The 57,527-nt window shown below is 40.7% G+C and overlaps 1 protein-coding gene across 2 annotated transcripts; it reads left to right on the forward strand.

Moving 5' to 3' along the window:
* The first annotated feature begins 5,692 nt into the window (after positions 1-5,692).
* Positions 5,693-33,005, forward strand: FAM160B1 (family with sequence similarity 160 member B1). Of its 2 annotated transcripts, XM_010714779.3 has the most exons (17): positions 5,693-5,795; positions 8,171-8,340; positions 10,410-10,514; positions 10,862-10,984; positions 13,566-13,604; positions 15,234-15,527; positions 15,858-16,054; positions 17,231-17,345; positions 17,451-17,527; positions 17,633-17,825; positions 18,749-18,918; positions 19,773-19,913; positions 21,511-21,601; positions 23,221-23,364; positions 27,727-27,867; positions 28,997-29,100; positions 29,201-33,005. In XM_010714779.3, the coding sequence occupies exons 2-17, from the start codon at positions 8,221-8,223 to the stop codon at positions 29,304-29,306; spliced, it is 2,160 nt and encodes a 719-aa protein (XP_010713081.1). In that variant the 5' UTR covers positions 5,693-5,795; positions 8,171-8,220; the 3' UTR covers positions 29,307-33,005. The 2 variants fall into 2 exon arrangements, with proteins under 2 accessions (XP_010713081.1, XP_010713083.1); XM_010714781.3 differs by lacking the exon at positions 13,566-13,604.
* The last annotated feature ends 24,522 nt before the right edge of the window (positions 33,006-57,527 follow it).

A 57,527-nucleotide genomic window follows, 5' to 3' on the forward strand; every position in this document is an offset into this window, starting at 1 on the left:
CGGGCTGAGCGCTGCGGCCCGGCCGAAGCTGTGAGCTGCTGAGCGGGGGACGGGGTGCCGCTGGGGCGTTTCTGTGTAGGGAATAGAAAAGGAGGAGAATTCGGGAAACTTCTCCGGAGCTTTTTGTTGCGGCCTGCAAGCCTTAGCTAGCCGTCCGCGGGGCTTTTGTGTGATGTAGGCGCGTCCGCCACGCACCTTCTCGTTACTGGTGTCTTGTTTTAATTACATGGGGATAGAGAATGTGAGCCGGGGCGGTCGGCGGTCGTGTGTGCTTAATTCCATTTCGTCGTGGCGACCAAAACATCTGTGCCGTGGCTGCACGGAGGGGAGCAGAGCGGCGGGGCCTGTCGCTGCTGCTGCCGTGGCTGCAGGCCGCGTTGTTCTTGTTATCCGGAGCCCTGCGCTGCTTCCTGCGCTCCGGTCCGGTTCTGCAGGCAGCCGGGGCCGGGCACTGTGGCCTGTGGCTGCCAGCTATGGGTTTGGGGTGAGCCGGGGCACCTCCCGGTGGAGGGAGGAGTTGTTGGCTGGGTGTTAAACCTGGCAGTCAGACGCTGGTGGAGGTGATGAAGAAAGGCTCCGGATGGTTGAAAAGAGAAAAGCCTACGTGGTAAATCACGTCTCATGTCAGGTGCAATATCTGTGTGTGAATGCGTTCCTCCGTGCTGCAAGTACTTTAGGTTAGCTGTACATGTGCCTGTAGTTCTGCAGCCTTGGGCGGGACCATTCTAGTGTTAAAATTAAACGTGTTAATTAAGCGTGTATTAATAGGGTTTGCTTCCTAGTTTGCTCTGCTGCACTTGCGACTGGGAATAAATGTAACAATGGAAGTATTTATTTGGAAACCAGGTACGATCGCAGGTGAATAACTTCAATAAGTAGTGCTTTCCTTGGAAGATGAACAGAAATGTGCAGCTGCCTAACTAAAGAAATCTAGTTAGGGTGAGCTGTGCCATGTTTTGTATAAACACAGCAGAATAAGTGATGCAGGAGTGGAGGATCGGGCTTACCAATTCAAGTAACTCATAAGAGGTATTCCTAGAAGAATTACTAATTCTGCACAAAAGGACGAGAACTGCATTTATATCAGATTTATAAAATACTTGGAAAGATCAGTTACTTAAATAGGAAAAGAGTTAATATGGAACAGACCATTAAATTAAACAAAGACAGGAGCAGGTTGGTGAACACCACTTTGCAGGTGATCGCTGTGAATAAACATTCTACATGGCCTTGCTCAAAGGTGTTGTCCCTTTGAGGGTTGCCTCATCCTGCTAACACCACTGTGACAGAGCTCCCAGTAATAAATGCTACGTGGCATGAAAGGTGGAATCACAAAAGCAAGAGTGCTTTCTTAGTTTATCTAAGAAGTTTGACCCAGTGATTCAAGCACAGAGCTGAGAAATAGAAACTTACAACACTTTTGGATCTGACTGGCTCAGCAACATAGGTGTTAATTCAAGATGTACATTCTGAGAGGATTTGGCTGCTTACCTCCTGGAGAAAATTAGGCTGCAGTTGAACAGTTTTCAGCTGAGTTGGTCAGTTAAATATGCTTGAAGAAGCACTGAGGCTCAACTTTCATTGATGGGAGTTCTTTACATCAAAATTGTTCGGGTTGCCCTTCTCCCCATCATTTCTCCTGTACATCACTGACATAAAGCTCTTCTCCTGCCTCAGTGTCCAGAGCCTACAGACTTCAGACACGTGTTTAAATTAGCAGGAGTTTCTATGTTATTAGGTAATAGTTGTTATCTTATCCTCAATTTGCCATCTCTCCAAACTATGACAAGGCATTCCAAAGGTTGGCAATGTAATATGCGTGGAGTATTTGCCTTTTGCTCATTGTGAGTGTACTGCTCTTTTATTGATTGTCTTCATGGCAGGACTGTGATGAGCCATAGGTGAGAGACCAGTTGCTTTTTATTAAGGTGTTTTGCTTTTGTGCAGCATCTGGATGAGTAACCACCATTGTGGCACTGTCCTGACAGCAGCAGCTGTAGGTTGGGTTGGGTTTGTTGGTAAGAGAGGTGGAGGAGATTGCAGTCCTTGTTCTGCAGAGCAGCATATAAATGTTCTTTCTTTATGGGGTTAGTATTACTGAATCTCAGGCAGTTTCTGTATGTGTCCTCCTCAAGATGTTTTCCATTAATTTTATATTACTGATACACTTTTATCTCCAAATTACTCTAGGAATTCTGTATTCTCTGGAAGATACAAATTGTAGTGTACAATAACAAAGCTACAAGTTAGGCTTCTTTTTTTCTCTTATCTCATGTTCATCACTTGTGTTTCCAGAAAGCAAATACCTTGTCTGCACACTGGTCACCTGGTATGATTTGGGCTCTCATGAGATGTTTCGTGCTAATAGTGAAGTTGAGAGGATATGTTGGAGCTGTGCACGTCAAGCAGGACCGTTATGATTTTAATTGTTTCAAATTTTGTAGTTTACAATCAAACAAGACAATTTTGGTGATTTTGTCAGTCACTTGCTACAGATTACTGCTCCCAAATTGTTAACTGCGTAACTACTCAGAACAAGATTCATTTTTCTTGAGCCCATTTGATGTAATAAGCCGCTTGCTTTAATATTGTGCTACTGTTAAAAATTGTAATGGCAAAATTGAATGCATGGCTTGCAAGCGTGTGCAGTCTTAATTTTATATTTGAAAGCAATGACCGTTACAAATTCTGTGCATTCATCAACTGAAGAAATAAAACAAACATTCAAGCATTAGCCTTTTTTCAGATTTTCCCACAGGGCAAACATTCAGAGTGGTAAAGCAGGAAAATGGAAGAAAAACATCGAATGACTGCTGTGTTTTCTGTGTTTCAGTCAAGGAAGTGAGCATGCATTTCCGTTGCTTCTCTTTGTCCCAGCTTCTGCTTTCACTTTGCCTCCCTTCTGACCAGCCAGCAACTGTTATTCTTTCATGCACTGTTTTCTTATCTTTGCCAATTTGTCCAAAAGATACTGAGAGATGTCACCAACTTCACTTTTTTCTGTTGGTTTATTTTTTGTGTGTGTTGAATTGCACTTCTGAGAAGTGTACGTGAAAACGACAGTCGTGGTTTTTAAATGCACAGAGAAGTTGCTGTGATATACTGAATATTTATAGATTTCTTTGTTCTTGAGTTTATTGTGCTTTCTCCTGCGTTACCACTAATTCTATGTACTTTTGAAAGCTCAGTGGAATTGTATTTTGGACAGATTTTGTAACCAGAAGGCCGTAGCTCTGGTCAAAGCTCCCCAGTTCTGAGTACAGCGCTTTCTCTGCAAGGAGTAGGGGTTGATCATGACTAACATATTGTCACCAGAACGACAGGGCAGCATGTGCTAAGTTTAGCTGCTCAATGAGAACGCTCATTCAGTCGCTCCCAGGAAGCTCGTTCACTGGAGTCGGGCACCAGATGGAATAGCTAATGGGCATCTGCTCTCACGGGCTGCTTTTTGGGAGTGCTCAGCCAGTGCTGGCCGTTTAGATTACCAACAGCACCCACGCTACAGCTTTTGAGATGTTTTTTTTTCCACTGAAAGGGATTTTTTTTAGGAATCAATAGCTAAAAATTGGTAAGAATGTAAGTAACTGCATTAATATAACTGCAACGAATAACTGCTTTTAAAATAACTCCTAATTAAACAAATAGCAGTAATTAAAAGTCTTCACAGTGAATTTTGTTCAGCTTCAGTATCTTACATGCAAGAGCTTGTACTTTAGAAAGAGATTATTAAGATTGGCAACTGTAGCATATTCAATTTCAGGTAGTAGCAAATAATTCATCGTGGATCAGAACCTACAACTTCATTCTAGATTTACCTGACCAAGAAAGGTTAAAGCACATCAGCCAAATGTTTGGGTGCTTGCATTTTTCCAGTGCTTCCAGTGCTGGGCTTTGTGTATGAGGTGAGATAGTAGTTTTTGCCTTTACCTTATCTTTGTACCTGAGTAACTAAAAAAAGAGATTTTTTTTTTTTTTCTTTTTCATTTATTTGGCAGTAAGACACTTCCCTCTGAGTAATACATAGCTCTGATAGAGTTACATTTCTCTTAAATATGCCCTGAAATAGCTGTGCTGTAAAAGGCATGTTTTTACTAGGTCCTTCCTTAGTAGGAAGAGCAATTTGGGGGTAGGAGGATTAAAATGCTTTAACCAAACATGTATCAGAATGGAAACTCGTTAGCAGAAAATAGGCACATATATGCAGTGGGGATCCCTCCAGCATCTGGTGCTGCACACGCAGGCTGTGCGGTGGCTGGCTTTTGTGTGCACCTCAAGCTGACACGGCTCTGTGACATCACCAGGTGCTTCAATTAAATAGAGCAGGACCTGTCCCTGAATTACCTCTTTCTCTCTGAGTTCTGACCCTTGAGGTGTTTGTTGAGGGAGAGGATGTCCGAGATCTCTCTGCGGATAAATTATTGACAGTGCTGGGAAGTGAAAGCAGCCTGTTCCTGGCACTGCTCAGAGGCACTGAGTTTGTCTAGAAGCAGACAAGGCTAGAAGAAGTGGAAAGGAAAATTGCATCAGACAGGGATAAATTTTTAATGTTATTGTGTGTTACTTTGGAAATAGTATGGTCTGAAAAGCCTGCTATTCCTCAAAAGTGGTCTCTGCTCATCACCCTAAGCTGAGTTTTTGGCATAGTTTTTTATTATACTCAACATAGAGCAGCAAGCATGACGTGTGAGGCCTGAGACAAAATACCTTGTGCTCAGTCTTCAGTTTGTTCAGTTTCTTTTCGATATCGTAGTAAACTTCATAATAAAGCAAACTGGTTTGTGCGCTGCGAGGTGTGCAGAGACAGCTGTGCTGCTCTCAGTGCCCGCCTGTGGAAATACGAAAGACTTCATCAGTCCCCAGACTATCAGGGAATGGATAAGCAGTGTAAATTTGATTGCCTGCTGCCATGTGTGAGGGCACATTTCATCACACGGTACAAGTGCAGATAGTTACCGAGCACCACTGCTTCTTGCATTTCAAAGTCCTGTGTGCAAAGGGTCAGGAAGCATTAGTATCCCACTTTTTTTTATCAAGACTTGGCGTGCGGTTCATATACTCAGGTTTATGTCTTTACCAGTATAAAGCGCCACTAAATTCAAGGCGAACACTGATACAGAAAAGTTGAAATGCTTTTTCAAAGAGACTAAACCCACACCGTGGCTTTGCTTCTGTAGCACGTTCCTTTTCCTGCGTGCCAGCCGTGCTCGTAAACTCCTTCAGAAAAAAAGGAGCTTCTTTTTATTTCAAAAGTGAAGTAACACATTTGTTAAGAGACAGAACAGTGTCTCAATTCCAAAGGATGGGTCTGATGTGTACAAAGGAAAAAGATCTAGAAGCTGGGGCTAATTGGAAGAAGCTAATCAGTATTTTTAAGAGAGTGGAGGGAGGAAGGAGGACAGCTTATAAGAAGGGAAGGTGGCATCAAGAGAAGATTTTGAGAAAAAACATGACTTTTACTATAGAAAAAAATTCTGAATTCTGAATAGCTCAAATCCACTTTTCTTGTGTTGCTTTGATACGTGATTGCTTGTGTTGCTTTGAATAGATTGTCTGGTTGTAGAGACGTCACTGAGATTGTTAGTGGTGTTCACATCTAGTCAGTAACACATGGGTCTCCATTAGTCTGCAGCAGTTTGATTCCAAAATTCACTTGAATCTCTGCAGAAACGCATTTATTTAATTCCTAACCTATTTTTTCTTTTTCTTTTCCCCATAGCTTGCACCTTCCCTTCCATTACAAGAAGATTTTGTTTACCATTGGAAGGCAATCACTCATTATTACATAGAGACTTCAGGTAAGAGAAAAAATGCTCTGGTTTTACATCTTTATGTGAAAACTAGAGTTCCCAATTTCAGTGTTGTTAAAAAGATTAAGAAAATGAGTCATGTATTTCCTCAAAATATCAATAATAATAATAATTATTAGAGATATTGTGTACCTCTTTTTATCTCTAAAAATGTGAGCACAAACAGCTGTGGCATAAAGGTCATTTCCTGACTGTTGTGTGGGGAATTGTCCCTTTTCATATCTGACCCAATTTCTGCCTTCATGTATTCTGTGTAAATTAAACAGACAGCTACAGACATGTAGTGCCTGCTTTTAACCTTTTTATTGTTTGACGTGAGGGATTTTCCTTTTCTTCCAAGACTTTAACAGCAACCTTCGCACAGCAGTTTTGTGGTCATGCATTTTACAAGGCTTTTGGAGTTCTGCATGCTCAGTAATAAATATTTTTCTTTAGTGTATTATCTTAGTGAAAGGTGTTTTTTTTTATTATATAATACAAAGTAAGCTTGTGAGCAGATTCAGAGAAAAATTTACATAAAACTTGTCCGTAGAATCATTGAATCATAGAATGGCTTCAGTTGGAAGGGACCTCAAGGACATTCAAGTTCCAACCCCCCTGCCACAGGCAGGGCTGCCAGATCAAGTACTAGATCAGATTGCCCAGGGCCCTTACATCCTGGCTTTAAACACTACCAGGATGGGGCATCTACAACCTCTCTGAGCAGCCTGTGGCAGCACCTCACCACTCTCAGTGAAAAAACTTCCCTGACATCTGATGGTAATCTCTTTCCCCTTAGTTTAAAACCATTTCTCCTTGTCCTGTCACTATCTACCCATGTAAAAAGTTCTGCTCATCTACAAAATTGGTGTTCTTGTGGAATTATGGCTATAGTTGTTTGTTCTTAACCTTTTCTTTGGTTTCCTTCAGCAGATATGCAACACATCCATTTTCAATTTTTTATTCTAGTTTAGTAGTTTAAAAAGTGAGTGCTATCATGCTTTCCTCAAGCTTATTAATTCTGCATTTCTGTTAGAGTAGCTATGCAGTCTGTGTTTCTGTCTGGGACAGGTGATGTTGTTTATGCCAATACTTACTCTTGCAAACTGAAATTTGACCCCTGTTCTAAATACTCATCTTTTGGAATGCTGTGTGATCTTTCCTAAGGTGGAAATGAGAGTGGTAGAGGAAAACTGATACGATTATATAGTACAGAATAAAAGCTGACCTATCCCACAGACTTTCAAAAGGCTTGTGAAAAATAAGTTTTCTGTCAGTGGATAGATTTCTGTGCTCTTCTGTGGAAGCAGAATTCTCCCTAAGAAACTGCAGCAAACAGTAGGATAATTAGAGGTTGTGGTGGAAACCAAAATCACTCTGATGTGGCAGTTTTCCCTTGTGTTCTTGTTGCCATTTGCGTGCAACTGGCAGTTATTTTTAGATGATCGCATAAAAAGTAGTAGCTATTTCCCTAGAGGGATATTTGTTCAAGGAGAATTTAGCTGAAAAAAAAAAAGCAAAATCTGTACACATATGGATGTGCTCTACTGCACGTTAATGCCATCTCCCACTGCCAGTGACATAAATCCAGTATTTCATGACTTCACTACTTGTTCAGTATCTTACCCTTTCCTTTGTAAAATTTAATGAATGCTATCTTAATGCAGAAAGTATAAGAACCAAACCTAAAATTTCATAAAGAATAAACAACATAGCGTCAGGGATGGCTTTGTTGTTGTTATTGTTGGAAAAGCCATTTTATTTATCTAGTTAGCAAAGGAACTAGTCAAATGCTAGTTAATTTGATCTGTTTTTCAATTTCAGAATGCTGTGCAAAAGAGGAAGTTCTTGAGACTTATATCTCGCTCTTATTAAGTTTGGTTACTGGCTGCAAAGTTTTCCTTACAGCGTGGTTAATGCATGTTTTGAAATCTGACATGTCACTTCTATCCCAATGCAAGGTTAAATACCTGCCTAATGTATATTTCAGTTTACATTTTCAGACATGGGTCTGAAAACTCAATTTAAGGAATGGTTTAAAAAAAACAAAAAACAAAAAAAAACAACCAACTTTGTTTTTCAGGGCTCTGCAGTTTTTTGCTGTTTAGGTAAGATTTCTGAAAACTGAACATGCAGAACCTCCACATTATTTTCAAAATTTGGTCCAGTAGGTGTTCGTATGTTTTAAAGGTGTATGTCTATCTTTTAGATTATACATATGCATATATAAATCGTGTGATAGCTTCATACTGTCTGTTTTGTGATTTTTATATAAAATATTCCTCAAATGAGTTATCTTATTTTTAAATCTTAGATTTGGGACTGGACTTAAGAAAAATAAGACCAATATTGGTCATTTCTGATTGTATATCTCTCTTATTTAGATGACAAAGCACCTGTGACTGATACCAACATTCCTTCTCACCTGGAACAGATGCTGGATATTCTAGTTCAAGAAGAAAATGAGAGGGAATCGGGTGAAACGGGGCCGTGTATGGAGTATTTGCTACATCACAAGATTTTGGAGACACTTTACACACTAGGAAAAGCTGATGTATGTACTACTCTGCAGAACAGATTATCTTTTGTATGGGCTTGTGACTGTGATAGGGAGTGAAAATCTGCAGTAGATGGTAGTGTGGGATGCTGCAGGATGCAGTAAATAGCTCTTTGCTTACGTTATCAATGTATCACAGATAATAAATAGTCTTTCACAACTGTGATCAAAGTGAAACACCAGTAAGGTGCTGACTAAGGGAGAACACAGATTTATTAATCAGCACTCTGATACTGACTGAAACTAGAAGTAGGAAAACACTAGAAGTAGGACATCCACAAGACAGCATTATCCACCCCTCCAGTTAGTGTTGGGAGATTCTTGGGTGCAAAGTGCTACATTAAATAACATACCATGTTTCAGTTTTCTGAATGTGAGTAGTTAGTGCTCACATGGACTCCATGTCAGAAACCATTGACTTAAGCTGATCCTGAGACAGCTTGTGCATCTGAATTTTTGACACGATTCCAGCCTATGGCAGTGTTGTCTGGTCATTCTCACATGTGCTCTGTGGCACGTGAAATTAACTTCATGGTCTTAGTGCATTTTTGCTGATGTCTTTCTTGGCACACTTAGGAACTGAAATACATGGGATTGGATGAATCATAGGATGTATTAACTTGGCAGCCGTTGTACTAGAGCTTCTTGTATCATGGTGCAGATGCAGTTAGAAAAGCATGGTGTGTCCTGATGGAAGGACGAATAGAGCTCTCTGTGGTTTCATTTTCACTAAACCTTTTATACATCATCAGGAGTTTTTAATCTACTTAATTTTATGTACAAAGACAATATAAGTTGCTAGCTGTCTGAGCTTAGATATTTCTTGCTTCTGTAGAACCAAATCTCTACAGTTAGTGTTATTGCATCCCCTGTCCTTTAACCAAGCTGTGATGCCTGATACTGATGTGGTGAAAATACAGAATTGCTCAGAAGTACGACTTATTTAGCAGTTACAAACTTCACAACAAATCAAGAAGAAATCTTGACTTATGCGAAGCAAGTAATTTGTAGCATGTTGCTAAGAGTTGAGAGAAGTAATTCTGCACTCATTTAGATATGCCTATACAAGCAATTCTTGTACAGCCTGTCTTTATGCTTTGCCACTTGTGGGTTGATACATCTGAAGTAAACACACATTTTGGTGCTTGCAGGATGTTTTGAAGGAGAAAAATACCCTTTCATAGCACTCACTTAGAGTTACTGTGTTGCTGTTGATGTGCCCCTGTGGTTCAAAACTTGTCATTCTCTGTAACAAATTGCTTGACAACTAAGTGATAATTAGGGTTTGATAACTCAGGGATAATTACCTTGGCAGGAGTAGCAGGTTAGGCTTCTTCTTGGCTGCTGCCACACACTCTGTTCACTAATTTCTATTGCTAGAACTGTTGTTAAGGGTGTGTGTAATGAACCAGCTCAGGGAAATTATGCAGATTAAAATTAATGTATGGAAGTAACAGCTTTTTTTATGTTGTGTTAGGACATGTGAGAATTGGGGGGATTTAGCCAGAAACAGAGGTATGTGCAGGTCCACGTGCCATCGCTTCTGATGGAGTTTCTGATGGAAAGTACTTTCATGTGGCATCATGTATGGGAGGCAGTAGAACATGGGCATGGGCGTTCCATAGACACTTATGATTTATATTCTCCTGAATCTCAGGGAAAGCAACAGCTTTTTCTTGTCCTGGAACATCTGTGCATTTGTAAACGCTTTATCTGTCAACAGTTAATGGCTCATTAATTTAAAACACCTTTGGTGGACACTTTGGTGGATGTTTGTATGTTATTATCGTGTATTTGTATGTACTGACTCATTGAATTGCTGGATTTTGTGGCACAATATCCTAAAAGAAATCTGACCCGTAGGCAATTAATTCAGAGTTTATTTTCCTCTGTATTGATGGGAATATGTCCTGGGAAGATGGTGGAAGTCTGCACTACAGCAGTTAATTGAAAGTATGGGTAAATGGTTCCTGTTTGATCTCAGCAGTTTTGAGTGACAGTGAGAAACATGTGTTTCTCTCTACATTTGTTACATTAGTGTTAATGTTCATCTGTTTTTGTTCCAGTGTCCTCCAGGAATGAAACAGCAAGTTTTGGCTTTTTATACAAAACTTCTTGGAAGAATACGGCAACCTCTTCTTCCCCACATCAATGTGCATAGGCCAGTGCAGGTACTGTTCAGATTTTTAAGTAAACTGCTTTTGTATGACAAATGTCTCTTACTCTGTTTTAGCAAATGATATCTTTTTTTTTCTTTTATTCTTGAGTAAGTTAAACTACTGCTTAAGTATAGGATCAGTTTTAACATACTGCTAGTTAGATTCTTGAACTGCAACTGCAGTACAAGTCATAAACAATAAAGAAATCTTTACAAGCAGTCTTAAATCCAGAGCAGACATTCAATTCAGGAATCACACACCATCATAGTATGTGTATGGTAAAGAATCCCATCCACAACTCCTAAACAAAGCTGTAACTTCCTTCCTGTCTTAATTGCTCATTTTTCTGTATGTGACAGAAATTGATCAGGCTGTGTGGTGAAGTTCTGGCAACACCAACAGAAAATGAAGAAATTCAGTTTCTCTGTATAGTATGTGCAAAACTGAAGCAGGATCCATACCTGGTCAACTTTTTCCTTGAGGTGAGTAGAACAAATCTGAGTTTTTCCACATGTTTTTATATGAGTGGGTCATGGACAAAATCTGTAGAGAACAGGAGGTAGCATGTTGGACTTCATAGCTTAGTTTTCATTCAGTGTGTGATTTTTTTTTTTTTTTTTCTGTGGTTTTAAAAGTCTTTCACTTCTAAAGACTCAGTATATCCCATAATTTTTATCTCAAATTTCATTCAGGATTCCCATGTAGCTGCTTGAGGTTCTTTCCCTTTGAGCCTTTAGAGGGCACTCTCCAAATTACAAAATCAAGTTTTGTTAGCCCTACGATTAATAGGGATTGTAATGTAGAACATTGTGAGGAAGCCTTGAGCTTCCTTGTTATTTTGTCTTCCGCCCAGTGAAGGCTAAGGTGCAGATTGCACAGGGCACTGAAACCTTGCAGAATGCTAAGTGTTCTGTGGTCTTGGGCTCTCATTTGATAGTGACACATATGGTCTAGCTGCATTGCCAGCTCACAATCTACAATATGGCAATATATTCCATCAGTAAGAAAGCCAAATATCTTTACTCCCATCTTGGAACTTAACACATAGCATTGATGAAACCAGAGTGGGAGGACAAGAATTTGTAGAGACTCTCCATTCCCATTTAGAAAGAACATATAAAAGTTTAATTTATTAAAAGCATATTTATAAGTTCTTCCTTCTCCCACCTTGATGTTTGCTGCAATGGCACAGTATGTATTAAGTGTGTGATCTATAGCTGAAAAGATGTAGATTTGCTGTACTTCAGGAATATTTTAGAAGTTTTCCCCAAACAACAATTTCTAGCAGCAGAGGCTGATAAACAGCAAATATCTGTTCTTTCTCATTAAGTATATGAATATCACTTATAAGTCAATTAGTAGAATCCATCTTGAGTTTATTTTTACTTAAACTGTCTCAATTGCCCTTGTATCCACAGTAGTAAAAGTAGTATAAGGGCTGAAGATTCCATGTTTCAATATTAGAGGCATTTAGAAGCAAACTACTAGATACATTACGTGCAGAATACAGTACAAGTCTAAACCAGGATGGTTTTTGATGCAAGTCGTATGGATTTTGTTTTGTAAGTTGTATGGTTGAAAAGAAGAATTAAAACCCTCTGAGTAACTGCTCTGCTCAAATAATGGCCCTGAAGTCAAATCAGGGAATGGCAATCATAGAAACTACAAATATTTTGTCAGATTATAATATAACAAGATTATAATCTTAAAAGTCTTGGCATGAAAAACCAGGTGATTCCTAATTTCAAAGAGATTCCAGTTTCTCAAAATGCTGAGTATGAAGTTCAGGCACGCTGAGGGACGTTCCTTCTCACTCTTGCTTCCTTTACAGAATTATTCTAAATGCTGTAGCTGAAGGCAGATGTCTTTCCTCACTTTTCATAGTTTTTTCCAGATAAGGCTTTTGGGTTGCAGAATCGCCCTCTATTAGAAGAGGATGTTCTGGTTGTTCCTGTCTGTGCCTCTTAGAGGTGCTGTAGTGACTTGGTATCTGCTTCTGACCTTCAAATGCATGAAAGGGTGAAGTTACAGAACTCTGTAGCATTTAACTCTCAGATCTCTAACATTTAAGCTGAAAATCAGATAGATCTCTCCAAAACAGTCTGCCTGTATGTCAGTAAGTTTTACTTCCTTTTGTAATTTTTTTCTGATGAGCCCCTGTAGTCATTCATGAACTTAAAGAAAAGGAGTATCTGTAGGCCTAGACTTTCCCTTTTATGATTCCATATTAAATACCTCGCTGTTAAAAAGCTGTTTTTATTTTAATAAAATCTTTCACTTATGTTGCTTAACAAGACTATTTGGCGTAACAGTATCTCTTTAAAGATACTTTTAAATACTCTTTAAATATTTCTTTAAAAGTTACTTTTGTTGTTGAAATAAAAACTGCATTCCTCATTTTTAAAGCCTTTAAAATCCATGTGGTAATTTTTTTTTTTTTGCTTTAATGTATTCCATTCTTTAAACTGTTTTCCCTGTTTTATTTAAAGAGAACATACATAGGAATGTTTGACCTACCTTCTCTATCTGAACCATTATTATATGCTAAACATGTTAAATCATGTTTTTTCCCTTTCATTTCCTCCTAAGTTGGCCCATCTCATTTCACCTTAGTAGGAATATTACTTGCAACTGATTGTTCTATACTATGGGAAACATACTTTTCTGTTTTCAAATTTCTGCTCTTAAAACCTCAAATTGTTCTAATGTAGTATCTGTTAAAAAGCTGCACCTTCACTTTGTAAAATGAAAAGTACTTTCTCTATTCACTTCTATTTTCATTACTACAAATGGCCAGGTTTATATTTTTTGCTATAAATTGAGTGGGCATTCACTAGCTATGCTATCACCTGATTTTTCCACAGAATTCCTTTTAAGTCTGTCTGAAGTTAAAGAGTCACACAGTATTGCTCACCACAGGTATTGGAACTCAGTCGTTACGTATTAGGAAAACACAAAAGTCTACTTGTATAGTGTCTGCTCTCTGCTGATACTGAGTTCACTTGGAGGAGTACTTTATCTAGAAAACACTGAGTGTATGTTTTATGTAACCTTTTCTATTAGGTCATTCAGGATCCTGTTTTGCACCTTTGCAGGAGGCAGGTGAGCAGCTAAGCTGCAGAATTGCATGATTAGAAAACAGGAAGCTTAAACACGTGCAAAAGCTCTGCTGATGTGTTGTTGGATGTACAGACTGCTTTGTGTTATTTGCCAATGCAAAAGTAATGAGCAACAGAAAATTTCTGGGGACGTTTATACATTTTATGTGTGCTAGGTCTCGCATCAGTGCCTGAAGTAATAGGCTGCTGTAAGATAAAGTAAATACTTTACAAAACAGTATCTAATCTTTGAAAGCACTGAGTACTACTTGAGAAGTGCGAACGGCAGCATATAATCCAGGATTTAAAATGCAGTTTCAGGCTCCAGCTCTGCTTGATGTGCACAGATTGTAGTTCTCATCCAGGTATTGCCATGGATTGATAACTTATATGGGAGATAGTAGAGGAGTTTAGAAGATGCAGTGATACACTAACGCGGCTCAGACAAACCCATTCTGGGTGCTTTGCCACCTGATGCTTTTCGTTGTTATAAAATCTGTTGAAGGAGTCATTTTTCTTCTGTAGTCAAAAATCATAGAATCACATCCTACTTCTTTTATAGCATGCAGTGTGCTGCTTTTACCACCGGGTTGCCTCTCCAGGGATGTGGTTATATGAGTCTATCATACCATTCAGTACAAATTCTGCATGCAGAACGCACATCAAGTGAACAAGCATTCACAGCAATGCTGTAGTTTGCTGCCTGTCCCTGCTGGTTTGTATGCATTAAAAACCATTAACCCCAAATTGTTACTCTTTACAATTGTTAATGCTTGAGATGTATTCATAATAATTTTGGCTTTATCCTAGAGGAGAGAAACCCTTTGGATTAATAAACTCACTGCTGACTTGAAAAATTGTCCTGTGCTGAAGTCTCGTTTATAGTTTTGATAAAGCATTATTCACCTGTGCTTTTGACAGAGGAGCGCTGTATTTTTGCCGTGGTGTGAGTTTCTTCCTGGCCTCTCAGAGCACAGACTTAAATGCCTCTGTTAGTGCAGGGATGAATTTATAGCATCATGTTAAGTAGAGATAGTTTACAGCATCTAGCAGGGTTCGCTGTGATCTGTTACAGTACCTGGTGCCCCCAATGCTAGCTTACAGTATCTTCTGTCCATTTTATCTTTTAAACATTTTCTTCAACTTGAGAGTACTTTGCTGTCATAAAATGTTTGGTGTTTTTTTTTTCCCCATTCTCACTGAAGGTGTTATCTCAAGAAGTTTAGAGTCAGTTCCTCTCCAGCTGGAAACAGTGTTTCAGACTTTAAATCAAATTTGAGACTTTGTCTAGGAAGGGTTATTCTGTAGTGTGTGCTAATGTCAAAAGGTGCCCTCATAAAGTAAATGAAACAGTATAATGAAATGAAAAACAAAAATGAAACAGGATAAATGTCAAAGAGTGGGCAAAGCAAGAAAGCCTCAGAATGAAAGGCCTTAACAGAAATTTAAGTGGACTGAAAAATGTTGTAGATTTAAAGACTCACCTGCTATTGCAAACTATTAAGTTCTATGTGGTTACTGTATCCAGCCTTGTGAAGTACTACCTAAATGCCCATGTAAAAAATTGTAGTAGGTTTGTGCTTTAGGATGAACCGCAATTTCAGCTTTTTAATTCCAACAAAATGCTTTGCAGAATAAGTTGAAAGCAATGGCTTCCAAAGAATCAACAAACGTAATCACAGAAGACATGCTAAAAGGCCAGGATTCGTTGGCCACAGACACGGGGCAGCCCATCCAGCCTGAGGAAACGCCTGGCACTGCTGGAGCGGAGCACATGGAAAAGGAAGATGAGCTTCCTCAACAGGCAGATGATCTGTCTTTCAGTCTGGATGAACTAAATGTCACATCATCACCTGAGTCCTCCACTGTTTGTCCAAATCAAGACTATAATTTAGTGAATTCTCTACTAAATCTCACCAAAAGTCCGGTGAGTGATTTTATTTTGTGCAGTGCGATAAAATGAAGTCGTTTGGATGTGGTGTGAAATAGGTAGAGGGAATGAAGTTGCATGTATGTGCAGTCTGTATTTAAATATGAAAAGTAATTCAAAGATTTTTGTGATTGGTTTTTGTAAATTGATTATTTCCTTTTACTAGAAATTCAAGATAAATAAATCTTAATGACTGAAAAAGAAATAAAGAAATGTTTTCATTAACTGTGGGGGAATGGAGAGACTGTTGTTTGGGAGATGTTTGCTTCAGGATTTCAAGTGATATTCATTCACTGCCTGATTGATTCTTCCATGCTTTTGTGCCAGGATGGCCGGATAGCTGTGAAGGCTTGTGAAGGGCTCATGCTTTTGGTGAGCTTGCCAGAACCTGCGGCTGCCAAGTGCCTGACTCAAAGCACTTGTTTATGTGAATTGCTGACAGACAGGCTGGCCAGCCTCTACAGAGCCCTGCCTCAGTCATTGGATCCCTTAGACATTGAAACAGTGGAGGCAATTAACTGGGGGTAAGAATTTTCTTTTTGTATTTAATACCTGAGATGACTTTGCACCCCTTCCTGATGCTCATTTACTGTAGTTACGTAAAAGGTATAAATTGTTTACACCCCCATGCTAGTCTAAAAAGCAGGGTTTAGGTACTGTCTTTGGTACAGCAGGAACACCTTAGGTGTGCAATGTACTCTATTTCTGCTATAGGACTAGATTTGTCTGCCAGTCCATTGCAAAGATCCCTGAAGGGATAAAATTTTCCACTGAATTATATTGGCAATTTATGGTGGTGTTTCTGGAGTCTCAGGTACAGATTATTTTTCTGTTCAGATGTCAAGTATTTAAGAAACATGCTCGAAGTTTCATTGTCCATGGTGAGCCCTGCATGGTGCAGCAGAGGTCAGGAAGAGTAAATTTGATAGCATGCTCTTGCTGTAAAATCTTTAAGGTAAAAAAGAAGAAGGAAAGAGTTACTGCATAACAGCTTGAAGGAAAAGATACGTGCTGTTAGCCTAACTGCTTGTCATATTCTCAATACATTTTAGTGCTTGTCCCCACTCTGCCTTTATTATTAGGAATTACTTATGGTCTGTTAGTACACAGACAAAAAGCGGGTATTTGCAAAAAAATATTTTGGTTGAAATTTGAAGTTTGAAGAAAAAAAATATAGCTTTGAGTAGTGGGATAAGTAATTATCAAACTGCTTAACCAAAGAACATGGTGAATTTGTTATTCCTTACAGCCTTTAAATGCAATACATACTTTTTTTCCCTAAAGGTACCACCTAGTTCAGGTATAGGCTGTGTCATTTTGGTGGATTTGATTGAGGTCACTTACAGAATAGAGAAGAACAATTGCCTTCATTTTATGGACTCTGACTACAGGAATTAGTGATGTTAGTGGGCTCTGTTTCCTGGGAGAGCAGACTGGGTGATCGATTTTACCTGCTGATTTAAGAAATCCTTAACCTTAGTATTTCCACTCAGAGTTTTTTGCTGGACATACAATGTATCCTTAAAATGCCTTTCTATGTAACGATAGCACTTCCAGATTGGTAGAGACAGGCAAAACTATTTTAATGTTCATTTCATTGTTAGTATATCATTAATGATGCTATTAAGTTCAATGAGAATAGAGTCCAGTGTTCTTTAAGTGCTTGTAGACTAAATAAATATTTTCCATATATGCTCTAGTTTGGATTCCTATAGCCACAAAGAAGATGCATCTGCTTTTCCAGGGAAAAGAGCGTTGATATCATTTCTTTCATGGTTTGACTACTGTGATCAACTCATCAAAGAAGCACAAAAGGTTTGAAATGTTTACAGATGATACAAATATATTCAGCAAATAGAGAGTTCCAGTTGTTTCTTAGCTTTTGAGTTTAAGACGTGCCATCCTGTATTTTTGTTTCAGATTGCTGCTGTTGCTATGGCAAAAGCTGTGCGGGAACGATTTTTTGTTGATGTCATGGAACCCCAGCTGATGCAAACGTGAGTAGCATCTTACAAAACACAGCAGAGCAAAGTCTAAGTCAAGCTGATTTCTTTTTATCAGCTGAAATCCGGTGCCTATCTGACACTAAATTTATTGTTCAGCTCAGAAATTGGAATCCTCACATCAACTGCGTTATTACATCGCATTGTTCGTCAAGTAACTTCAGATGTCCTACTGCAGGAATTAGTTTATTTTGTACTTGGAGAACACAGAGAGCCAGAAACTTTGCCAAACATCAACAGACATCCATTGCGACACAGGTTAATCGAACACTGTGATCATATTTCTGATGAGGTAAGAAGTGATATTGATATAATAATGTGTGCTGGCTAGCTTTGTCCTGCACAGAGCTTGTAGAAATGCCATCATGAGGTTTGTTTTTTTTTTTTGTATTTGTGTCAGCCAACTTTGGTGAGGAAGAGTTCTGACTGTCACTCCTAAAAATTCCCTTCAAAAAGGGAAGACCCAGCTATTTCTTCTAGCTAACACATTGCAACAGTTAATAAAGATTATTAGCTTGTCTCCAGTACATATCTATTTGGGCTTGCTCATTTATAAGATTACCCCTAATTGTTTTCTGTAATTACACTTTAGTTTATGTTTTATTATATGTTGCATCACATATATGTTACTTTCTGTGTTGTCAGTTCTGTCATATTACCACATAAAGTATGGTTAAAAACAAACTATTTTTTGTATAAACTACCTGAGGTCAGAGAATGTATACAGTGCCAATTAAAAAATAATGGACTAACTTTAAGCACTTTACATACAAAAGACCTTTATAAAAAAGAATGATTTCAGTGAAATTATTCTTTAGGAGCTGCTTCTTTATTTTTTTTCCTTCACTTGCACAGTGACAACTATCCTCTGGTATGGAACTGATATAATACGCAGAAAGCAAGTTGTTCTTCGGATCGGATGTTTTTTATGTTTTTTATTTTATTACTTTGGCAGATTTTAGAAGAACTTTTGTTTTATAGGAAAAAAGTTACATGCACATATTGTTTGTCAGATGTATAAACGGGATGGAGAGTCCACACACTGCATTCAGCATGATGATTTCCTTTTTTCTTTTTTTTTCTTCCTGTAATTTTCATTCGTTTCACGATATAAAGAAGTAATTGTGATGTTCTGTATACAAACTGTGGTGGAAGACAAACTGCATTAGGACAGTGGTGCATCACTTTATGTAATTTTTGCTTTTTACATTGCAGATCAGCATAATGACTCTAAGAATGTTTGAGCACCTTCTGCAAAAGCCTCACGAGCACATTCTCTATAACTTGGTTCTGAGAAATTTAGAAGAAAGAAATTACATAGAGTATAAGCCACTGTGTCAAGAAGATAAAGATGTGGTAGAGAATGGGCAGATTGCAGGAGCAATGTAAGTTTCTTTTTTAAGTCATTTTTGCAACAGTTAAATTGGATACTTTTTAAAACCAGGGGTTCTAGTAATTGAAGGAAAAGTGAACACAGTGAGCACGTTGTGTGTTCTGTGTTTTCATCTGTAACTACAATGAGCATATGTGAGGTGATGCACAAATTGCTACATCACCAACTGATGTAATTTGTTGGGAGGGTATCAGAAAAGCTGAAATTCTCAAAAGCTTCTTTCCTGAACTAAGCACTGCAAGATTTTCATTTAGCAATTTACTTAGGCATCTACTTAGCTTAAGCTCATGCAAATTCATACTGTATTCAGTAAGATTACTCCTAAAGTCAGTCAGTCATTTAGGTGTCCTGTTTACATTTATGTTCTTTAATCATTTTTTGATGGAAAAAAAAAAAAATGGGGGTGCTTTAAGTAAATTTTTTTGAATACTACACCTAACTGTTGTGATTTTTTTTATTTTTTTTTAATCTAATGAAGGAGGGATAAGGAGTAGTCACATCCAGCTATTTTAGTATCTTAATTTAGATTTTTCTGAGTCATCTAAAATAGCCTGATGACTTCCCAGAGTGTAAGAATCTCTTAAATGAAAAATATGTCTACAGAGTTTGAGATTTAATGCAGTGATTTTTGTACCAGTAAAACAAAACAAATTTTGCTGGATATGTGTAAAGGTTGGCATTTCTGCACGTTAACATGGTAAAAAGCTGTGCATATGGCAGCATTCTGGACAATATCATAACTGTTCAGAGATGAAAAACAGAAAGCATGCCTTTTAGTCCAGAGAATTTCTTGCCTTCCATAACATTGTGCAAATGATTATGTTTTTGTCTAATATAATCTCACAGAGACCTGGAGGAAGATCCGCTATTTACTGATCTGTCTCCAGATAACACTGGGGCTCAAGAGTGGCTCAGTGTTTCTCCACCTGTCAGTCCAGAACATCCAAAAAATGATGGGAAGACTGAAGTTCATAAAATTGTAAATAGGTAAGTTTAAAACAAACACTTAAGGAAATCTCTGAATGTGTGGGTGTCTGCACACACTGTGCATACCAAATGTACTCTGTAATGGTGTTGTTCTGTGCCAGCTGGTAAAATGACTCCACAGAAGAAAATTGTGGCATTTTATCAGAAAACTACTCCCAAAAGATTAGAGCTTTGCAACAAGTACAAATAATTCAGCATAAACTTGAAGAATAGATAAGCTTTACAGCTAATGGTCCAGCTGAATACTCAGAATTCTGAATAAAAGCCTCATTAATGTAGTGCTTTCTGTTCTACAAAAAAAAAAGGGAAAAACCTCCCGCTTTCCAAAGTTCCTTAAACACTTATGTAAAAGGAAATAATTGCTGTGCTAGAGATAACCTTCCGTTCCCTGAAAACCAGGGGGCATCTCTGTCACCTGTAACATACCTTTGTGCATGCTAAACATAGTGCAAATTGGATATCACAAAGAGGACAGATTCTCTTCTAAGCATCTTAGTGATGGTAATTCTATTAGCGACTAATATTAGGACAAATGCAGTTTGCTCTGTTAATACACTTTAGCAAAGCAGCACTGGTATTTCAGTGCTGTCCTATCTACTTATCCAGAAATATTCAAAGGTGTTAGCCAAAGGCAGCAAACAGCCCAAGGACAGGCAGCACACAGTGAAGTGGTTGCTTCTTGCCTTCTTTCCTCCAGTACTGCTATATATAGTTTGCAGTGGAAATTTGGAAGGAAGATGAAAACAACAATTTCCTGAATTCGCCCTGTGTAATCTCCATCACTGAATAGAAATGTTTTAGAATTTCCAGTGTCTTTCAGTGTTTTTCAAATAAGATGAGCACTATATGAAAATTCAGCTACTATATTTCTGCATACAGATCTCCCAGGAATCTCCAGAAGTTCTTAGTGTATAGAGAAAGCAGAGCTCTAGGAAAAAGGGTCCAGAAACTGAGTATGTTTCACTGTCCAGAAATTGTAATTGTTTTTTTTTTTTTTAAGTGGCTTTAATGACATCCTCTCTCTAATAAGATTCAGAATTTCCTGAAGTTACTTAGGCCAGATATTGATGAATTAATAATGATGTATGGTATATGTACTACATACCTGATAAGGGCATTTGTATGCAGATTTTCCCGTACATTTGTAGATACTTAATGCCACAACAAACTATGGGAAATAGAACTGCCTGTGCAGTAGGCTAAGAAATTTGAATGTAGTTCTCCTTCAATTCATTTATTCCCCAGTGAATTTTCCATATGCTCTGGTAATATGGAGATTGACCTTTAGCAATTACTTGAGCTAGTTATGACTATTCCTTTTCATGTCCATTCTGTCTGCTCATTTTCAGAATGTGCTAGCGTTCCACTGAGGTTTTTACCTCTAGCGTTACATAGAAAAGTTCTGAAGTACATGTCTTTTTATAAATACTTAGAATACTTAAATAGATATTATATTCTCTGTGCATCACATAAAGTTACAGTTGGATTAATTGGCCGGACAGTTCAGTATAGTGTATGCTATTACAGATGATGAGAAGGTATTGATCTTGTGCACTGTGGATTATAGGTATTCATTAACATTCCTTTGTCTCTTTAGTTTTCTCTGTCTTGTACCCGATGAAGCTAAGTCATCATACCACGTGGAGGGTACGGGTTATGATACTTACCTCAGAGATGCCCACAGACAAGTAAGTTTTTCCTTATTCCTTGAGAATTTGAAATGCTGATGTGGGTATACAAAAGGTTCTATAAATAGTCTTACTACATGCATCTTTTTGTAATGGAAGATGGGAAAATTCAATTTTTATTTTCTAATGAAATTTTAGCTTTAGAGATTTCTTTTGATTGTGAATCCACCTCATATTACTCTAGTGGGAATAACGAATGACATTAAATGCATTAATATTCATCTAACAAATACACTGAGAGAAAATCTGAACTGCAGATAGGTTCTTAATTTGCTTTTGCATTTATCTGCATTCTCTTGGAGAATTGCCTGCCAAGCTGTTTGAAAGAACTAAAGGGAAATTAAAATGCTGCATAGGAATTATGCAATCTGGGACTTCAAAAATAAAGGCACATCATAGGGAATGCACAGCCTGAGGCATTCAGGTTTCAAGTTGATGGTTCTGGTAGGAAGGGAAATCTTTATGATTTACTAATTTGAAATAAATACAGCTTTTGTTTTCACAAATGTAGTCTGAAGTGTCCTCGATCAGAGGTCACTGTTTATTTTCTGCTTTCTTACTGAAGCCCCATGACTCTTGTATAATGGAAAAAGTTGTGTGAAGTAAAGTAACTGAGAGCTGTATTTTGTAGGTACTTTAAAAACTCCGTGGTCTCTGAATTATGATATCAACAGTTTAGGATAAGAAGCTTGGATTTCTGTATTTGTTGTATTGTTTTATCTGTAGTGTCTACTGAAAAGAAAGGGAATAGAAAATAGAGAACAAGGAAAGAAAGGTTGAGGTAGAATTCCCCTATGTTCTATTGTTAGATGCCAGAAAATACATATCATCCTTGTACTTCTTTTTTGCCTTGGGAAAAAGAGTATTCTGGGAGTTATTAGAGAAAAGAATTGGTTTCTGTCACTTCCTGACAGTGATATGGCTACTCTTAAAATATTTCTCCCCTAAGAATAGCACTGCCTATTGCTGTTACTACATCCAAATAGCCTTTCTGCTTCCCTATGTCTATTCCTGGAGGCCTGCACAAGTGTGTAAGCTGCACGCAGTGAAGTCTGTTTTGCCTCGCTTTTGCTACTGTTTATTCCTGCTTTCCTTAATTTGGTTCATAACTGGTGCTCCTTTCAAGGTATAACTCCAAGAGAGTGAGACACCAGGCAGCTCCCAGCAAATCAGAGGCAGGAGCTGATAGGCAACTGAGAAAGACTACTGTGGGTGGTAGGAACCTGAGGGAAGAGGAAGCCCTGCAGTACACTGAGTCTGTATCACCTGCACATCCACGTGCCTTCCCTGTCCTGGGAACTGGCAAGCAATCTGGGTTGGATGTTGAGATAAGCTGCACATAATAATCAAAATGTGTATTTGCAGCCTTACCTTGTTTGGTCTCAGATGATTTTTGGAAGCCCTAGCTTTTTGTTTCTGAAACTAACCTGGCAGCATGTCGAGAAGAAAATGAAGTGCCTGTATGGAAACTGATAACGTTTGTTTTAGAATGAATATTCTTTTTGGACTTAGATTTCTCACGTAACTACAGATTATGGTTTTAAGGCTTAGATACTGTTATAAGGAAATGAAACAATTTCCTAGAGGTTTTGAGTGTTTTCCTCACTGCTTTGTTCTAGTTCCGGGATTACTGTCTCATCTGCTTACGGTGGGAGTGGCCTGGATCTCCCAGATCTTTGGAAAAGTGCAATTTAGAAGCATCATTTTTTGAAGGCCACTTCTTAAAAGTCCTCTTTGACAGAATGGGCAGGATTCTTGATCAGGTAAGAAAAAGCAGGTTATAAATTCCATTTTGGTTGCTTTCATCACTACTAAATGGCTTAGTCTCCTTAAAGTCCAGTGGATTCCCATAATTCAGGTGTCTGTTACAACATGATATTATATATCCTAGTTGCAGGTAGATTGCAGGATGTATAGAGATCTGTATTCTCTTCTGAAAACCAGAACAAAACCTTCTTCTATATTAAGCATGCTATTATTGTCACTATGTTTTTGTGTACCAGATGTTTTCTTGACCAGTGTTGTGATTGAAATGTCATTTAAATTGATGAGTAAGACAAGAATGTCCTAATGGTAATGGATGAGGCTAAGACAGTATCTTAGAAACTCAGAGGTATAAACATCTCTGGTTCAGTTTTCATTTTCTAGCGTATACATTCAGAAAGCATGTACATTTTTTCAGGAAACAAAAAGCTTTATATCTCCTTTCTACCATAGTTCTTTGAATTTCAGTCATTGTGTAAGATGAGATGCTGTATCACTCATAATGTTTTCCTGTAGATAGGAAAAACTGCTATTATTCCATGGAAAATTTCTAGAAGGTATCCTTTTCCATCTGCACTTTACAGTTTTTGTTTTGTTCTTTTTTTCCTCTTTCATTATATTGAAATAATAACTGTATAGCTGCCAAGGGCAAACAAATGAAATATGATCTGACAGGATCCTTGTCCTGAAAAGGACATGTCAGACCCAGATTAGTATAAAGGAGTTTAAAGAAAGTGAATTTTCCTGCTCTATGTTTCTTTCTGTATCTAGCCAGCCTGCATGACCTCATCTTTCTGAGCAGAAGCAAAGTGAAGGCTCAGGGAGGTGAAAAGGAGGTCACTTGCCTTCACTGAATTCTAGACTTAAATTAATCAAGTCAACATTTCTATTTTCATTGAGGAAGATATCTTTCCTTGCTAGTGAAAACGATCCCTGAGGGTCTAGATTACCCTCCCTGTAACACCAGCTGAAGGTGCTATAGATGCACTGGTACCAATTTTTTGGAGGTTTGCACAATTCTGTTCAGTTTTGCATATGCAGCTATCTACAGAATGACTAGTTAGTTGTGATAGTGGCAAATTTCCAGCTTATAAACAGGACAAGAGTCATTTAGACATACAAATAAATGCACAGGGAACATGGCAGGAAGCCAACAGTTGTCTCTAGGTCAGCTCTGTGAGTGTGTAGAGGAGAAGAATGTTTGAGAGTACCAACGTGTATCATTCAGAAGTCAGAAAAGAAAGCCAAACACTTCTGTTGCTGTATTGTGTATTCTCAGTGTTTTGATTCTAGTAGACTTATACTGTGCTTTTTAGTATTTGAAATGGTTATAGATTGAAGTCATGAAGAGATCTGATCATCATCAGCTTTCAGGAACAAGAAGCCTTGTGGATATAAAAACCTTGTCTGAACAACGATACATACATTATAAAAAGTAAAGAAAGTGAATTGCATCCCCTAAGAAAAGCTACTGCATGTATCAGATGCATGCAATTACAATAAAAATAGCATCTGGCATGGAAGCACAGCACCCATTTTAATAAACTGCCTGTCAGCATGAGCTAGTCAAGCAAGGTGTTAGGATCTGCGGTGTCAAAAATGCTGGACTCAAGAAGAAGTAAAATGATCTGCCTGAATTAAACAGCAGGGATAAATTCTTCCTGTCTTGTACCAAAGGCTTGCCTTAAAAATAATAAAAAAATAAAATAAAATATTTGGGGTTATTCATAGTGAAATGCATAAATCATATAGAGCAACATGTAAAATTAGTGTATCAGTAACATTTTGATCATATATATATCCAGACAATGTAAAAAAATGTGAAAGAGCCTTTAGTTGGGGATCATACAGTACTACTTACAGATTGTATTTGATGTCATTTTTGCTTCATACTGCTTTAGGTAGTTCTTGTGTATTTATCAGTTTTTATCAGCAGACACCAGAAGGCTTCACAGGGGAGGTCAGTATTATTAACCAAATTTCCTGACAGAGGACAGCTGAGGCACCAAAGTGAAGTAACTTGTTTCAAGGCTGTTCAAATGTAGTTCCTCATCTGCGAGGCACGGTCTGTTTCCTCCTGTTAATGTTAAACATTGAATTTCTATGGAACTGTTTCCTGAGAATTTTGAAAGAATTTCCTGAACTCCAAATCTTGCTGGTTTTTGCCTCTGTAGTTATAGAGAAGATGTTTAGGCTGTCTGACTGAGTCTGCTGACATATGGACAGAAATAAAAGCTCAGCTTTCCTTAATACTCTCAATTAGTTTAAATCACAACAGCAATCTGTCTGAACAATGCAGCACGTGTTACTACTTTGTTTCCTTTTCTTTGTGTGAACACCAGATAAATCTCGTGGCTTCAAAGCCTCCTAATGAATTGACTGACTCACAACTGAAAGACCTTCTCCAGCAGTTCAGTTTTACAGGCAGTGGAATGGATTTATGGAAGAAATTTGTGTCTGCATCTGCAGAGTAGCTTTTATCTTTCACAATAACTCAAAAGGTAGAAATTCCTGTTACGAAGAACATCCCTGGCCCAGGATTTGAAAGCTTTGTTAAAAAGCTGTAGCTGGAATTTTAAGTATGGAAATGACTACCACTGACTGGGAGAAATAAATATGTTCACTTCAAAAGATCTGTAAGACAGGTTGCCCAAGGAGGTTGTGGATGCCCCATCCCTGGAGGCAGTCAAGGCCAGGCTGGATGTGGCTCTGGGCAGCCTGGTCTGCCCCGTGCACATAGCAGGGGGGTTGAAACGAGATGATCATTGTGGTCCTTTTCAACCCAGACCATTCTATGATTCTATGACAGCAGCAAGTTCAGAATTAAGGTACCAAATGTTAGTTAAGCATCCACATCTAATAAGGGGAAATTCTGTCAGAGCAGCCCATGTAGTCTTGGGAGCTGTTAAACTGAAAAACCAGTAGGTGTCTTTCAGTGCAAAGTGAATCACCATCTCAGCTCATTTGACTGTATTGACTGGCAGGTTGACTCAGTAGCCTGAACTATCTGTTGCCATTTTTGTGACACCCAAGATACTCCCTCAAACTTGCAGTTACAACACAGGTCTTTCAGGATCCACCTCTGTGGAACTGTCAAAGAGATTGACAGGGTACACCTGTGCATCTGAGATGGCATGAAATGTTTGTAAGCAATTATATCAGGTGTCAAGTCTCTGTTGAGTAGGCTAATGAGAATTCAGGCATATAGTAAATATATCTATGTTAAACTGAACTCTTCCAGATCTTATTCTGGAACGAGGAAGAAACCTCCAATTCTTCAATGGGAGGTTAACTTCAGAACATAAAAGTGGTAATTTGAGGTTGTGAACACACATCCTCTTTCAGATGTGATCATAACCATTGAGCATGTTAATGCCAATATATTTCTGGCAGCTAAAGGGATTGAATGAGGGCCCATAATCCATTTCAGGTAGAATCAAACAGATTAAGTTAAACCATCCAGGTTTAATGTCTTCAGACTGGCATAGGCCTGTAGCAGGGGAATTTCTGTCCAACTCTTGCCATTGTTGTCTGTTCCAGCACTCAATGAGAGAAAATTTGACTAGGTTGGAAATTTTGGGCTGCATTAAATTGTAAGCTTATTTTCACTGTGATGAAAAACCCAAAGCAAAATAAAGAGTTCTTGGAACATGAGGAAGCTGTGGTGGAAGTACTTTCTTTTGTAGAAATAAGTTTCTTCCTAAGCTGGTGAAACACCTTCAAGATAGCTACTGCTTTTTTGAGTAGAAAGCCCTTCTGACTAATCGGCGTCTTCCAGCATCTGACAGTGTTGCCTCTTCCATTTGATTCATGTGGAGAGAGGAGATGGAGAAAAAGCTTAGAATTTCATGCTGCCTTCCCAGCCCAGCAGTGTCTCATCTCCAGTAGCACGTTGCTACAAGATGAACAGGCCTCTGACATGGTTCTTTCCAAGAAAAATGGAATGTTAGCTGTAAACGGGGATTTATCACTCTCAATTTCCTGAGCTTGTATAGTTTGCAGTCGTCTAGAAGCAAGATGTTTAATCTAGTTCTTTGTTTAGCAGCTGAGATGAAGAATGATTTTATAGGAAGAGGACTTATTATCCTACAAAAAACATGAAGTGTGCAAAAGCTTCATGTGGTTGAAGATGTTATGTATTTAATATCTAATGCCTTCCTGTCGTATTCCCTTCACTCCTGTTGTGGGATAGGGCTTGGGCCTCTCTTCTTCTAACCTAGCTTTTTATTTTTTGGATATTTCTAGCTCTGTGTGTAAGGTTCTAGTAGTTAAATAAACACTTACTAGATGAGAAGAACTAAGCATGAAAATAACAAAGCACTGTTTTCCTTTTTTTTTTTTTTATTTATTATTTTTTGCAGCCCTATGATGTAAATTTACAGGTTACTTCGGTGTTGTCCAAACTCTCCTTGTTTCCCCACCCTCATATACATGAATACCTTTTGGATCCTTACGTAAACCTAGCCTCTGGCTGCAGGTCTCTTTTCTCCGTCATTGTCAGGGTGAGTAAACACACAGTTAATGTTTATATATGTCTATACAGCAGTGATATATTTAGTAACTTTGTAATGAATATTTCAAGCTGGACAGTTTAGGTTGGCAAATGGCTTCTTACTGAAAATAGATACTTATGCTCTTGATTTGGAAATCAGAATTCCGTATTTTCTACCAAAAATCTATTTCTCAGCATTCGTTCTGACTCTACATGTCTTCAGGTTTGTTTGTTTGTTTCAGTGTAGATGTAAAATATCCTTTTTGGCAAAGAATGCTGTTTTAAATTGGACCAGGTGACATTGTTGTCACTTGCAGGCAGTATCAGGTAGTGCTGTAAGAACAAAATAGAGGTTTACACTTGGATAGGAAGGAGATGGCTTTGATTCATGCACAAACAGAAGACAGTCGTGAACACCTGTGCCTGACTGAATATCTCTGCTCATCTGTTTTTTCTGATGAAGGCTGTTCTTGGCAGTCCAGTCTGTGACCCTTTTCTGGATTCTAATCAACCATGAAGTGCTAGATTTATTGGAAATCCCCTTCCTTTCCCTCTGATTTTGTTTCTTCCTGCCAGACCTTCATCCTACAAGAGCTGGCTGTGTGCCTGTCACACTGCAGTCGTCTCAGTCAGAGATTCCTCAGCTACCCCCCGCACCAGCTGTTATTAAGCTGGTCGAGAGCCTATTAATGATGCCTGCCAATACTAACAGTGGGCTTAGCTCCCCTTTTCCCAACAGCCCTCCCCATTTAAAGTATAATCTTCATTCTCCCCTTGTTCTTTCCCTAAACTCATGAATTTACTGGTCAATTGCTTGCATCAACGTTTACCAAGACAAATTAATCAGTGACATAATTAAAATAAGTGAGTAATATCATTTATGGCAGTAGCAAGTAAAGCTTCAGAGTTTGTCCTGTTTTATCTCTACGTACTGCACCCACATCCTTGGCACTGTTACTGTCATCAGTGCTTATGACCACTCACCCTTTTTGACACAGAGCAGCTATTCTGAGTATTACTTTGAGTCTGTGATGATTCTGAAGTGGCTTCATGTCCCAGACACTGAAGACTGTCATTTAAGCTTGCTGTCAGTCACAGAGAGATGTTACTTTGTGTGTTGATGGTGTTGTACTTTGCAGGTGGTTGGAGACCTCATGGTTAGAATCCAGCGCATCCCAGATTTCACTCCCAAACTTCTGCTGGTCAGAAAACGCCTGCTGGGCTTGGAGCCTGAAGGGCCTGTGTGAGTAAACGCATTGCATTTCCTTCAGGACCCACTGCTGGGTTTTGTGTATGCCAGTCCTGACTCTCTGCTCTTTTTTCCCCTCCTCTCTCTCTCTCAGCATTGACCACATGACATTACTGGAGGGTGTGATTGTGCTGGAAGAATTCTGCAAAGAGCTGGCAGCGATTGCATTTGTGAAGTATCATGCCTCATCTACACCGTAAGCAGCCTTGATGAGTGGCCCGGCTGTAAGATCACCTAGTCTATTTCAGTCCAAAAGACTACTGACAACACCCAGATGAGAAGAGGTGGCGTCTCCTGGCAAAGTGCCTGTTGGCTTTTGGCAGAATTGGAAGTTAGATTACTTGCACCAGTTGTTGCCATTCACTGCGTTACAAGGGAGATGGATTGAAACGGACCTAGAATATGATTAAACCAACACACAGCATTTCTAGCCACTGTGTGAAGAGCTGCAAAAACTGCATGAAGAACCACAGACATCAGACCTTGGTTATTTTTCTGTTATGATGACAATGTTCAGGGAGTTAGGTCTATACATGTTCTGGGGCTCACATGCGCCAATTCGCTTTTTGTGACCATATTATTTCTAAACAGCAAATTAATTTTAAAACATTCTTATATCCTGATTCTTTTTCTTCTAAAGTGGATATGTGAAAGGAAATCACACCTGCAGTTGTAATGTAATCAAAATTATAGTTGAAATTAAAAATGAAGATAAGTTCAAAGAATCCACTAATTCCTATACAGTGAGATATATTCATGAGGGTTTTTTATTTGTTTTTTTTTTTTTATTGATGAATCTTAAAGACAACTCTCAGCTTGATTTTCCTGTGGATTACTACAGGAGATACGTTAGTATGAAACCCATACTAGTGAACTAACCCAGATTCAGGATCACACCCGTAACAAATACCTGAATTATACATGTTTATATCATATTTGTCTTTGTCTTTCCAAGTGATTGCTCTTAAGGTCATCTCTGTAACTAGATTTACTGTAGGTTTTTGCATGTGAACTCCATTTGCTTGGCTTTTGTCACCTTTACAGGAAAGTTAACTATAGGTCATTAGTTGTTGTTGCTGAAACAGTATTTTTAATTTCTTTTTAGTTGCTGCTTAGCTTGAATTGGTTTAACAATCTTTTGTGCCTTGAAAATTGGCAATATATATGTTCTGTAATTTTAGAAGTGTTTTTATTGCTTATCTAACCCTAGCAGTAATGCCCAGCAAAAGATTGACAAATATCAATTCAGTTAAAGTGTTGATACCATATGTAGGACCAAAATTTGTGCCTGTTTTGTGTAGTGCTGGGGTACAGAACTGTATCTCAGTGATTTTTTTTTTTCAGTATGAGTGCTCTCAGCCCATTTGCATTGCTCAGACTTCAGGGAGCTTTGCTGCTATTTCTCCCATGCAGTGGCAGCTGGCTCCTCAGACAGAATTTGGAACTCACTGCTACATAGGCACCAGCAGAGATCTGAGAGGCTGAGCCTTGCCCTGTCAGGCACACACACTGCTTTGGGTGAGAGAGCTGTCCTGTTATCCGTGCAGGTGTATAGCACCTCTTTCTCCTCCTGTAGGCAGGCAAGGTAAGAGTTCAGCTCCTTGTGTTTACATTGTATTTCTTTCTTTGTCTTTTCTAGTATCCTATTTGCACAGTTAATGTCCATTTCTGATTTGATTTTTTATATGCAAATAAGGACTAATTCAGTCACTAGAATTCATCTGTATTCATAGGACTCTACCAAGAATCAGATTCTGCTCTGAATCCATCCCTTTAATTTTTTTTTTTTTAATATATATACATATATATATATATAGAATGTCGATGCTGAGAGGCCATTTAAGTTAGCTTAATTAGAAGTGTCGCAGTTAATGGGCTAAATTTATTCTTGTCACAGCAGTGAAGATGGTCCTGCTGTAAAAGCTTCCATACAGGTTCAGCTGGGGAGAAAGTGTGATTGGGAAACTGGGAAAATATTTTGGCAAATAAAACCTGTGTTCAGTGTTCCCTGCAACTGGAAGGATTCTGTTTTGTTTTGTTTTGTTTTTGCCAGATAAATTCAGGAAACAAAACAAAAACAACAACCTGGCTTCCTTACCCCCTTATTTCCCTCCTGAATTTAGCCATGAAGTGTTTTCAGGTCACATTAGCATCACAGGATAAAAAGACACTTTTCTCATTTTTGTTGTTTAGAAATATGCCTTGAAAGTAGCAAATAATTTTAGTCGTATTAGAAGCTGTGTTAATATAATGTACTTGACTTATACTATAGAACATATGCCTATGCAGTGACTTTTAATATATACATTTGTTATAATTAAGATCCCAGTTCAGACAAGCAGTTAAACTACCTGAGTTAGGTGAAGCTTAATTTCAATAATTTTCCTAAATTACAGTTCCTTGCATGGATAAAGTCAAGCTGTTGGGCACAAATGCTGATGCTTCACTCAGTTTCAGTCTTCGTTGCTTTTTGCTTGTGCTAAATTACTTTTTCCTCCAAATTTCTGTTATTTATTTTTTATGTGTATGTTCCAGAATATTTCTGATGTCCTTATTTCAGTGCAAAGTGGATGTGATGATACAGCTATGAATGAAACTTGCGAGAGCTTTCCAAGCAACGTGATAATTTGTAAAGCCATTCAGGAGGTGCCTGATCTTAAATGAAACCATTGGCATCAATGTTGTTTTCACTGATACCTGAATCTTCAGCAACAACAGCAATGTTCTTGTGAACCAGTGAGACTCAGTTGATAAATTTGTAAGAAATGGATCCATCCTAATAAGTGAAGCAATCCTTACTGGTTTGTGAGTTGCCTACCAACCCTTAATTACCATACATGGTGACAATGGTGTTTATTTTTGTAAAAGTGATTTAATCTTCCTTAAGAGGTGGATCTCATTTAAGTTTGTTTTGTGATACTTTTCATGCACTTTTTTTTTAGTTAGTTGAGGTCCGTGTTTTCACCTTTCCAATCTATGCATGCCATTGAGGTGCCCATTTTGTTTCTCTCTGTGTTTGTATGTGCTTATTTATTACCCAGAGGTGGGCACCTGAGGAAATGCGTGGCCTGGAGTTGACAGTCTAAGCAGACCCTCCAGATGTCAGTGGGAAATGCAAGTGCTTATCACCTTTGAAACTATGGCCATTATCAGTAGATTGAAATGCTTGAGAGGAAATACTAGAATAACTTTTGATTTCAAAAAGCAAACTCAAACTACTTTTTAACCCTGATGCACACGTGTAAATATGCACATTTTTACTTTTTTTTCCATTTATAGTATGTATTTGGTTTAGACTCTGATAGAGAAAGTTTTGTAATACGCCATGTGCTAAGCTCCAGTAGAACAAGTTTGTCCTTAGTTGTTTTCCCATATGACTGTAATATTCCTGGTATTCAGATCCTGTCTGTGTAACGTTCTTACTATGTATTTGTCTGTGCAATATAAAAGCTGTGATTTGATACACAGCTTGAGTCTGGTTGTACATCACCTATGTATATATATACATAGATTATATATAATATGAGAACCAGAATCCCGAGCTTGCTTACACTACAATTAGTGTAAAGATTGTTGCACATGCTTTTACAGGGCACTATAATCATGGAATGGCTTTGTGAATGCATGGTAATGTCTCCCATAACCTGCTGTGTGAATTCACAGGTGACATTTCTTTGTAACTCGCTGTCTCAATGTTACGTGATGTGCTCGGTCTGAGGGTGACCTGATATTGTGCATCATACATGGGTTTTCAAACCGTGATCCTCAGCAGTTTCTGTGCCCTGTAAAATCGTGTAACTGTATCAAATATATGCTCTTTGTTTTGCCTCCTGCCTTGTTTACATTAAACAGAGGATATTCAGTAAAATTTTTCTATTAAACTTTGTGTAGGTCACTTACTGACAGTGTTGCCACGGTTTCACAGGTGTGGGATTTCCAGTGAGGAATGCTGAAGCAGCCACATTACCAGACATACAATGTTAAGTTTTACAAGAGAAGTTGCAAGAAAACCCACCTTTTTGTGCTAAAAAAAAATACATGCAAGATTAAAGGGGATATTCTCAATAGAGAGATTAATTTCAGTGAAGTAACTACTTCTATTATTACAGAACCCATAATGGGCTTTCCTTAGATGACCTTGAGAAAATGTTGAATCTTTGTATGTTTGTTTTACATCATGTCTTTGATCTTGAATTTTTATTTTTATTTTATTTTATTTTATTTTGAGTTTATTTTGTCTATCACTGCAGCAGCTGCTGGAATAAACCCTGTGCTGTGCAGGGCTGAATGAAGTAGCATGCTCTTTCCCATGAAGATTGGAAGCTGGGGGAAATGGCCAGTGTGCAGTCATCCTGGGCACTGATGAATGTCTGCTCTTCCCAAGAGCCCTGATATCTTTCAAGACTTGAGCTGGTCAAGACCTTTGTTTTCTACGGCGTTTGAGTGCAGAATGCCTCAGTCACAACATCAGTTTATTGAGTTGGGTACAAATGCCACAGATGTAAGCGAGCATCTTTTCTTCCTCTGGGGCCTTTGAGGAAGGCTTTGTTATGTGTTTTTATGTATTTTAAAGTTGCATTTTCTTAGTATGATTTTTGGTGTCCCTCAAGTTATCATCTTTTTTAAAATCTTACTGCTCTTTAAGATTCCCTTTGAGGGCTACACTTGGATGTTAAGCTGTTTCTCCTTCTCAGTATTTAACAGCTGCAAGTGCTCTCGCATCTTTAACAAGGAGAGCAACAGCAAGATGGTACACTTGACAGCTTTTTTACAGCTCTCAGCATCTTTCCCCCATCCTCTTGGGTCTCAGAGATTGTCATCTCCCACCCCAAATCATTTATTTGCTGTGCCTGCATGAGGTATTTAGAGATTTGGGGACACATTTGTTCCGCAAGCAGTGCGAATTTGTATGAGAAAACTGCACAGTTTATATCTTCCAGTATTTTTCTCTGATATCCATGAAATCACTTCATTATTGAAGCATGATTATGGCACTTGCATTCTAATGCAAGTTTCTCTAATGCTCCAAATCTTATGAAAAAAATACCCCATTGTGTGGTATCCTTTACATCCGTTAACTCATTTTACAGAATCTCAGACAAAGCTCTCTATGTATCTATAAGTTGCACAGGATCTACTGAATTTGTTAACCTTTAAATATTAACAGAACCGGTGCTGTCAAAGCCTGAGTGTGATCCAGTTGGATTAAAGTGGATTAATGCTGGGAGAAGCGTATCTGTCACAAGCTGTGTGAGCCCTGTTGGCCTAAACCCACATGTCCCTGATGCATCCTTGAGACAGAACCTCAGCTGATCAAGGGGGAGCAAGAAAATTGAAGAGCAATTTAAGAATCAAGTGAAGCACATGGTGCTTAAAGCTTTCAGATGCTGTAAGCTTCTTGGAAACACCAGAAAAGCAAGAAAGTGTGAAAAGTTGGATTTTACAAGTTCAGATTTGTTGCTAGTTTTGCCTTTAGAGTCAGATTAATAAAGGTAAAAAGGTGCCTCTTAGAATCTGATGTGGCACTCAGCAGAAGGCCTATTGAATTGCAAGATGGTACAGTAGGCACTGCTGGTGCTGTGAAATCCTCCACAAAGAGCCATAGATGGCAATAATAAGCTGCTTTAGAAATCTGTTGTGTTAGGGACAGCAAAAATGAGATATTTGCATTGTGTTTCCCAGTGCACAGTATTCAATTTCCCAGTTTGTAGAGAGATTTCCGTACTTTCCAACGTCTCTATTTGAGATAGAGACATTGCAAATGAAAATGTGTCTTTGTGCCAAGTCATGGCATACAGCAGGACCAGAGGAAGTTCTGGGAAAAATAAGAAAAGATATTAAATCACAGCAAGGGATTTAGGAGAAGGACAACAGAAGTAACTGTGTTGTGCGCAGAGAAATTGCTGCTTGGGGTTGGAGGAGCATTACTTGCCCGTAAAAAGATTTGAAAGCCTTAAGCATTACAGCTGGAGGAAATACCAATCCTGATTTATCGGCCTGTAATTAATGAAGTAATGTCATCGAGGAAAAGCGATACCGGTGATCAATGAGCACTTCCTGACCATGAGTGCTGCTGGAGCAGCAGTGCAAGGAGCCTGTTACCCGACACATTTTAAAACCAGACTGGACAAAGCATTGAGTGCTGCAGCAGGAAACCAGCCTGCGCCAGCGGGGCGATGCAGTAAGCACACTTTTTTACATCCTCAGGCTCCCGGCTAATTAACAGCTTCTAAATGACTTGTGTTTGTTCCGCTAGAAAGCAGTGAGGTAGACTGATCCACTTGAAAGTCTCCTGTAGGTGAGGAATGTTGCTGCAATCTGAAAGAAGCAATTTTCAGCCTCCCAAAATGAGGCTCGCTCGCAGGAAAACCTCTTTGCAGGAGCTGCACCCCTTAGGAGCAGCGGGAGGCAAAGCGTGATGAGCCAGGCCAGGCCCCATGCTGGGCACCTCCGAGAGAGGAAACAAATTACCTGTGCTCCGCATCGTCATTATCCCTCACTTGAGAAACCCACTTCTCCCTCCCTCATCTCCGCAGCCCCAGGAAGCACCTGTCAAGTCAGTATTTCTTAATTTGGGTTTATTTTCTCGGTCATGAATTTTTATTTCCTAAGGTTTTGGAAGGCTCCTGGTTTTACTATTAGCAGCAAATCCATTGGCACCGTGCATCTTTGCAGACAATTTTCCATTAAGCTTCTTATAAAGGAAGGAAACCTTTCTATTGTTTATCCTGCCTCCTGTGACTCATGCTCTCCTGCCTTGTTAACTCCATCCTTTCTAACCCCTGGAACAGTTCCCCTTCCCCTTGGGCATCCTGCAGTCAGCAGTCCGCTCAGCTCTGGTGGGTGACAGGACAGCACAGAGGAAAGCAGAGCTGCCCCCGGAGGGGTTGGGAGCTGCAGTGTGTGGGGGGAAGGTTTGAGTGACACCTGAGCACAGTGACATCGGTGGGAACTTCGATAGAAATGACACCAAGTCTTCACACAGTGCTGCCCCTGCCCACGGGCACCTTCAGGGATGGGGCACCCATAGCTCTGGGCTGTGCTGCCAGGGCCTCGCTGCCTCTGAGTAAAAATTCCCTCCTTACCTCTAATCTAAACCTCTTCTCTTTTAGTTTAAAACCATTCCCTCTTGTCCTATTGCTTGCTATCCAACCATGAAACATAATAATTGTGGTAGTTTGGTATCAGCTTCACAGGCATGAAGCATAAACCAGGGAGAAGGAAAACATATTTTATTCTGATGGCTAAACCTGTTACCTGTTTCTTTGTTCAGATAATACTTACCTCACACGAATTCCCAAGGAGCAAAAGTCTGAATAACATGAGATCAAAATTCAGTCATCCAAACCACTGGTCCTTGCTTATATAGGCAAACATTTGTCTGCACTGTGCAAGATGCTCACCTACGCCAATGGTAACTGAAGTTTTGCCCTTTCCAGTATGCAGACAGCATTGGTCTCAGTAAGCAAGCCTTTACATTCATTTGGAATTCTGCTGCTCCAGTGCCCTGACTCCTTGCTACAATTTAGGAAAAGTAGTGCCAATATGGGGTAAAATGTGCAACAAAATGGTGTGAGCTTTAGCGTGCATTTCATGCTGTGTAGTTGATGTCTGCTATGATCTCAGCTTGGATCATTAAATAAGGAGCTGGTTTAATATCAGCCAACAAATCACAATAAGCCTTGATGTTTGTAAGATGGGAAATGTGTGGGCAACCAGATTTATCAGACCTTGTGTTTACATTCTAAAGATCAAAAGAGCACAACCTCTTTTTCTTCCTTTTATAATTAATTCCAGATGTCAATTTGGTCTACTAATGCGATTCTGATTGCCCAATTTCTAAAGTAGGGTTGCCTTTTTGTTTCTAAATATCAACCATAGAGAATAATGGAGAAATACGTGCCTTGATGTGATTAAATGGGATCTGTTCAATCAGACAGACAGCACCGCAGCGCCCAACCCACACTGTAAGCTTGTCTTTCACTTCTCAGCTGGAAGTGGAAGTGTAATTCTTCTGATAGTTTGGAACCATGGTACAGCTGCCATTGACTCACCATCCTTTAGCAGCTATAGTTCAATGTTAATACTTATCCAGTAAATTATCTTTTCATAGTTGATATTATTTCAGACAGAAGCAAAGGTGTAGGAACTGCAAGTAATACGATGCTTACCATTCCAGCCAACGCATGCAGGAGTTGGTGCAATTTAAAGTAACTGTAGTTCCTTAGTGCTTGGGTTACCTTTTACCCCTTGATCTCTGGGCTTCGTTCTGCCTTAGTTATTTTTAATCAGTCTGGTTACCATCCACACACACTGTGGTGGTCTTAAGCCACTAAGTTGGGTTGTGGTTTGGAGGGAGAAATCTGCCTTTAATTCCATAGGACAGCAGCTGACTCACACCACTAATACAGGAAACTGTCATAGAGGAATTCCATGTGCCAGGAGTGTGTGCTGCAGACTTCATTTAACTTTATTTTAAAGGTGATCTTTGCAGGTGCAATCTATCCTTTCAGTTCTTGTACTAAAACATTTGGCAGAGGAGAGCTTGACTTCTTGACGTGGTTTTCTGCAGAAAATCTTCATGTTTAACAGCTGTATGAACTATTAGTGGAAGCCCTTCAGACACTGCTGCAGGACTGCTCCTGAGGTTCAGGAAAGATAAGGAGCTGACCCAGATGCCACGTACAGATTTCTAAGCTGAAACTGGAATTTAAAGTTGCAGCATCATGAGCCAAGGTCAGTATAATCTTATAGCTCAACTATTACAGCAGCTAAAGATTCCACCTGATTGCCCTATTTTTAGCTTCATATTAATTCAGCACCATTTATTCCAGCAGTTCCCTAAACCTGTATAAACATAACTCAGGAGGCACCAATCTCTGAACTTTATTAATCTCAGTGAACAGAGACCTCCTGATGTTGGGCTGATCCGCAGACCCACAGCTGTGAGGCTGGGTAGGATGGGGAGCAAATGGGAATCAGAGCTACACATTAACACAGCCATGGCATTGCTGGTGCTGGTGACCAGCCCCAGGCTTTGTGCTGAGGAAAAGACCATTAAGAAGACAAAGTCCAACCCAAACCCATCCCCACCGTGCCTGCCAACCAAGTCTCTCAGTGCTACATCTCCATGATTCTTGAACACCTGCCACTCATTCTGAGAAGAAATTTTTCCTAATATCCAACCTAAATGTCCCCTGATGCAACTTAAAACCACTCCCTCTTTCCTACTGCTGTTAGCTGGGAGCAAAGTTTGACTCCTGCCTCGCCATAACATTCTTGCCAGGAGATGGAGAGGGCAATGAGGTCTCCCTTGAGCTCCTCTTCTCCATCTCTTCTCCTTAAGAGCAATAGTTCTTTGGAACAGGTGGCCGTGGCTAGTTGCTTTTCCTTTGCTTATTGTTGCAGTGGTACTGCTCTAGCTCATCACTGTAACTTTGTGATGTGGTGCAGAGAAATATGGGACAGGTGTGATGTGGCCAAGGCCTTTTGGGCATTAGAGGAACTGGTTGGGTGAGGAGAGATGGGGAGCAGGCTTGGCATGGCGGATCCCAGAGCTGTGGTCAGGTGGAGCTGGCTGAAAAGAGAACAAAGAAATAGTACATAGCATATCCATAAGTGCCATACGCAGCAAATTCAGATGTAAAGCAGAGCTGCAGGATGAAAAAGGAAAAACAAAGGCGTCAAAGCAGGTTAGCAAACGTATTAAAATGAACACAAGAGGATCATGGGGGGGGGAGGGAGAAGAAACTGTTGACATGAGCTCTTGCTCCCAGTAAAGGGCTGCAGGTGCTGGGGACCTGTGCAGTGCCTCACAGGGCTGACCACAGCCTGGGAGGGGCACAGCATCACAAAATGGAAGAGAAAACAGCAGCGTGGGCAGCATTTTTAACCAGCATTTCTACAACTAAGTTTAACTACAATTTGTATAACTATTTTATAACTAGAACTTCCGTAATGTGGTGCAATTATCAGTTCTATTATTATCGCCGCATTTTTTTTTATGCCTAGACAGAATTCTTTCCACAGTAATTAGATCTGGACTGAGAGCTACTCTTGGAACAGACTGCAGAGTTACACTTACAGGAAGTTCTGGGCTTTATAGGCAAGGTGTGTTTCCTTGTTGGGTCATAACAGTAAAAAATACATTTCAGATCTCTGAAAAAAACCAAGTAGCAGGATAAATACAGCAGGAAAAGTCCATTCCCCCGCTGCCACCCGGACAAAGCAGGGACAAATACTGCTGTCTGCCAATGACTAAAGTCCTCCCTTTTATCATTGCTCTTGACCCTGACACCCGCCATGCTAAGGAAGAGCTTCTTCTGGGGTTTTCCTGCCTAAGAATAGTGACATTTAAATCAGTCTCAGAGTGAGACTGGGAGATGCACAAGGCTGTGTGTAAATCTCTCTCAGTGTCTAAGTGGTGTCAATGCCCCCGTTTGGAGCCTTCAGCCACATCGTCCCCCTTAAGGAAAGAAGAGGACACGTGAGTGCTGCTTCGTCCTGCACCACAAAGGCTCTGTTTCATTTCTTTGAGTCCAGCCCTCTCTGCTCAATTCCAACCACACTCTGTGGGTGCTCCCAGCTTTAACCAGAATAAAAAATGACTGCCCTGACAGTCGCTATGAACAGAGTGCAGAAATAGAAACAGAGCATTTCATTCAGATGCTCATCATTATTTAATCCAGCAACCAGTGGGCATTAAAATTTCATTTTTGTCAGAACGTATTTTTCTTTGGGTGGCGTCCCAAATCATTCCTGTCACCGGTTGGTTCGGTGACACCGTGCCCACACACAGTTATTCCCGGGGGTCACATGCATGTGAAAACAGTGATCATCAGCAGGTACCTCTCTTAACCATCCATTTTTCTCCTGGTTTCCCGAATCACTGTTCCGAAGCAGTTCCAGGGAGCTGATACTCATGTTTTAAACTATTATATTTCCTCTCATTTGTAAGCATCTCTGAGCCAGAAATCATTCAGCGGCTGCTGCCGCCGCATCCTTCAGGGACAAAATGTTCTAAAGAGCTAATGTTGCTCTTTCATTAAGAAACCTATTCAGAACCACAGAGAGCGATTTTGACAGTGCAACTGGTAGTTGCTCTAGGGTAGGAGCTTGACAGGAGACCTATTTTCAGCTAAATGAATGTATACTGTTTATTTAAAGAAACAGTCAACAGCCGATTTTGGTATGCCTAAGTACATCCTTGTGTGTCTCCTGCACTCCGCAACCCCAGGCTGCACATCTTATGCCTTGATGGGAACAAAATCTGCCGGTATGTCTTAGTGGGGTCGGGTGTGGGGGGAGGCAGGAAGAGAGGGGTATTCAGTGAGTCGGGGAAGGGCATGGAAGTTAGAAACAACAGCGCAGATGAGCTGCTTGCTAAGGCAAATGAGGGCACAGAGCTGGCTTTAAAATGTTCCCATCCATTGCTGCTGGGCATTGCGATTTGCTTTTGCTGAAAGATAAACAGAAACAAGAGCATTCAGTGGTGAGAACGGGCAGCGCATTCCTCTTTGGCTTCCCTGTGGAGAATGAGAGAGGAGGATGGATGCACAGCCCCACGCTGTGCCGCCATGCGTGCAGTGTTACTGACAGCCCCTCTTAGAAAGGTGTACTGTCTCATTAACGTGAGATGGCACAAAAACAGAGCATTGTTATCAGTGCTTCTCATCTTTTATAAGTGCCACTGCGCAGGTAATTGCGGATGTTCAAAATTAGATCTCCCGGTAGTGCTACTGAACACATGCTTGTGGCTGAGCAGAGTGTTCTGTGCGAGCTGGAGATCAAAGGCAGGCTGGGCTTGATTGGAAACCAATTATCTACTGCTGTGGGGACCTTTGAGAACTAACAGGATTTTTATTTCCTTTATCCTTTGATCCCCAAAATGAGCAATATAAGGATAAGGAGAAATAGAACAAAAGAACAGATGTACCAAGCAACACGTGGATGAGGAAAGGAGGAATCAGCCCATAGGCTGCTTGGATAGATTAGAAAAATCCAATTGCTGGGTTAGAAGATCCCAAGGAGCTACAAGCATCACCATCTTATCTTTCAGCTCAGTATCTTTGTGACTCATAACTTGACACAGAGCTGCAGCATGAATTTACTGCAGGTCACAGGATCACAGAACGGCTTGGGTTGGAAGGGACCTTAGAGATCACCCAGTTCCAAACCCTGCTAGAACAGGTTGCCCATAGGAAAGAGTTTTCTGGTCTCACACACAGCAGGAATTACAGTGTTACTTGTGCAGTTGATGCTACTTAAGGTGCCATTCCTGCAGCAGCATGTTGCTGCACCTTTGATCTCATTTTATTGCCTCATTTTTTAGCCTTTCTTCTCCTCTTTTCTTCACTCACCTTCATACTCCATGTGTGCTTCACAGCTCCTGCTCTCACTTGCCATTTCCAGTGTTGCCCACAGACTGTAACCACGGGAAGCAGCTGCAGAGCCACTTCTGTAGCATCTCACCCACCTCTATGGCCCTGCTACTTTAATTTTAGTTTTGCTTTCTGGGGTCAGTCCTTGTACTGAGGCAATTAACACTGAGCATCTGAAATCCGATCGGGATTTAAAGCACAGGGTGAGTGGTCGCCACCTGGTGAGAGGAGGAGGAGGGAGGGTAGGATGAATGAGTGGGACCTTTTCCTTTCTCATCCGGCGTGCATTAGCAGATCAATGACTGAAATGGATGAGGGTGCTGCCGGAGTGTCACGGCAGTGTAATGATGTAGCTGCTATTAATGGCCAGATCTCCAGCCCGGAAATTATAGTGGAAGAAACAGAGAAAAATATATATATCTAAGGGCTCTGAGTTGGTGATTTGAGGATCGTAATTTAGAGCTTGCTTTCATATCTCAGAAAATGGCTACTGTGCACATTTTCAAAAGTTTGCCAGTTAGTTAAGGAAGGAATAAAGTCAATAAAGTGTGGGTGGTCATGATTCTCCTTCCATTCCCTCCCGAAGGTACGACACGAATGTTAGTGATGTGGCTCTCCTTTAAGTCAAAACCTATTTCATGCTGCTTGCAGTGAGGAAATGTACCTTCAGCCCTCTGGCTGTCTGGATTGAGAGCAGACATGTGCAAAATATTATAGTTTATAAGGCCTGTGAACTCAGTGTACTTCAAGATCAAATTCCCATTACAGTGAAATCACTGGCAAAACCATGGTTACCTCCAGGCAGCCTGGATCAGGCAGAGGGAAAAAGCGGAACTGACCAAAGCAACCTCAAATCCCACAGCAAAAGCATCTTTTCTTGCAAAATTGTTTAAACAGCCAAACTTGCTGATCTCAGCTGTGACCTCGGAAAGGCCTTACCCTTCCTCTAGCAGCATGATGGATCTCAAGACCTGACGGGTCTTTTCCACATCAATGTGCTTTGGGCTGCCCCTTTCCTCCAGTAATGAGGCAGGTCAGAGGGGAGAGCACGAAGCTGGATTCAGCTCCTGCTGCTCTGTGCTTCTGATCCATTAGAAAATACATATACAGAGGGGTTATAAGAAAGAAGTCTCTGTGGAGAGCGCTAACCAGCTTTCTGCCTCCTGCTCAGAGTGTTCCTACTGCAGTGTCTGCAAGCAGGCAATGTGAAAACAACCAGCGTGGATGGAACAGCTGCACGCATTGCTCGGAACTAATAACTGGCCCTGAAAATCCGTTCCTACCCAAAACTGAGAACAGTTGCTCCTGCTGGGGTGAGGGCACCCTGCACTTTATATGTCTGTGTGCTGCTGCCGGGGCACCTGCTGGTCTCCGCTTGCAGCCCTTAATGGTGCCCGCACCATTAATTCTGTACGGCTCCCTTAGCAGATGCTTCAGTGCCTGGCAAAAAGGGTTTTCACCAATTTCAGATTCCTAGCGTTTTGTTTTATGCTTTCTAAATAGCAGAGGCTGGCTGATAAGGAGCTCAGGGTGAGCCAGGAGGGCAGGCCAGGAGGTAAACAGCAGTGGATGATCAGGCATAAATATTCTGGAAAAACGGGTCAGTGTGAAAGGCTGAGCTGCAGCTCCTTGCCCTGAGGGGCAGGCTGCAAAATTCCTCCTCGCTCTCCTGTGTTTGCCTCCTCAGCCCACAGATGTGGTCAGATCCAAGCGAGGAATAAATTCCAGGGCTGGGGGAAGTCAGAGAGCGAGGATTTACTCTGCACAAGTAAAGCAGTTCCGATACCTCTGGCTCCTTGCAGCTAATTAAAGCTGGCACGGGCAGATCATCATCAGGCAAAGGCTGCGGAACCTGTTCATTGCTGGGCAGTTGTGCAGATTATCCATCCCCCAAGAGGGGCAGCAGGAGTGGGAGTGGGCACGGAAGTATCTTTAAATCACCACAGCAGTGTGAGCTAGGGCATGTGCGTGCTCAGGAGCTCTTCTATGGATGGATTCCTGCAGTGGGATGCCCTGTAAATGAGAAGGTTGCAGGAGCCCAGCACAACTTTGTCTAACATCTATATTTTCAAAATGAGAAAATGGATCAAAATCACAAGTTTTGGGTTTGTCTGAGTGCTTACGGGCTCTCCTTGTGTCCTTTGGAGCTCTGTGCATCACAGCTCTGAAGCAAATGTGTTCCTGACAGAGTCAGGAGGTTCAGAGACTTTGCTGAGGGAGTGTGAGGAATGCTTTTAGGAAAGCTTGGAGGCAGCCAGTGTGAGACTTCAGAGGTGTGGAAACATCCAGCTGTCCAGCAGCAGACAGGATGCCCAAACTGGAGCCCAGACACAAGCAGCTGCACACACTCTGCCCTTCACTTCAGGGGCTTGGTTTCATTGATTGACCAGTGTCTCAAGCTCTGATATTGAGCTCTGCTCACCGTGGTCTCGGGCTGTACGCTTCCTTTAACCGCCGTGTGGAGGAAAATGCTGATCAGATTGCCTCGCTCATTGATGATTTTTTCTTCTGGCTCTGATTATGCAGAATGAAGCTACTAAAGAGGACATTAGAAAGTCAATCAAACATTGTAAAAGATAAACTAAAGACCTATTCTGTAAATATTCCCTTTTTTTTTTTCCTGTCTCTCTGTAAACTCACCTGCCTGTATTTACATTCAAGATACACAAACAAGATAATTTTAAACTCCTTTATGGGAGTTAATTCCATTACCTTGTGTATCTAGAGAAAATCCAGCCAGAATATGGATTTTTGTTGTCAGACCCACTGTTAGGAGATGAATTATTCATCTTTGTTTGCACTTGCAATTTATGGATTTTTAATTAATAGTAAAGATAATACCAAACAATTATTATGCGTTCTTTTGGCCTTTTCCATGTAACAGAGGAACTGGAAAAATGAAGCAGAGCATATCCAACAAGATTCAGCAAAATCTAACTAGGACAAATCTTTCCTTCTGACATTGTGCAATTCTCAATGTTGGTTTTGTTTTGGAAAATTGAAGTAAGTCTAATATGTAGAATTTGCAACTGCAAGGAAAGAAGCACAGAACCAACACGGTGGTCCCAGCTTCATTGCCTCTAAAGGGGAGATGTTAGATGTGACACAGCATTAAGTTACCAGCACAAAAGATGAAATGCAGAAGTAAGTATTACAACGGAAAAGAAAGAAAAAGAAGTAATGAAGAATTCCAAGTCATTATATTGCAGTTCTCAGAACACTTAATTGCTCTGTAAATATTTCTTAATTAAATGTACTTAGATAGACAGCATCATTTAACTGCAATTGCATCAGAACTGAATCACGACGTGCTGTATTAATTCCGGATACCACAGAGAAGCAACCAAGGAGTAGGTCTGGGTTTACATCCTGAGCAAGAATTTATGTTGCAGGTCCAACACCGCCAAGTCAAAGGACAATGCCAATTTATTACAAGGTCGTGCAGACCTCTGCTGCGTTGATTCATGCTCGCTGCGCCCAGCCCCACAGGATGCAGGGAAAGGCCAGCTGTTCAGCCTGAATGTCATGAAGAAGGATGAAGCAAATATGGAGCCACCTTCGGATTTTAGCTTCCTAGAGAGATCTGAGGCTACATCGAATCGATACTTACCTTGGGTGCTAAGGGAAGGGAAAGGCACTTTGGTGCATGGACCAGCAGCGGAATGGGAATGGAATGACTGCATAAAATGAGCTTACGGTCTGTAGCAAATGAAGGTCTGTCAATCAGCCAAAATGTCAGACTCTGTTTAACTAAACGAGCTTGTTTATCACCGTAATTATGTGGCCTTGCAATAATAAGGTGCTACATATACATGTCTTACTCTGTGCCAGGAACTGTTCTGCAGAAATCCAGTAAATTTAATTACTAAAGGAGGAAAAAATTCCTCTGTTTCATGATCTATCCACCCCTGCAGTGATTACTCAGGGGAAATTCCCACTGAAGCCAAGCAGATGGTTCCTACCTTGTTGCACGCCCAGCTTATTTTCTTTTGAGCTATGAAGTGGTTTACAGTGCCATTTTTCTCTGGAGCTGCCTTGCATTTGGCAGACTTCTGACTGTGTGAATTCCTTCTTATTGTATATGTGAATGAATTATTAGTTGCTGCTATTTATTTATTTTTTTACTCCAAAGAACAAATCCTACTTCAGACTCACCCAAATGAGGACGTGAATCAGACAGGTATCCAGTTGAAAGACGCCTTCACTATGATGATTCCCATTGACTTAGTTGCAAGGGAGTCAATAGTCAGATTTAAAATGTCACTGAGCCACATTGTCTCTGGTGTACTTCCAGAAACGTTCATATTGACTTCTTAAAGACTTGTCTATAGAACAGCGTCGTGCATTTCACGAGCAATCTCCTCTCTGTGCAATCTCTGAGCAATCTCCTGCTTCCTTTTTGCATGTATATGCAGGGCAGCTGGAGATCAATGATCTTTAAGCTCCCTCCCAACCTACACCACTCTATGATTTGATGATACGTAAGTTTGCAGCAAACTCAAACACACGCTAGGCAGACGAGGGAGCTGCCTACCTTCTCTGTGCCTACTGGCAACCTACATTGGTGCTGGCAGCAGGATGACACACAGCTGTGATAATCTCCAAGGAAAGCTTTGTCCTTGTGCCAGAAGTGAGCTCCAGCCCTCGACACCTCTCAAGGGATTCACCCAGCACACAGCTGCGGTATCGGCTCATTCTCTCTGCTTTCTCCTCTCATCTCAGAAAAATCCAGGCCAGCGGGGGTCTCAAAAGAAACATCATGTGGGTTTTGGGAAACTGAGGAGCACTGACGATGTCTCTCAAGAAACTTTAAGTCAAATCTTTGTAAAACTAGATATGCCCAGATTAAAGGATAAACCTAAATTGGCAGGTGCCTGGTCAGGGAATGGCGCATACTTTATCTGATTTGAGACTATGTAGCTCCAAGGAGTTCTTTAAAGAGAGATAAATCATTAATCCTCGTAATCAGTTCCGAGCAGCCAGAAAATAAGATAAAGTTCCTGTGTCTTTGTGCCACGTATACCTGCAGGCATCTTCTAACAGCTTTCTCTGCAGCTCCAATTCAGCTCTCTGCTTCAGTCAGAGACTCAGAGGGAAGCTGGGTTTGAAAGCAAAGAAAATAGCTGAAACCTCTCATGAGATGTAATTTAAAATGGATGTTGTTGGGGAGAAAAAAAAGAGTTATTTGCAAGCATTATGGCATATTTTTTCTCTGATGCCCATTAATGGGAACACACAATACCTGGATGACTTAACCTGCAACCATTATTTATCGCAACCTACTTTTCCCCTAGAGTGAATGTCTGAATTCGAACCTTCCATTTACCACTAAGTGCACTTCTGGGAAGGGTAAAGAGAGAAGTGAAGGCCTGGATCTGCAGGCAAACAGCACATGGCAGTCAAACCCCGAGAGCTGAGGAGCGGGCTGCCAGGGGAGACAGGCCCCAGCAGAAAGGAGAAGCCCTGCAGCCTGTTTGCTGCTCCCACAGCACGCTTCAGTCTTTTGCTTTTTTCCTATGGCATAAAGGCTCTGGGGAGTAAAATATTCCCCCAGGAACGGCTCCAGCTCAGCGATGTGTGCGATGATGTGCTACAGCATCTTGGATGCAGAATTACTGTGAAGATCAAAGCAAGTTTAATCAGCTCAGTGTTTCATGTCTGCAGCTCCTCCTGCCTGCTAGTGGCTGGTCAGGGTGTCTCCTTCATTTTGGACAGCAATGATGCAGGGAAAATCAATGTTGTCTGTGTGGCCAGCCCTCCCCCAGGCAAGATTTCACCCTCATCCTTCAATAGGAGGACAGATGGAAATGTGAAATGGGAGTGGGAGACCTTGCCAACTTTACCCATTGAGACTGAGACTTCTGAGGGAAGGTCATCCTGTCTGTTCCCTGAACTGTAAAACATCTGAAAAGAGCCCAGAAATGCATAGGAACCTGACTCCTCCAGAGATTTGGGTACTTTTGTGAGATCCACAGCTCTGCCCACCTCAAGGGCTGCTGACCCCAGGCTGGTTTGGGAGGCATGGGGGGGTTCTGCTCTGCCTCTGCTGCTGTTCAATGCTGGTCAGAGAATGCAGAGCTTTCTGGGGAGAACAAATGTACTGCATTGCTGTCAGTGTCATCCTGGTGAAGAATTCAGCCAGAACTCTCACAGAATTCACAGTTTTCAGTATTAAAAGTGTTGGACTTTGAAAATAATCTGGATGAATTGTGAGCACAGAATGCTTCTGAATGGGAAAGCAGATCGTGATGCCCAGAGAAGCCGTGGATGCCCCATCCCTGGTGGTGCTCAAGGCCACGCTGGCTGGAGCCTTGGGCAGCTGCGGCAGGGGGGTTGGAATTGGAGGATCTTTGAGCTGACTCCCAACCCATGCCATTCTATGATTCTAGGATTCTGTGATCCTCGTTTAGTTATTCAAACCATTAGGCTGTATTTAAAATAATGAGGAAAAAAAAAGTCTCCTGAGTACATAAAGTTATTCAGTGTGATCAATCAGCAAAGGAAATCCTTACCCAGCGTTGTGACAGGAGTGTGGGTGATGCGGGGCTGCTGCAGGGTCAGTGAAGGGCGAGTGGTCCAGAGAGCTGCCTCTGCCAGGACCTGAATAAGCCTCATCACACTTTGTATTGAGCATTGAGTGGGGAAAAGACTCTCCTTGATCTCTGCACAAGAGGTAAATTTCTAGCAGCTGAAGCTGCTTGTTATGGAACAATTACAATAACTGTTCCACTACCGCTAAAAAATCACTTATTAACTCGATTACCAACTCACTGATTTCTTTCAGAAACCTCTCATGCTGTCTGCTTCTAATGGGCAGGCTCCCACATTCACTTCCTGATTTGCTATCATTTGCAGCAGATCTTTTCAACTCTTCCCCTTAAGCTCTTTTGGACCGGCATGACTTTGAGCTCCTTGCAGCTCATTCAGTGCAGCTCTCCATTTGGCAGGGTTTCGGGCTGACGCCAGGACAGCCACGGCCATGGGATTAGTGTTTTTTTAAGGAGGTTTAGTTCCTGCCATCTGTTTGTTGGCTCAACTCTACAAAATTTAGATTGCGTTGCCTTCCCAAAGTTGTTTTTCCCCCCTTGGACTGCTGTCAGGATCTGCAATCTGTCTTGGTGAGCACTGCAGGCAGCAATGGAGTCACGATAAAATGCTTCCAACTCTTGAATGTGTGACATTATTTCTTAATAACAGATGATGATAATGAAACATTATTACACACGTCCTCTGAAAGGCAATGAATGCAAAAAAAGCTCCAAACCTCCAGAGGACCCTTACCGTGTTGTAGAAACAATACGATAGCAGTTTATGCACTATTTCCTTGTGCTGACCCTTTATGGCACATTGTTTGGTCAAGCTGAGGTGTGGGAAGGAGTGACAAGTTTCCATGCTGTACACTCACGTACCCTTCCCCATGAACCTGGTTTTGCCACTGTGGACAGTGAGCTAACTAATGGTAACGCTTGGAGGTGAGCTGCAGGGCAGTGCAGGTGATGCTCGTACTGGTCTAAGTGTTTATGTTCAGAAGTTGTGTGTGAACCACTTGCATGAGAACAGGAAATCTCTACCAGATCTGATCACAGAGTTGTCTTTAGCTGAGCAATTCTCGTGACATTTCTGCTTTCATGAAAGTTGGGATATATGGGAACTGGGCTGTATTTTGCCATCCTTCTTCCAGATACAATTTTAGAAATGGGACATTCCAAGTGATGAATCTGGAGGTATGACAGTTGTGAGGGTATGATTTCTGCTCAATAAATAGATTATGAGCTTACCAATATGATTTTAGATTCTGCTTGATGTCCAGATTAGACCTACTTTTAGATTAGACCTTTAACCTTATACGATTTCTTTAAACACTCTAAAAGATACGACTCTGGGTGTGTGCTTCTTGATGAAACCCCATGAGAAAGAGACATTTAGTTTATAAAATGAAAACATAAAAATCTAAAATTGTGAAGTGAACACATCTGGCTAATCTGTGTTCTCATCTAATTGACAGTTTTAAAAATACCCTCTTAGCTGGAAAATACAATCACTACTTCAACAAAACAGATCTTCCCAGTCTTATTTGATTACAGAGCTCACATGTTGAATACACAGCTGAAGTCCAACTGAATTATTTTGCTTTTAGCTGACTGCAGGAATTCTGGGGAGAATGATAATAAATCTGTAACAGATTAAAACAGGGTGTTTTTCAGTATCAATAAAAATTAGTTATTTTTTGAAATGAGAATAACAACAAAGAGGGACAAATTAAACAATGTATGATTTAGATAAGTTTAAGGTTATGACAGCTCTCTCTTACCTTCATCCAGTATAATGAATAATTTAGAGCCAAATTTAGGGTCACTCCAGCACTGAAGTATTGCAGTATCTAATTTCTGTTGTTGCTCTGAAGTGTAAGCAGCAAGCTTATTAAATATGAATGGGGTAATCAGACAAATTCTGCGTGAGCTTCTCATTAATGTTTCACAAAGAAGCACCAAGAAAGACTCAGTAGACTGCACTGGATTTAAAAGTAATGAATATACTCCAGAAACAAAGTAACTTAATGACCTGCCCACGAACACAAAGTCTTAAACCAAATGGGTACTCCAGCAGAGCATCCTTACGGAAGCAGTAAGTCACACAAATCAATTTGTGCACATTCCATGCTACCTCTGGTAGATTATCAGTTACCAAAATACCACTGCTATGGTACTGTCCATTTTGTGCCCCCTGCCAATGCTACACGTACACTGGTTGTGCTGCCCATCACAGCTTACCATGACCTTATTACTACCAAAGATGATTACTGTAAACTGTAGGGATGTCTTTTTAGTAGGACAGAGAACGTATCTTCAAGCCAAGTTAGCAATTAGGGCATGATTTTGAGCATCCTTTACCTCTCACTGACTTCTACAGATAGCACTCCTGGGATCATGCTCATCAGCTGTGTAAGTGAATACTGCTTCAAAGTGAACTTCTGAGCTAAGAGAAAAAAAAATACTTTGGCCTTTTTTCAGCTTTCCTGAAAGGAGGTTTTCAACATCTAACACAGGAAAATATTCTTTGTTTTAATTTATTTAACATTTGAGATCAGATGCACTGTTCCTTCCTCAAGTGAATGAGGATACCACGAAGAGCACAGTCCTTTCCTCATCAAACATTTTAAACAACAGTTCATATTGAAGGCAATTGGTTTTTAAAATCTGAACTGACTTTCTAGGTGATGCTGGATTAATAGTTGCAGTTAATGGAATCTCCTTTATAAGCAAAAATATTTCTGAATAATCTTCTCACTATCTTTCCCCCATAACAATTACAAAAAGCAAACTTTCTGTCTCTTTGTCTAGACGACATCGTTACAGATCTGGCAGGACAGTCAAAGAAAGAATCATAAAAATTGTTATCAAAATCTAGAAGAAATGTCAGAAAATTAGCAAGTATTTGTCTCCATTTTTCTTTCTTATTAAAAAGTAATTTTTAATTACTAAATTACTAATTAAAGAGTTTAGCACGTCACGTGACAGGCAAAAATAGCCTCATCTTATGGCTCCTCAATGTCCATGATCACAATGAGATGGAGTAATTGGGAAAGAGCTGAATACTGATCCAGCTATGTCCAAATATGTATTTGCTCACGGAGACATGGTAAATATGAAGAGTCATTTTAAAGATGGCAAGCCAGAATACAAAAACAGAATGTTTACCACCTTTAGTGTCTCTTTATTTTTGGCAAAGTATTTGTAGATTCGTCTTTCTTCTCTATGCCATTTTAAGTCTGTCTTTATGAAAATAAAAAGCAGACATCAATTTAATCTTACAGGTGGCAATTAGCATCTTTACAGACTCCAAAGCCTAAGCAATTATAAGTTGAATAATTTATGGTAAATGGAACAATTCGTTTTATCAGTATTATAACGTGCATTAGAAATACAATTCACTGCCTGGAGCTGCTTGATTATTGATTCTGGAGTTCTCATTAGAGATGCAGTTGGCAGCCCTCACCCATGGGCAATGGCTACTTTTGTTTGTTTGCACTTCTGAATTAATTGGGACTAATCCATGGTTACTTGTGCTTATCTAGGGTGATAATCTGCCAGTAAAAGAGGACGGAGGGAGTGTTAAGATTGTTGTTCTCATGCCAGCAGGAAACCTAGGCAAAACTTGTCAGAACGGCCACTGACCCCTCCTGCCATGGAACATAGAAAACACATTTCTGGCTCTAGATTTGTCCTTAGGACAACAGATAGCAAAGCTACAGCTTTGACCTTCCTATCGTAGCCATTTGCTTGGGCTAATGAGGTACATAAGGTGTTTGTAGACTCCTTGCAGTCTTCTTACGCTTTTCACAAGCATTTGCTGCCAGTAGTGGGCTGGGGACTTGAACCAACCCAGCTGCTTGTGCAGAGGAGGTGGCTGTGTCATTGCTGCAGCCCAAGCACACCGAATCTGAAACCCAAATCAGGAGTGTCTTGGAACCTTTGGAGTGTTTTGCTTTTATCCTCCTTAGATGAGGACTTCCTAGGCTTCAGCTTTGTTGTGTCAAGAAATTACACAATATTTTTTTAACTATGATATAAGTTTAATGCTAGAAGATGAAGCTGGCTTTCTTTCTGGAGATATAATCTGTTCCTTTAGTCAAATGAGGTGAGGAAAAGTGGGCATCTCACTGAGGTGTGGGAGCCCAGGTATTCTCTTTGCTGCACATCCATCACAAACTGCTCATCAGACTATGTAAGTGTGCTCACAGGGTGACAGTGGATCACTAGAGGGCTGGTTGGTAACACTGGTAACACACTTACCTGAACATGGAAATTGTACAAAGGCAGGCAAGAAAACCAATATCAAATTGAACTACTTGTGAATCTTGTGTTCCTTTTCTTTTCTGCCTCCCAGTGTCTTCCAATCAAGATTGAATTGAGAAAAATCCAAATCAGATAAAAGTATACACTATAGTTCAGCTCATCTTGCTGAACTGAGTGTAGCAATGGCAGTTTCTCAGATTTAAGAGTGTCTGGGTCTTCTTAACCTTATGGTCAAAACTTACAGGGGGCAGTTTGGACTTGAATTGTCCATATAAACAATGTCCCTCATGTACTGCGTTGTTCCACATGCACATCTGGTGAGTTCTTTGTCATTCCTAATTAGGATGCAGCTTCTTGGAAAATTAGTTCTTTGACAGTAACTGCAAGAAGAAACTGTGCAAATTTAAACAAGAACTGAGAATCCCACTGAGACTTTTATTAGCAACGAAATTAAAGATCTGCAAAATGTATTTTTCTCCTTTCAGCATTACTGACTCTTCTGATTCCAGACAGTGCTCAATCCCATGGCGTTACAGACACACCTGATCAGAGTTTAGAAGTAACTTCCCAGTCCGGGACAGATATGTCCTCACCTACGAATGCAATCAGCTCTTTAAGGTACAATTTAAATCATATCTGTGTCATATTTCTCCATAGTTCCACAGCATTTGTGACCTATCAGTGGTCATCCTTATTTAGCTGTCAGAGTTGCACTTCACATTAAGAAGGAATAACTAAAAACATTTCAATTGTACTATATTCTGTCGAATCCCACTCAATTTGACACTATAAACCTGCATTAAATCAGCTAACCGAAACTTACTAAACTATTCTCAACTAAAAATAGTTCTCAGAGAACACAGAATAAAGGTGGAAGGAAGATATTCCTGAAATTAACCAAACACCTGGGTGTAAAATCCAAACTGGTGTAAATGTAGACTACTGATCTTGTTCTGAACAAAACACATACATGTGCATACTTGCAGTTTAGCACCAGGGGGGCAATAACTAACAAAAAATACCAAGTCTAGCCCCAGTATGGCACTTGCCGTACTTTCCCTCGTATGCAATAATTGACATTCTTCTTTCAGAACTGCTGTGGATCAACGAGGTGCTGAAGGACCTACTTTTGTTCAGAAGAACCACTCATGCACAATCAAGTACGTGCTTCGTGCCATCCAGATAGAACTGAATAAACTTAACAGGTTGAAGAGTTATTTATCTGTGCCTTACTGCAACCAGATGGAACAGTTAGAGGAAAAATATTCTGTGTACTTTAGGCTTTTATGGTTCCCAATATGGACAAAATTCTTCTGGCTGACAATGGTCCTGAGGAGGACTTATACTTTCAAACAGCTGCAACTCTGTTTTTGCAGGAAGAATACAAGCTGTGATTGACCTCCCTGCAATTATCTGTGCTGATTTGGATACAGAGAGTAAAGCTGGAATCATAAATGACTTGCTGAACACAGATACAGAAACGGCCCTCTGCTGATGGTTCTACTTATAAAAACTGAAATCCAGCATTGTATTCTTCTGTATGGTAGTGTGTAAGCAACACTTTTGGACGTCAGGGGGAAGTTCTTTGGGTGTCAGGGGTTAGTTCATCACAGAGAGAGCAGTGAGGTGCTGGCACAGGCTGCACAGAGAGGCTGTGGATGCTCCGTCCCTTGAGGTGCTCAAACCCAGGTTGGATGGGGCCCTGGGCAGCCTGGTCCAGTGCCAGACCTGGAGGTCAGTGGCCCTGCCTGCGGCAGGGGGGTTGGAACTTGATGATCCTTGAGGTGCCTTCCAACTGAAGCCATTCTATGATTCTATGTTCACTTCAGAAGAAGCCAGTCTGAAAGCAGACAGGGAAGTAAGCATCTTTACGGAGAAGGAAGCACTGCATCTCTCTTCTGCACAAAGAAGTAAAAGATTCATCTCCTGCAACAGCTCTTGTCTACAGTTTGCACATAGTACACTTACTATTGTCTCCTAGATTATCTCTTCTCTATAAAGCATAATTGCACCAGACCCTCGAGGTACTGATCTGTGCAATTCCAGTGACCTGCATGGAACTTCTGGCCCATCTCTATTACACCTACCAACCTTCACGCATAAAGCAACAACATCCTTTCAGCGTTTTACTGAGCTTATTTATTAAGGTTGCTAATAAAATCAGTAACTCTAATCATGCTTTTGGTTGTTTTGGATCTTGGCTTGGCTAGAAATCGTTGGAGATAAACATCTCATTTCAAATAGGCCACTGAGCAGATGGTAATGACTTTTAATCACTAGCAACACGAGGCAAATCTGAAATGATGCCCCGGAGATGAACGGTTTGGTACATCATTCCCACCATTTTGAATGCTGAATAACCTGGCCCCATGAAGCAAGCCACATGTGATTTATGCACTCACATCCTTCTAGCTAACTGAAGTACTGACAGTCAGTACTGTTAATAGTCTCTCACATTTCTTCTTTTGGGCCCTTTTCCAATGCCTGGTAAAGTCAAAGCAAACCTCTTCTTTCTAAGCCTTCAAAGACTCCATCTGCTGTGGTAACAAAGTGTTGGGTTTTAATTGCTGTCGCAGAAGATTGGGAAACCTACAAGAACTTGCTGCTCAGTCCTAAAACTGAGAGGAAGAAATAGCTGAAACCCATTTAAACACCTGTTCTCAAAAGAAAAAAAGAAGAAGAAAAAGGCTTTTGGTAATTTGTGAGAACAGTACCAAGGTTAGACACTGACCTTCAGCTCACGCCCTGTGTCTGTGTCCGGGTAATTACAGCAGACAAAACATTTTGGACAATTCTCAGCTTAGCTCAGTCCTTAGCAGGTAAAGCAGAGAGGTTTATCACAGGCCCTGTCAGCTGCCTCGTAATTGGAAAGCTGAGGTTTTGTTAGCATTAGGGACATCTTTATGCCAGCTGAGGAGCTCTCACTGTTGTGTAATGTCCCCGTGCTCCTCAGCAATGCTTTCAGAGCAGTCTTCCGACCTACAGATAGCACTGGGCATGACTATGTGACAGGTCTGCATTTCAGTCCGTGGGCTGCGGTCTCCTTGCCTGGAAGCTTGCTGCACCATTTCCTAACAGTAATGTTTAAATAGTTTTACTTGAGCTCTTACAGAGCAATCTGTGCTGAAGCACTTTTCAGGAGGGCATTTGTGAGACTATTTTTCAAGTGGTTTTCAGACGGTTAGCCTGACTAAGCTGTATCCGCAAGAGAAATTCCACCACAGTTTACCACATGCATTCCACACTGCAGCTTTTTTAACTCCAAGTCAATCAGCAGCAATTCTGCTGACCTTATGAAAAGTATTTTTGCTGTTTGTTTGTTTGTTTGTTTACATTTTGTCTTATGGGGAAGGACTCTGACACCTTGCTTCCGTGTCCTGCAGTGATAGCCATGTGTGCCTCTCATCTGAGAATTCACCCTCACGGCTTAAGGTAGCAGCAAATATTGCCACAGCTAGATTACAGATATGTAAATGCAATCTAAGCAAATAAGGCGCATAATTAAAATCTTTGCATGATAGTTCCAGAGCACTTACGTAGATACCCAACTCTTTTAATAATAAGGAACGGTTTTGGTGGGCACCTCTAACCCTGTCTGCCTGTTTGTCCTGGAGACAAACTTCCTTGGTAAGAAAAGCCCATTGCTAATACGTGCCAGAAGTGTGTCAGGGAGGCTACTGAGCACTGCTAGTGCTGACAGCTGGAGCGCTGGATGTCCCTGGGGCTGTTGAGGACAGTGTGAGCAGGCACTGGGAGAGCCTCCAGAGCAGGCTGAAAAAGTGTTTATGCACAGGTGGGCCTTGGTCCTGCTCTGTGCAGAGACAACCATTGACTTCAGCAGGAATGTTTGCTTCTCAGGCTCTGGGAAGCACTGGGAACACACTTAGCTCTTAGCTAAACATGAATTTATTTCTCCGTAACTGTGTCTTTTCATGGTTTCACCTGCAGGCTCTTACCAGTGAATAACTGAAATGAATGAATGAAGCATCCAGGCTCTCAGTACCTTGGCACCAGGCTCTTGGCTCTCACATACCTCACGTATAACTTGCTTTAATGCTCTGGGAAGCATTGTCAGAGAAATGAATCTGCACGAGTCATGCCTGAAGAAGAAAGCCCTCATGCAGCACTGCTGTGAGAAGCAAGAGCCTGCCTTAGCGATACCTCCTTGTAGGACACATGCGAAGGCAGGAAGATTAATGGACTGAGCAAGCAGTCAGCAGAATATAATTCTTTTAAGTAGTGCAAGGAAGGTACAACGCTTAACATTGTGACAGGTGAGGGAGAGAGACAGCACCTCACCAAAGCCATTTATCAGAAGGCTGCGTGTCTTTGTGCTCACGCCAAAGGACAGCGTGAATTGCACGCAACCGCAAAATATAACTTACGTGCTTGCGATTTGCAGTTAAAAGTTGGGCCCTAATCCTGCACATTCTCGCGTGCTGTAAGCACAGCTAGGAAGCCCTGATACCAGCACCCAGCGCGAATTCGCGGGGGGCCAGATGGAGCATATTTTGATAAAGGGCACTTAGCCGGGCTTTGATTGGAATCAGCCGCCTGTGCGGCCCAGCTCCGGTGCGGAGGCTGCTCTGCAGGGACTCCAGGCGCTCTGGCAATTCACTGCGCAGCAGCATCCAGCAGCCGCCCGCACGCAGCTCCCCGCCCCGCCCCTCCGCACGGCGGACTGCGTTTCCCAGAGGCCCTCGGGCGGCGGGGCGGAAGGCGTGCTGGGTTTGCGAGCATGGCCACCGGGGAGCTGGGGGGCAGGTCGGCTGAGAAGCTCTTCTCCTTGAGCGGGCTGTTTGCCGTCTACAAGCCCAAAGGGGCCACCTCGGCTGCCGTGCTCAATCTGCTGAAGGAGAGGCTGCTGGCAGGTAGGCGGGCAGTTGGGCTGGGGGATCTGCGTGCCCCTTCCTGGGTTCTGAGGTTGTCTTCTAACGCCTTCTTTCCATTTCTGTTTGCAGAAGCCGGTGTGCAAACAAAAGATAACAAAAGAAAAAGGCAAGCCTTGAAAATTGGACATGGTGGAACTTTGGACAGTGCAGCAACAGGAGTTCTGGGTAATGAGAAGTACAAATGCAGAACGTGGGAGACACTTCTGTGCCTACGTGTGGAGGTGGAGGGATGGTCTGGGATACGTGCAGCATACCCTGTGGCTTTGGGTTACTGGAGAAGAGTGTCCTGGGTTACATTTCCTTTTTGTGTACTTGTATATGCATATAATAAGTTCCTGAACAAGTTTTTTTTT

This window comes from Meleagris gallopavo, chromosome 8 (assembly GCF_000146605.3).
Source record: "Meleagris gallopavo isolate NT-WF06-2002-E0010 breed Aviagen turkey brand Nicholas breeding stock chromosome 8, Turkey_5.1, whole genome shotgun sequence".
Lineage (NCBI taxonomy): Eukaryota > Metazoa > Chordata > Aves > Galliformes > Phasianidae > Meleagris > Meleagris gallopavo.

What these genes read in the sequence shown, in the direction of transcription:
- FAM160B1 (XM_010714779.3), top strand. Translation starts at nt 8,221, where the DNA reads ATGCTGGATATTCTAGTTCAAGAAGAAAATGAGAGGGAATCGGGTGAA. An exon ending in TAAATCTCACCAAAAGTCCG is followed by an intron (nt 15,528 to 15,857) that starts GTGAGTGATTTT and finishes CTTTTGTGCCAG; the next exon opens with GATGGCCGGATAGCTGTGAA. An exon ending in GTTCATAAAATTGTAAATAG is followed by an intron (nt 19,914 to 21,510) that starts GTAAGTTTAAAA and finishes TTGTCTCTTTAG; the next exon opens with TTTTCTCTGTCTTGTACCCG.